Source organism: Lingula anatina, chromosome 6, assembly GCF_051362555.1.
Source record: "Lingula anatina isolate TDL-2025a chromosome 6, LinAna3.0, whole genome shotgun sequence".
NCBI lineage: Eukaryota > Metazoa > Brachiopoda > Lingulata > Lingulida > Lingulidae > Lingula > Lingula anatina.
The window spans coordinates 23443002-23505545 of NC_141772.1; the positions used below are offsets into that span (position 1 = coordinate 23443002).

A 62544-nucleotide genomic window follows, 5' to 3' on the forward strand; every position below is an offset into this window, starting at 1 on the left:
GTCGAGGAGTTTTGACCTTTCTGTCTCCCCGGCGTGGCAGCCTATAATGTCGCCAATCTTTAAAGAAAGTGTTGCAGCTTTTTCCGTCGTCCACGCCCACTCTGCCCAGGCGGACCCGCTCTGAGGAATGAAACGGTGAAAAAGGCCTTTGGCTTTTGTGGTAAGAGCAAGCTGAGAGACACTGCTAGCCCCATTCTCACTAACTACATTTTCTAATTTCAGATAATGAATTTTAAAGATGAAACTGTTCTTATAGATAAAAGACAATTGAAACAAAGTTTCCGCCTTGGTAATGTAGATAATCCAATGTTAATAAGATATCAAATACAATGTAAAACTTGTTAATATATAATTAATTCTTTGGCATTAAATAATATTAATACCTCTAATGGGGACATTGTTTAAAGTGAAGACTTTTGAGGTCAAAGATTTTCACAGCTATAATTCAAACATGATCATTGAACAGCCAATAATTACCTCAATAAAGTTTCTTCCCTACAAAATTGCAATAGTATTTTCACAACCAAAATGCACTTGTTGAAAATTTTTAATATCCAATATTTTAATATTAAAAACGTAAAAGTTGCTTGGATAAGAAACCAAAAAATTTTTTAATAGGCTTACAATTCCCATAGAAATGTACCTCCTTGAAAATAAAACCTTTGATCATGGCTAATTTCAGTCAAATTATAAAATACATGCAATTTACAACTTAAAATAATGATTAGGTTATGATTCTGTTACACAACAAGGTAATCAGCAAAATTACCTTTTATATATTAATAATAATGAAATCACTATAACAATACACTTTTTTGAAGAGGGTAAGGCGTGTTAGTGTACAATTATCTTCCAGATGACCCGTGTGTCCTTCATGGCCCTCGTATATTCATCGTGCTCATAGCTGATTGAAACGTTGTATAAACTACTTATTCACGTGTTAAACACACTTTCCCTCTGTTAAGTGGTAATTTTTAAATTTTATCGTTATCCTTTCGACGCTGCTGCTTAAACTTCTGCTACTATCACCACCACCACTGCTACTACTAGTACTAGTACCTATTATTATTATTATTGTTGTTATTGTTGTTGTTGTTGTCCAGCGCCATTAGAAATAAATAATTATTGGTTTTTAATATCCGTTTTTGTTGCTGTTAAAAACTTTTATGCATTGCTTAATGTCTTTTTCAAAACAACTGACAAATACACGGTATTTGGGACTGAATTTAAATGTTGTCATCAGCACTAACATTCTGCAACACTTGTACTACAACAGGGTATAAATACAGTTATAAATAAAGTTATGGAAAGTATGTAAAGCTTTGATTTTTTTGCCCCACTGAATGTCCAGCGTATTTCATGGACAGTCGGACATATATCCAGTTAGAATATTTTACTGCGCATTCTGTCTTATGTCTCTTTAGGACGTGGACTGAGGTAACTTTCATGTTTACATTTCAGGCGCTGCCTACAGTCAAGAAGTACATGCAATCTGATAGGTTCTTGAAAAAACCAATATGGAACAAGTATGCTGATTGGAGGGGTGATTGAAGAAGGAAAAGGGAGAACAGATAATCTAATGGGAGAGTGCTATCTAGAGCGCAGGGCACTAAGACAGAAAAGATTGTGCTGTTATTATGGTGGTACACGTACATGTTATGCCATCTTTCACTGTTTTGCAGTAAGCCAGTAATGCTTAATATGAATATACATACCTAGGGATGTTATATGACCGTGGCGATATGATGATCACTGAAGCCTGTCCATTTAGCCAAGCTTCAGTGAAGATCGTGGGCAACCTCAAGCCGCTACCCAAAAATGTCTCGCTTCACTCGACATTTTTGCGTAGCGTCTCTCGGAAAACTCGGATTTAACCTCGATGTAGTCTAGAATTCCACGACTACATCTAAGATCTAATAAACGGACCGTTTATTAGATCTTAGGTTAAATCAGTCAAGGTCTCTTAAATGCTGAAAGCCAAAGACAGTGATCATGTGACCTTCTTGGAATCAAGAGAATAGTGACGTTGCTTACGTTATATACCTACCAGTAGACAAATTTAAAATCTCTCACACTCTTAAAAAAATTAGCATAAACTTTTCACGTTTAACAATTATTATTTATCATTTTATTACACCAAGTCATGTCATATGGGTATGGTTTGAAAACGGGAATTAGTTTACATTTAAGCCACACGTGTATACAAATTATTTGTAAATCTATAACTTTTTAACGAGGGTTGTGTTATTTACCTTTTGTTTTTAAGCTGTTCATTCTTCCTCTTTATCAGATATATCGGTAAAAATCAAATGTATTCCCCCTTTGAACTTGTAATTACATGAATGCTATGAACCAGCACATGTATATTCCGAAACCACCTCGTAGTAAAAAATGTCACCAAAAAGTAGAATTATTACTCCTGTGGACTTGAAATAAACATCCGTTTGATTTTGACTATATTCCGTAACCGCCTCGTCGTCAGTGATAACAATAAAACTAGAATTATTACTCCCGTGAACTTGTAATAAATATCCGTCGATTTTGACTATATTCCGAAACTGCCTCGTTGTCAGAAATATCACCAAAAAGTAAATTTCTTTCTCCTTTGCACTTGTGAAAAATTAGTTTGACTATATTCCGGTCCGACGCTCCTTTTTTATCAGAAATGTCACTAAAAAGTAGAGGTTTTGCCTTGGGACCTTTTTTCCGCAACAGTTCCAGCTAGGTGTGGTTCAGCTGAGACGTGCATGGTCAATGTCGACGGTTGATTGAATACTTTTCAAGCAAATGAACGTCCACGACAAGTATTTATCAAAAATTGACCAAATTGGTCAGACATTACGTAAGAATTTGGCGAGAGGTGACCAGCGCACGTGGACGAGTTTATTCCGTATAACATCTCTAGAGCGTGATATAGGGTCACTTTATTCGGTTTTAGGGGTGTTTTAGGATGAAATGACTGTATTTTTTTTCGGTATGTATGTCAAATAATACACTGTCACCCTCTCGCGATATATGCCATGAACACCTCTCGCTGACGCTCGAGGTGTTATGGCATATATCGCTCGGGTGACAGTGTATTATCTCACACATAATGATAGTGCTCACAAAAGTTGTCACTTTGTTAATTAAAGCATTAAAGCCCTGATGAGTAATTGCCACGGAATCCAGTGACACGCTTGGAATTTATTTATGTTATAAAAAAAAATTCTGTTGCTCGCGAAACTTTGAATTTATTTATGATGCAATAAAAACTTCACTCACTAACGTTTAAACAACACAAAAAGGCATATTAAAACATATGAAATAGCAGGAAAGTAATTTTAACACTGAAATGAGCTTCATGTTTGTGAAGTAGAATCGTCATAAACACGGCATTTCTTTGCACATCATTTCTCCTTTGGAGAATTTGTTGACTTATCAATTGTAATAAATTGATACAATGAAAACATGCATTTAATTCTAGTATGATGATACTGCAAGAATGAATTGGCATAATTTTTTAAACTCGCCAGGCACATTTCGTGAACCAGGGGCTTAGAATCAAAACTTCTGATATGTTTCCAAAAGGAATGTCTGTCACAATATACATTATTTATTCCCAAAACCATTCTTACTGAGAACAAATGAAATAAATGTTAGATGTTATTTAACTCTGTCCATAACATGCACATATATATCGTTCTGACAAAAAGACCCTTTGAGAAGGAATGTCTGCCATTACATAACTAATTACAAAACCATTCTTAGCGAAAACAAACGAAATAATTGCTGTCAGTAGGTGTGATTTAACTTTGTCCATTATGTCCTATGGATAGTTCTGACAAAAGAAATCAACTTGTTATGAAACAAATTGACGTACGGGCTCCACTGGCAAGAGTGAGACTTTTATGAGTTGGAAGTACGACGCAGGTTGCGAAATAGGCCGTAAAATTCCTTTCTATACGTCCGCACGCTGAAACAGTACAGGAAGAAGTTCAAGGCGTGGTTCAGGTAGAACAGCAGGATGAAGACCGTGAATACTAAACTATTAACTGGCGTTTGTGTCGTAGGTTGGTCAGGGTTGAAAAGGTCAAACGCACCCACCTGAACCAAGTTAAACCCGCTGGTTAACAGAATGAACGCCACTGTGACCGCCACTAACATCACCGTGACCTCTTTATCGGGGTCACCATCTTCCCCACTGGGGTCTTCAGTGGATCCCAACACCGCCAACAAATCTTGGTTCAAACTTGACCGCGGTTCTTCACTTGGGCGTTGCTCCTTCAGGCGCCGCTTTAAAGACACAATGAACGCGATGTTAAAGACGGGCAGTAAGACTGAGGGGACGATCCAATACAGCGTTAGCGCTATCCATCTGTGTACTTGCCAGTAGGCAGCGTCTGTCTTATTCCTAAGTAAAGCCTTGCTGTCGTGGAACACATTCCAGCAAACCGTGTTATTCCCATCGCCCCTTTTCAAATATATATCAGAAAAAAATATGTAAATGTTCAGAGAAAAAAGAACAAAAGCTAAGACGCCAATGAAGATCAGTGTTCTACTGACGGTGAGGTATAAAGCGTGAACCATGGGCCTCGCGAGTCTGATGTAACGTTCCAACGCCATGGACGTAAGCAGGAGCGCGCTCACTTCGGGTCCAAAGTAGCACGCAAACACAGACAGCCGGCACACGAACTCAGTGCCATTGAGCGGCTGAAAGGAAGGGTCCTGAACATCATACTGTAGCCAGGGGACGTACCCATTCAGCGTGGTGAGGAAGTCGCCACAGGCCGCTGCAAGGAGCAGTAGACATGTTGGTGTAGTGCGCAGCAGTTTTCTACTGAACACGACAATAGACAGCAGACTGCAGATCACCCCAAGGGTGCAAATGACAGGGCGGCCATATTGTCTTAGTATCAGTGCCACATTCTCCAATGTTTTGTTGGCTGTGCCCGTGGAATGAACGCTGCTGTTTTCTGTACTAATTCCGGGTATTATGCCGCTGATGAACTCCATGTGTCAGTCCTTCCTGTCACGTTGATCACCCCAAAATACAACATTCAGCAATGTAAATATCACATGCCATTCTCCATTTTGTACTTCCGTATACCACGGTTGATTGACATTTGCACGTTTATCATTACACACAGAAATAGGCCACGCACGTTCTCGTATTAAGGCTGTTAATCAGCGCGCTATATTGAAAAAGTACTACCAAAACTGTATGTCCTACTTTTTCCTATCACTGTTATAACAAGGGGACCTATGTATGCTAACTTTATACCATAGTCGGTGCAGTCTTTAAAATTGGCAACAAGTTAACCAACAATTTTTTTTTTGGTCTTTAGAGAATCATTTGCTTAGTTTAAGGATTATGTTAGATTAAGTTAAGCATTAGGCGTGTCCCCTTGCATGAGATGCTTAATATCTTATTCATTACCACATAATATTAATAATTACCTATTCTGCTGGGCAGCAGCTTTAAGTCCTAGGAACAATCTGTTCAATGAGAAGTAACAAAATATTTACAGGTGAGGATAATGCCGCCAAAGAAAGGGGTGAAGATGTCACTGTCGTTTCCTCCACCAAAGATATCAGTTGTTATGCAGTGGTAAACTAGCCAACCATATTTATTGGACTTGTAGCATTGGTTCATTTGCATACCTGGTACTATAATAAAGAACTGCACAGGTAGTGCAGTGGTTTGTTATTGTTCACTTGTGTTAGAGTTGCTTACTTCAGGTGTCCAGGTAGACTTCAGCAGATCTTATTACTTTGAAAAATACCAAAATATTCAGTGCGCTACAATATTTTTTAACGACAGTAAACTAACATATGGATATTTAGGCTGTTTACGTAACAAGCGATTCAATTAGATTTTAATTCTGTTTTAAAATATATAATTTCCTGTTAGTTTAACTCTACCTCTATTGTCTTTTTTGTCTAACGTCCCATTTGTATAAAATTTACACATGATGGTTTTGAAAATCACTATCATTTTTATTTTACTTCACTTTTTAATTTGAAGGATACGGGTTGAGATGAGAGGGATCACTTCCGTTCTTTAACCCATGACATTGGACAAGTCTTTATTTGATCGGATACAAGTATATTTCTTGTTTTAATAAAAATCTGCACTTTATTCGGCCTTTTTACTGCTGCTCGACATTGCTTGTACGGTGTAAATGGTATACGTTATATAGACAGAAGGTCATGCAGCAAGATGGCCGACGAGCTGGAGACTGGGGTGTGCTAGCTCGCAAAAGTTACCGTCAGTCAAGGGATGTACGGGGTGACAGAACGATCGGGGTGAGTTACGATGACATGAATAGACCGTGCACCGATATGTGAGCCTGTTTTTGACAACTGTGTAACAAAAGTGCTTTTTGGCGGCTTTCGTATATATAACATTCCAAGTGCAGATTGGACTAAGCATGAGTACTATTAATAAACAAAGGTAAATGTACAGTAAGCGAAATATTGCGTAACACTATAAGTGCCCTGATCAGAGAACATCAGTGAATTGCTGCCTCATTATCCATTCTACCTGCACTATTAATGTGTACAGTGTATGGTTCATCGCCCCATGATGAATGGAACTAAAGAAACAAACGAGCGTAATGACTCGAAAACATCTCAGTCAACGAAAAGACTTCACTCGGAACTCTCAAACTCCAGTGGCGATGAATCTCAACTCATTATGCAAGAAATGCTAGAAATTAAAACTGAATTAAAACAAATAATAAAAGATGAGGTGGGCGAAATTAAAACTATGGTTGGCGTGATGGTCAAGGACTTGAAAGAAGCCATGGAAAATCGGTTTTTAGAAATGGAAATGAAATTCGACGTGAGATTCGGAAGACTGAAAGAGGGATACGATCACCTGTCAACTGAAAACGAACTATTGAAAGAGCAGATTATGGACAATAAAAGAGAAATTACAAGGTTAGCAAAAATAGCAGAGGAAGCTGGCAACATGTCCAAAGAAGCTCAAATCAATGCCAACTACAATGAGCAATACTCCCGAAAAAACAACATCAAGATCTACGGAGTGAAAGAGGAGAAAAATGAAGACATGGTCGGCATGGTGTCCAAACTGCTACAGACGGAAACGGGTGTACGGGTGACCAGTGAAGAGATCGTTGCCGTTCACAGGATACCTGGAAAGCGAGGACAGGAAAGACCAATATTACTGAAAGTTAAGAACACTGATGTGAAAGCACGGATTATGAAAAAGCGTGCAGTACTCAGAAAATCGGGAAAGAATATGAAACTTTCAGACGATGTAACCAAACGTAATATTGAACTTTTACACAGACTAAATGAGAGTCAGCTAATAGAACAAGCGTGGTACTTTAACGGGAGCGTCTATGGCAAACCAAAAAACACTGATGACAAAATAAAATTCGACATATTTGACATCATTGAAGAAAAAATAAAAAAGAAAAACTATAAATAAAATGCAAAAGACTTATTATAAACTGTACAGGTACATCTTTCTGTCTGACGATGGTATATAATCAGGACTAAACTGATTATGACGACTTATGTGTGTAATGTTGTAAGCGAAGCGTTGCATGTGTTTCTGTATATTTATTCATTTTGTTTCTTATCCACTCTACCAAGCCAGTTCTCATTCGACTGCTTGGTTGTTGCTATATACTATGCACATCCGCTTCCTTTTTCCCCCTTTTTTCCTCTGACTATGAACTCTAGTTTTCCAAAATATAACCTAAGAGGACTGAGGGGAGGGCATGGCTGGGGACGGGGGTACTTGATGATCATTCACATGAATGGGGATTAGTTTAGGTCAGTGGAGGGTCGCAATTGGCCATTTTTATTGTGTTATACATAAGCTATCGTCTGGATCATGCGAACTGACACCCGTCACACTTCACCTGACATCAAAGGTGACTCTGTTCCTAGTAACTATCATCATGCTTGAGATCATTCTACTATCCGGAGATATCCACCCCAACCCAGGGCCGTACTCTATCCCCCTTACCATACTTTTCTCAAACATAAGGAGTCTTAGCGCGGACGCTGATGAACGCTTCGAGAGCCTTAAAATAAGAATTAAAAATGCTAAAGCTGACGTAGTTGGGCTTTGCGAAGCAGGAAATATCTGTAGGATAGATCGGATTGAAGAGTATAATATTGAAGGCTTTCAAGTACCCGTATTTTCTAATAATGGCCGAGGGCTTATCTTGTATATGTGCGATGATATAATGTATAAAGAACGAACTGATCTTCAATTAGATGGGTTGGACTGCCTATGGGTGGAGCTGCGAGTGAAGCATAAAACTCTTCTTTACGGTGTATTCTACAGATCTCCTAATCAATCAGCCCAACAGAGGAACATTTTCATGTCCCTTCTATCCGAATGCCTTGAGAAAACAAGACGCTCTCGGCATGACGGAATCATAATAAATGGCGATTTTAATGCTCATAACAGACAATGGTTTCTGGAGGGAGGTGATGACGTGCCAGGTCGAATGTTAAGCGACATATTTTGCGAACATGGCCTTGACCAGTTAATAAATGAGCCAACCCGAATTCAAGGAAGCTCTGTCTCATGCATTGACCTGACTGTGACTGACATTCCCGGCCTGGTACTAAGATCTTCTGTGGAAGCACCGATTGGACGCACAGACCATGCTACATTAGTGACCTCCATAGATATAACTCTCTGTAAGCATTCGCCTTACTATAGACCTATATGGAAGTACGACCATGCAAACCCTGAAGGACTAAAAACCGAAATAACCCAGTTCGACTGGGACGGCATGTTTAAACTCGAGTCCGATGTCCACCTGCTGACTAAAAAATTTATCGATACGCTTATGTCCATATTTGAAAAACATATCCCAAGAAAACATAGTAAAGTACGTGGAAATGAGAACCCATGGTACAATGACAAAATTACACATGAATTAAATAGAAAGAGAAAATTGTACCAACGTGTAAAACTGAACCCGTCGCAAGTAAACATCGCCAGCTATGTTGCCCAAAGTAACCTGGTGAAGCAGTTAATATCTGAAACTAAAGACTCTTATTATAAAAGCCTAATCGAAGCACTTGAAGCTAAAACAGATAGTAAGAAACACTATTGGCCAACATTGAAAAAACTTCTGGGTAATAAATTCAATCGGTCAATACCGGTGATTGGAAATGTAAATACCGGTAATGTTGCTAATTCTGACGAAGAAAAAGCTGAGGTCTTCCTAAATCACTTTGGCAAAAGCTACCATTCTGATAATCAAAACTGTGATACAAATATCACTTTCCCACAAAGAACAGATGTTATTTTAACCGATCTCGACACAACACCCGAAGAAATAAGCTGTATAATAAATAGCCTGGACTCATCCAAGGCTAACGGACCAGACGGTATAACAGTAAGAATGTTTAAATTATGCAGTGTATCCATTGCTTATCCGCTATGCACCCTCTTTAACTTGATACTACAAACCGGCGTCTTTCCAGACATATGGAAAGAGGCATATATATGCCCAGTGCACAAGAAAGGCAGCAAAACTGACGTAGAAAACTATAGACCTATCTCATTGTTAAGCGTTATATCTAAGGTCCTAGAGCGGATCATATATACGAGAATGATTAGGCATGTTATGGACAATAAACTTCTCTATGACAGACAATCGGGTTTCCTGAGTGGACACAGCACAGAATATCAATTGCTTTCGATTGATAATCTGATTAGGGACAATTTCAGAAATGGTCTTGATACTAGAGGTATTTTCCTCGATTTTGCCGCTGCATTTGACAGCGTACCTCACAGTCTCTTATTGCTGAAACTTATATCCTATGGTTTTAGAGGTAAACTGCACTCTCTCTTGGCCTCTTATCTGAACAATAGGAAAATCAGAGTGCGCATAAACGGTACCCTTTCAAAGGTCTCCGAGACAAACTTCATCAATACCAGTGTTCCGCAAGGAAGTATACTCGGCCCGCTCCTATTTCTTCTGTATATAAACGACCTACCTGATGGTCTTATCTCGCATTGCTTCATATATGCTGATGATACTTCGATTTTTCTCCCGTCTACCCCGGACAACAGGAGAGCTCATGACATTCTCCAGTCTGATATTTCATACCTTGAAGCATGGTCAGTGAAGTGGAAATTATTTTTTAAACCAAAAAAGTGCAATGAAGTGATTTTTACTACGAAAAAAGAAAATGTAGAAAAGTACAGTCCACTTATTCTATGCAACACGGCTATAACACAGAAAAAATACCACAAACACCTTGGGTTTATTCTTGATCATAAACCTGACTGTTCCGAGCATATTACATATACTTTAAGCAAGGCCCAAAGTGCACTAAATCCTTTAAAATCGCTTTCTAAAACTTTACGATCTAAGCATCTTAACTTACTTTACAATGCGTACATTTCTCCTTTGCTTGATTATTGCGATGTTCTCTATAGCACCGCGTCTCTACATAACCTATCAAAGCTATCCTCCCTCCAGTATCAAGCTGGCCTTAATATACTGGGGGCCCTTCCTGGCTCAAATCGCTGTAAAGTACTGAAACAGCTGAACTGGGTCTCACTAGAGGAACGTCGAAGAAACCACGCGAAAAAAATCATGTTCAATATCCACAATCAACTAGCACCTTCCTATGTCTCTACCTATTTCATTCCGTTTAGAAATAAATCCATGCTACCTCTACGGGCAACGTCTAAACGAGACTACATAATTCCCTCTAAATTCACATACAAAGGTCCCGAACACTTTTTGATGACAAGCTGGGATGAACTAAACACCACTCAAAAAAATCTTCCTTCTGCATCCTCCCTTAAGTATAACCTTAGAAATGAAACCTTCCCAGCAACAATGTCCACCACCCATCTGAAGCTTCCGAGAGAAAATGAAAAAATCCTAAATAAGGCCCGAGTCGATTTGTTATTTAGAGCCCAACTATATGACCACAACTGGACAGCTATGGCTTCTCCCAACTGTTTATGTGGGAAACCCGAAACTATCCGACATTTTTTCTTTCAATGCCCACTGAAACAGAGGAAATATCGTGATCTCTACGAATCTGTTGAAGATATACTTGGTGTAACTTATGCATATTTCAGAACCCAACTAGATAAGATATCCCTCTTCCTACATGGCCATAAAACACTAACATCTGGACAAAACGACAAGTTTTTCGAAATAGTGTCAGATTTCTTAATCAAAAATGTCTGAATCTTCTTCCATTTCTGTTCTGGCGCCTACCACTCTCTCCTGATGGCCCATTGCCCCCCCCCCCCATAATTACCTTTCCCCCATGCCCTGTCCCTCACTCCCCTCTAATGCCATTCATGTCCTCGTCACCGTCTTTTTCTTGAATATTATTATTATTATTATTATTATTATTATTATAAAATTTCAAAGGTGAGCATATAATGCCTAGGCGAATTGCCACCTTTATTTATACTGTATCAATATTTAACCCTCTTGAGAATAAAGATGTTAAAAAAAAATAGACAGAAGGATACCCGCATCTCTCTCTCTCTCTCTACCTCTCTCTCAAAAAAAATTCAAAGGAAATTACATAGATTTCAAAGCCAACATGCTCTTTTTTCTTTTTTTACTTCCCTTACCCGACCATTACAATAAATTTCATTGAACCAAAAGAACAACTTAAGACCAAACAAAATAATATTATAGTCGTATAACCCCAAAAGAAAAAAGTTCAAAGTATGAAAAGCTAATCTATGGCAGAGCATTCTCTGTGCGGTTACAGAAAGTGATCACCAGTCTACCATCATTCAGATACTTGTTTTCATGCACGTACAGAGGAAGGACCCCATGCGCTACGCCGTCACCGAATTCGGGTCTGGTCAGACTGATGACGTGGCGATTGAAGACGGCGTACTCTCCTTGTGTGACGTCATACCCGGTCAGATTAGTATATTGCCCCAATGGGATGGGAATACGAACAGTTGGAACACGGTCGTCTGCACGTAGCTTTATTTCACTGTCGAATCCCAATGGCCCCGGTCTCATATAGACGTCTTCAAACTTAATGATACTTCTTGCAGGCACTTCCATCCCCCGATTTCGACCCTCACTGACAGTGAACTGATTGTCGATTATAATCATCCACCCAATACTCTGAATCTTGGTAGCGTAAAAACGAACTCGTTTGCCTCGCGACTACGTATAGAGTTTAAACTTAGCAGACTGTGGAACAGTCATAATTGCGAATGTAAAGTTTAGTGACGTGGTCTGGAAAGACACAGGGGTTGGATCAACTCCTGACAAGCTATCATTACCAACGACCACGTTGATGCCGTACCATTCTCTCAAAAACTGTAGGAACTTTCTCCCTTCAGCTGCGATGCTGGCGTTAGTGTTTCGATCGAAATATCGGTTTACTCGGTACCATTGTTCGCTGGGAAATTGTCCGCCCATGATACTGCCCTGACTAATCATAGTGTAGACGTTGCACATCGTCTCTCCCGCCACCACCATTGGCAATGCGAAGAAACACAGGAGGGAAAAGAGATGCAGTACCTTTAAAAAGGAACAGAGTTGCAGTGTTAACGAGACACACATGTTGGATATATGTATATAAAATAACGACAAGATTAACAGTATAGAGAACACTTTATGGTTTAGGTGAGGTGCTTTAACATTAAAATGTCAAAACTTTCGGTCCACAGTACCCAAATCGTCTTTCATTTCGTTGAAAATATTTTCCAAACTAACCCAGAGCGTTGGGTACTAAAAACAACCCCTAGAATACCATAAGTACATTGAGGGACATGAACAATTACATCATTCGCATTCCTTTTCCCTGCAAGCATATCTCTCAGATTTGTTCACTCACATGTTCGTGAGCGTGCTTTTGCTAGTAGGGAAATAAAACACTAAGACTATCGCGTATACGTTAAATACTGCAGCAAACGGCACCAGATACGGTCGATATGCAACCATTTTCGTACCAACATCAAGGGCAAGTAAAAAAGGTCAATATCAATTCTAGATTTGTTAGGAAAACATTATTTCGTGTACGAGCAAATGTGCTCCCAGTTGAGATCAAGAAAAATACGGGTTGTAAAACTGAAACTAGATGTTTTTTTTCTGGGTTTAGTTTCCAATGAACCCCTAGTAGACCCTATGTAAATAGTGCAATACCTGCACCCCATTGCATTAAATGTCAACAACACAAGATGTGCAGCGAATCAGTCAACAAATTAACCGGAGCTGCTATACCGCACTAAGGTTTTAAATATAAAGGTCCGTTAAAAGAACAGAAAGCTGAAAAATGAAGCTAAAAGAATATTTGTGAATTCACTTTTTAAAGGTCTAGTGACAGAAAGTGATTAATAAAGCTTCTTTTGTATAACATGCAAACATTTTCCAATTCACACCTTTATAGTTTGCACAGTTTTTATATTCAGTAACGAAGGTTTGAGTAAAAACAGTTTTAAAGATAACGCTTCCCACTCACCATGTTCTAGTGTAAATCTTTCTATTAAGATGTTCCAACGGATCTCTGGTGATATGTTTTGGTACACCACTCTAATCGATGGTTAACGGCAACTGTACAACGATGAAATGCGCGCTTCAAATTGGTTATCCCCAAATATAATTTGAAGAAGACGGTTAATGCTACCATCACATAGTCGCAATTTTCACTTTTATCTGCGCAACCCTTATGAGCAAAAATCTTTATACTTCTGACTCATTGCCAATGCACAGGAGCCGCTATGCTGATAATAGAATAACACAAATAATGTCGTCTACTCCTGGAGTCCATACACAGTGCTACATGACGTGATACCAAAATGGATCCAATGGGCAATGATGCCACTACATGGTTGAAATAATGGACAAAGGACATTTCCAAGTTATTCTATGTCTTGTTCATTGCAAAGAATGTGGTGTTTTGTATTATTCATTAGTCTCCACTCTCTAAACTCATGATAGCTTTGCCAATGATGCTGAGCTTAGTACATAGAATAAAAGACTACTTTTAAAAAAAAGGACAACATGTAAATTGCATTAGTTGAACTCTTTGCGACAAAGAACACAATGTCTGAAAGAATGAGGATCGACCCAGCTCGCTAATTCCAAATAACCAGCTAAAACATATAATAATATTAAAGTTTTACTAACCCGGATATTCCCGTCAAATCAAATTAAACGTCGAACACAGGAATTCAATATGACAATGTTTGAGTTTCTTATTTAACACTTAAAACATCTTATTTACAGCAGATACAATAACATTAGTAAAATTTAACCTGTGGTACGTGCGTTAATTAAAAACAACAAAAGGTGATGTTCAAACCATCATGACGTAACTCCAAACCCACAAATGTCTGAAGTTGGAAACGTAAGAAACTTTGAAAGGTGATAATATGGCTTTTGGACATTTGCTACACGCGGAAGGGATGCATTTAAAGTTACTTACACTGCTATTGTCAATTTTTATCTGCACGCGTATGCAGTAGTTTATTAATTAATTTCTGGTTTAGATATTACTTTTAATCTGTCCTACAATCAGAGTTGTAATTAAATTTAACCCGGTAAACTATGCAATCTAAGAAATCAAAGAGTCTTTTACACACTCTAATGCGATGCTTTTTCAAGTATCGTCATCCTTTTAAATTCGATACAAGCAATGTTCTCCATATGACTTCCATATTCTGTGCGATTCAAAACGCTGTCTAGGTGGTTGATAAATTCCCACGCCAGAATTCCTATAAGGTCCCAAATGACCCAATAGAACATTGACTTTAAAAAACTATAGGGTCCCCAGAGAGGTCCTATGAGACGTTAAGTGTTTTATAGGAAACTAGCGCCAAATGCTAAAGGGTTCTGTTGGATAAATTTCCAAGACAGAAATCCTAAAGGACGTCAAATAGAATCCATATGGAGTCCCGTAGGGTTCCTATAGAGTCCTGTAGGATTCCTATTGAGTCCTGTAAGGTTCTCGTAGAGTTCTGTAGGGTTCTTATAGAATCTTGTAGGGTTCCTATAGAGTCCTGTAGGATTCCTATTGAGTCCTGTAGGGTTCTCGTAGAGTCCTGTAGGGTTCCTATTGAGTCCTGTAGGGTTCTCGTAGAGTCCTGTAGGGTTCCTATAGAGTCCTGTAGGGTTCCCTTAGAGTCCTATAGGACGTCTGTTAAGAAAGGGTTGTGTTCTCACATTTACGTTACATTTTGTTTGCTTTAGTTCAGATACTTGTCGTCCAGGCAGACATCGTACCCGCAACAATGACAAAGATACGGGGGACAGCGTCCACGAGCTTTAGAGACCACGGCAGAGGCTTGGATCTCCGGAATGGTGGTAACCCACAGCTTCCAACGACTTGGTATGACGTCAGAAGCAGACTTGGTGACGTCACCTAACTCGATGTATTCTTTCTTATCTGATGTGTATGGTGGCCAGGGCGTGGTGGGCAGGTCTGGTTTGTTTGGATCCCTTTATTAAACGAATGAAAACTATTCTGTATTTATACATGGCGTCAACCTACAGTGAATGTTAGACCTGTGTGTAGAAAAACGAAACTCTGGAAATTCTAACAGTTTCGTTTGTCATCTAGATTTATTGTACACTAATATGTTGAGAGAGTCACTTTCTTTAACTCAAATTTAGGTTTTATGTTTCGTAATCAAGACGAGAAATGGCGCACTAGTACAGATTTCAGGTTTATTGCTATAACGGCCGTTTTGTGGTAAATAAAAATATTTTTTATGAGTTGTTTACAATGTATGTATTGTGAAATATAGATCTCACACGAAGAGTTGCTATCCCTTTAACTATACTTTAAAGAAATAATTGTTGTAGCACCAGAATTATCAGATCTACACTTACCCTGTTTTAGCAAAGTTTGCCCAATACTTCATCATTTCGTAAGAAATCCTCTTGTCTCCGTCATCAAAGTCGACGCCGTCATCAAACATTGTGGGGTGATCGTGACCAAGGAGGTACGAAAGGTCGTCTGCGTGGTTTGACCGATCGAACCAAGGAGGGGTTTTCAAAACATAGCCATATGAAGGTACCTTTGTGAGGTAGTACAGATATGTAGAGCCATTACCCGATGACGCGTGTTTAGTTGTCAGAATTGCCACCGGTCCTGCTAACGCCCAGTCTGTCACGATGTCAACGTAGCGGTTAGCAGTGTCATATCGATTAGCTGTGCCGTTGTAGTATTCCTTCATCAGCACTTTCCCAATCTTGGCTTCGTGGCCAGGTGCGACTTCCTTCGCCACGGCAGGGATGAACTTGTCTCTTAACTCTGCAGGCGTGATCCCGTTATCGATGTCATGAGTCAATATCGCCCCATCTCCGTCAGTGAACCCTGTCAAACAGTCCAGAGAACGAAAGTGCCGGATCACTTCTGAATCAGGTTTTTTAAACATGTCTGATAAGGATTCTGGGAACATATCGCCATCGACCTCGGCGCTGTAATGGAGGATCCCAGGGACGCCTATGGTAGCAACGATACTCGCGTCTAGGAGTCGTTCAGCTTTTGTATTCCGTAGGCAATCGAGGAGTTTTGGCCTCTCTGTTGGCCCAGCGTGGCAGCCTATAATGTCGCCAATCCTTAAGGAGAGTGTTGCAGCTTTTTCCGTCGACCACGCCCAATATGCCCAGGGTGCTCCGCTTTGAGGAATGAAACGCTGAAACAGGCCCTTAGCTTTTGTGGTGAGAGCAAGCTGAGAGACACTGCTACCCCCGGCAGATTCTCCGAATATAGTAACGCTGGAAAAAGATTAAATTTTGATGGAGGCATTCGAAATGCACAAGTCTCCTTCAGGGTTCTTCCATGCGTAAGTATTTATCTGATTAATTGAATCTACCGGGTTCGGATCATTATATCATGTAATACCACTAGGAAGTATTTGTTGGGTGGATGTATTTTATTCTTTCATTTGAGGTAACACAACAATGTCACTTAAATTCGATGTAGTATATATATTTTCTAAAACATGCATTACCTTCACTGGTTTGGCCAAGCCCAAGTAGCAGAAAAGTCTCGAAAATTCAAACAAAAGACGGACAGGCAAGCAGGCAGACAGTTTAAACAAGTAACAATCATTTCAATCTTACTTTTTAGGGTCACCACCAAAGGCTCCAATGTTGTCTTGTACCCACTTCAGGCCCTCAATCTGATCCCACAGTCCCAGATTTCCAGGTGCATTAGCGCCATCTATACTCAGGAAACCAAATGGTCCCAGGCGATAATTTACTGATACAACGATGATGTCGCCTCTTGCAGCTTAATAGAAAATACACACTGTAGGTCTATTTTTTAAATTTATTTCACAAACAGTGTATTAGAACACCTTTCTGACTCCTTTTTTGTCTTTTTATTCTTATTTTCCCTTTCTTTCGGTTTATTTGTAAAATATTAAGATCAAAATGTAGTCTTAATTTTCATACTGAAAATCCAGACGAAAGTTTAACACCATCTTTGAATTAGTGGTGTAACAATTGTAAAATGAGAAAAAAAAAACATCGGTGTCAATTTGTCTTTAACATGCTATATTCTGTTTAAGATATAAATATTAAAAATAAAGCGGACGCAAACATTTATTTAGGCGGAGAGGACTCATCTAGGTTCAAAGCAAACTAAAATATTTGGTTAAAAATCTGCGATTTGATTTCTATTTAGGCACTGGACCTATATACATGTAGATGCACCGCCAACGAGCAGATTGTATAACCATTAATAAGGGTCATCCAGTGGACCTACCGAATTCGGTGAAATCATAGTGAAAACTGCCTCCAATGTAGTAGCCCCCTCCATGAATCCAGACCATTACAGCTTTGACGCCAGGGGTATCAGGAACAAACACGTTGAGTGTCAGGCAATCTTCAGATATCTGCAGTGGATAATGAATTACACATGAGTCACGACTCCTCCAAACAAATACCAATAGCTTTGGATCAATAATTCATGAAATATGAACATGAATGAAATTGCAGTTTGTATAAATATCATAGTCCTGAGAGAACACCCAAAGCGGAAGAAGAAGAAAATTAAGAATTTTACAACTTTGATTTAAATTAAGATTCTAAATCTCACGTAATGCTGTCAATGATTATAAATCCTACATGTTACATGTATAATTTAATGCACTAGTATGTGAACTTTGTACATGTATACCCACGTTCTTCGGGACGGGAAATCCAAAAGGGTTGGGTCTCTGCATGCAAGCTGGACCGTACGCCGTTGCTTCCTTCACCCCCGGCCAGCGGCTCGCAGTCTGGGGCTTTGCAAATCTAAGGTTCCCAACTGGCGGCGTGGCAAAGGGAATTCCGAAAAATTCGTTCACAGTTATCCCGTTCACTGTTTTGTTGAAACCACGTATTATACCGGTTCTGATGGTGACCTCTAACTGGCTGTCTACTACATTTACTGACAAAATAAGCAAAGGCAGGTATCGAATGCACCAAGCCATTTTACGAGATTTGATCAAGAACTAAAAAAAGTTTGTGGCTCAGTGTTTGCTTCAGTGTTTGTGTTATGGCTATATCTTATCATGCTACCTGAATCAGGTCAGAGTAACGTGTCTGCTACACTATGAGGGTAGACTGTGCGACCTACACATGTCAATGAATGCCTATCTCTACCATAGCAATTCCATAAGCTTTGTTTGTTGACAACTTAGAAACTTTAAATGCAAAACAGTTATACCATGTACGTTAAGTGCTCTCTTATGATAACGCATATGATCTTTTGAGGACAAAGAACTCCTTTAACAAGATAGCTGTCTTATGTTGTAATTGTGGAATTTAGAACACAATGCTGCCCTAGCTTGCCTGATACGTTTTATGTAAAAAATTGTTTGTTGTTTTTTGTTCATGGCGCAGAAGTTGAGAAAGCTACATAAGTGAAAATACTGTGGAGATAAAATTTAGTGATATAAGCGGCATGTCCAATATTACATGTACATTCATATTAATTAATGCTCCCAACTCAATAAAATTAAAAAATAATTATCTCGGCAAATAGGCTGACATTAAAATTAAACTACAGTGGTGGGTATTGCTCAAACAACGAAACCACTTGCCCTTAATGTGGAAATTTTGCTAGAAAATGATTGACCATGTATGTTGTATCTTTAAAAAATTAAAATTTAAGTACCCAATATTCAGAAAGTTGGGAATTCATCTTCGTAAGCATACTTTCAAACATGGGGCAATAATTAGCGAATTCAACAACAGCAGTTCAATGATGGAGATTAAAATATTAATAGAAATAAAAAGGGCTAAATTAAATCTTATACGTTAAATTGATAAAAGTTCTTTGCATAATAAATTTTGTAAATAGGCCAACAATTCCCATATAAATGTACAACCTTGAAAATAAAACCTTTGATCGTGGCTAATTTCAGTCAAATTATGATATAAAATGTGAATACATGCAATCTCCAACTCAGAATAATAATTGTGATGTCATTTGATAATATACTTACTGACTTCGGTCACTATATCACATTATTTGTGTACAAGCAACATGTCGATAGGGTTTCCTGTACTTTTTGTTTGTTTTATGATCATCTGTTAAATACAAAATGGCCGGCAAAACCCAGAAATAATGAATTTTTTTACATTAAATGTCTCTAAACATTAGTAATAATCATGCTTCAATATCAGTTTTGAACTAAATGCATATGCCAGTTTTTTTTTAGTTTTAAGCCATTTATTGCAGTAAATTAGCTTTGCCGGTGCTGGTTAGCTCCATACAGAGACAAAATAACGATTCTAAAATCGGTGGACCAGTTAATGCACCAGGATGCGACAATTGTGACTATACTCAACTAACACAATGGCTGCAAGTGGACAACTTTGTATGCAGGTACATGTATGAGTTCATCTGCGTTCACAAGGCACATGGTTTGTTTTTCTACAACTTGAATTAAGTATGAATTTCAACAAGCCACGCTCCATACTTTATTTATGAGTTTTTAGAGTCTCACTAAAACAAGTATTTTATTGCATGACAAATCACTTACAAAATTATTAGATAGTGAAATTATAGCTTCGTGATAACAAGACGAGGACATTAAACCATCCCCAGAAGAAAATTTCAAATAATATACATGAATTAATTACAAATTAACAATTATAAAAAAACAGTGTACAAGTGATATCTTAATTACCAGGCGAAACAAGTTAGTTGGCGAATTAAAGTAACTTCCCAGGAACCGACCAATTAATTTAATAATTAGATAATTGTTCTGTTACACAACAGATTATGATTATGAAATAATAATTATAACAATCATACACTTTATTTTAAGAGGGTAACGCGTGTTAATGTACATTTATCTTCCAGATGACCCGTGTGTCCTTCGTGGCCCTCGTACATTCATTGTGCTCAGAGTTGATTGAAATGTTGTATAAACTACGTATGCACGTTTCAAACACACCGCTTTCACTCTGTTCACACTCTGAATACTAAAATAGTCTGAATACTAAAATAGTCTGAATACTGAAATAGTCTTTAGTGTACCAAGATGTGCACGTTAAGTGAACCTTTTTCTAAATGTTAGTTTAAGGACGTGCCACCAAGGCCCACATCATACCCGCCACTATGACGTAGAATGGGGGACGAATGCCGCCAGCTGCAGAGACGGTAGAAGCCTGGATCCCCGGAATGGTGGTCACCCACAGCTTCCATCGACTGGGTATGACGTCAGAGGCAGACTTGATGACGTCACCTTACTCGACGTACTCTTTCCCGGTTGCTGTGTATTGCGGCCAGTTTGTAGTCGGCGGGTCTGGTTTGTTAGGATCCCTTTATGAAATGAATAAAAACTATTCTGTATTAGTGCGTGGCATCAACATACAGTGAAGGTTAGACCTGTATGTAGAAAAACAAATTTCCTGAAAATTCCAAGAGTTTTCCTTTACCACCCAGGTTTATTGTACGATATTGAGAATGTTACTAGGCTTTTGCAAACACTTCTTGGTAACTAAGAGATTTCCACAGCTGTATGTTATTCCCTACCGTCAGGGAAAAATAAATTCAACTATACTTTAGGGGAATATTGTGAAAACAGAATTATCAGATCTATACTCACCCTGTTTTAGCAAAGTTCGCCCAATAATTCATCATTTCATAAGAAATCCTCTTGTCTCCGTCATCGAACTCGACGCCGTCATCAAACATAGTTGGATGATCTGGACCGAGGAGGTACGAAAGGTCGTCTGCGTGGTTTGACCGATAGAACCAAGGAGGGGTTTTCAAAACGTAGCCATATGAAGGTACCTTTGTGAGGTAGTACAGATATGTAGAGCCATTACCCGATGACGCGTGTTTAGTTGTCAGAATTGCCACCGGTCCTGCTAACGCCCAGTCTGTCACGATGTCAACGTAGCGGTTAGCAGTGTCATATCGATTGGCCGCGCTGTTGTAGTATTCCTTCATCAGAACGTTCTCAATCTCGGCTTCGTGGCCAGGTGCGACTTGCTTAGCCACATCAGGGATGAATTTGTCTCTTAACTCTGCAGGGGTGATCCCGTTATCGATGTCATGGGTCAATATCGCCCCATCTCCATCAGTGAAACCTCCCAGACAGTCCAGAGAACGAAAGTGCCGGATCACCTCCGAATCAGTGTTTTTAAACATGTCTGATACGGATTCTGAGAACATGTCGCGATCGACTTCGGCGCTATAGTGAAGGGCCCCAGAGACACCTATGGTAGCAACGATACTCGCGTCTAGGAATCGTTCAGCTGTTGTTTCCCGCAGACAATCGAGGAGTTTTGATCTCTCGGTTGGCCCAGCGTGGCAGCCTATAATATCGCCAATCCTTAAAGAAAGTGTTTCAGCTTTTTCCGTCGACCACGCCCAATATGCCCAAGGTGCTCCCCTCTGAGGAATGAAACGGTGAAACAGGCCCTTAGCTTTTGTGGTAAGAGCAAGCTGAGAGACACTGCTACCCCCGGCAGATTCTCCGAATATAGTAACGCTGAAAAAAAAAAGAGATTTAAAAAGTTATTGCGTGTGCTTCAAGTAGAACTTATGATCCCATTATATAAGAAGGGGCACAAACCGACGGTACAGATTTTGTAAAGTTAGTCAAAAATTGTCAACCAAAGAAAGTGAAGAGAGCGTTACTGTAAGATTTGTTTCACTCTCTTAGAGGATAAGCAAAAAATCAAATTTTGTTTATTAGCACACGGGTTTGAAACGGTAAAGTAGTTGTGGGAGATATCGAACTTGTCATTTTAACAGACGGACAGGTGGGCAGGTAGGTAATGTGAAAGTAAATATTCCTAATAAACTTACTTTTTAGGGTCACCACCAAAGGCTCCAATGTTGTCTTGTACCCACTTCAGTCCCTCAATCTGATCCCTCAGTCCCAGATTTCCAGTTGCATTATTAGTGCCATCTATACTCAGGAAACCAAATGGTCCCAGGCGATAATTTACTGATACAACGATGATGTCGCCTCTTGCAGCTTATCACAATGATAGAAAATATACACTGAATCTGTGAATTTGATTTCATATTTGAAATTCACTTTTCTTTCTTATTTATATTTTCTTTCCATTTTTCTCTTCGTTTTCGTTCTTATCATTTAACTTAGAGAAATACAATAGCATGAAAAATATCATCTATTTCAAGTTAAATGTTTTCAGCTTACTTAATCTAAAATGCAATTTCTTTGACAGTTGGCGACCATAATGAATTAACTTAATTGCACCACAATGATTCCAAACAGTAAATGAATATTTATTTACAAATTTACAACTTGCAAACATGGGCAAAATCTCGAATCAGTGGAAAGACTACCCACGTCTAACATTTTGCAGGTTATGAAATTTTAAGCACGAACAAATAGGCGCCTCGGATCACCAGAACTGCCCAAAGGACCTACCGAATTCGGTGAAATCATAGTGAAAACTTCCGCCAGTGAAGTAGCCTCCGCCATGAATCCAGACCATTACAGCTTTGACGCCAGGGGTATCAGGAACAAAAACGTTGAGTGTCAGGCAATCTTCAGATATCTGAAGTGAATTAATTACAGGTAATGCAGAAATAAACATTGTGATTTGATTTTGATGTGATATAATTATGCTGTCCCATCAAAAATGAAGAATTTGTTAAGTCGAGCTTATGTTGTAACAGCTGCGTTTTTTTTTTTTTTTTTTTTTTTTTTTTTTTGGGGGGGGGGGTAAGCACTGTAATATCACTTTTAAACAGACCAAACTCACCAGAAAATATATCAACACATATTTTATCACAACAATGACTACTACAATAAGTTCCATTGTATCTGTGGCGAAGCGTAGGTCTTTCTGCTTGTTCTGCTTTCGTGTCATGCTAATTTTCAAAAAAGAACTTTCGTTTTTCATTAATTTTAAAACATTAAATATAAAGTTACTAAACCTACTTTCTTCGGATTAGGAAATCCAAAAGGGTTGGGTCTCTGCATGCAAGCTGGACCATACGCCGTGGCGTCCTTCACCCCTGCAGCTGCTCGCAGGCTGGGGCTTTGCAAATCTAAGGTTCCCAACTGGTGGCTTGGCAAAGGGAATACCTAAAAATTCGTTCACAGTTTTCCCGTTCACTGTTTTGTTGAAACCTCGTATTGTACCGGTTGTAATGTTGACCTCTAACTGGCTGTCTACTACAGTTACTGACAAAATAAGCAAAGGCAGGTATCGAATCCACAAAGCCATCTCATTAGCGTTCCTGACGAAGTTTATGTCCTAAAATCCGAGAAGTAAAGACCAAAATATCTAGAAGAGCTGCAAAATTATAATTTTCGCTCTCATAGATATTACACGGAAGTTGAGAGCAGTTAACTCATAAAATGTGAGTACTGCATGTATCTATAGACACTTAAGTCATAATAATACCTCTGCAATAAAACCTTAATCATGGCATGCATTGTCCTCAGGAAAACGACGTATTGTTTCAACTTCGATAAAAGCACTGTTTTTCCTTTTCAAGAATTTAAAAAAGCATTTTTATGCCGTTATTACCTGCCTAATTTCTAATTTCAGATTGCATTTGAGTAATAAAACCTCTGTAATAAAACCTTAATCATAACATGCATTGTCATCAGGAAAACGTCGTATTGTTTCAACTTTGATAAAAGCACTGTTTTTCCTTTTCAAGGGTTTTTAAAAGCATTGTTATGCCGTTATTACCTGCGTAATTTCTAATTTCAGATAGCACTGTGGTCATAAAACCTCTGTAATAAAACCTTAATCATAACATTCATTGTCATCAGGAAAACGTCGCATTGTTTCAACTTTGATAAACTGACTATTTTTCCTGTTCAAGAGTTTTTTAAAGCATTGTTATGCCGTTATTACGGGCGTAATTTCTAATTTCAGATAGCACTGTGGTCATAAAACCTCTGTAATAAAACCTTCAAGTGTGTGTCAGTGGGTTAGATTAATGTATAGGGGAAGGTTTTATGTAAAACTTCAATCAGATTTGTGTCTTCGGAGATATGTTTATGATTATATTAATCATTTTGGGTAACCTTCAATTAAAGAAAACGACCAGTTTGCTTCTTCAGTTCATTGTAAGAAAGGAATCATCCTCCATTTTAGTGCAATAATTTCTTCATACATATCATATTGGGAGAGTGGATACTTAAAATCATTCAAGTAGATAACTACAAGTAGCTGACCGAAAGGCACTTGAAAGTGTCCAATCCAAGAACAGAATATAAAAAAATGACGTGAACATGTTGAATACCATCTACTTCTGGAGCCCATAAATGAAATGGACGAGATACCAGTAGACTGTTGGATGGGTGAAAGCTCTTTACCAATAACTTGCTGTTTTGTTCAGGGTGAAGAATATAGAATTTTGTCGTGTATTCATCTATTTAATTTACACTTTTCTATAAACAAGATAACTTTGCCAACTTTGATAAGCATCACACATAGAATGAACGACGATTTTTAGGAAACGAACCGTCAAGTTGAATGCAACGGTTGAGCATCTCAGGGTGTGAGGGTTGTGACGAGGCTCAATGACACAATGACAGCAAGTGCCCAGCATTGCCACAGCCCTTTAGTTTAATGAATTTCATCTATGTGCACCGAGCACACGCCTTTTTTCACACAAAATTTATCTCAATATTTATTTCAACAAGCTTCAGTTCATAAAATGTTCACATGACGAACAAATCTTAAGTTTTTAAAGGTTTATTAAACATTTTTTCATGATTGAATCTACATTGCTGGAGATAAAGAGACAAGATTTGTCAGAAGCACAACGAATGCATGAATTCCATAGGCAGAATTACAGCAAAATGTCCTTATTATTAATCAACTTGTCTTTATCGTTCCAATAAAGGTGAGTTTTTACAAATATGGTAGTTAATTAATGTTTTTAGTAAAATATTAGTTTATTAATCTGTTATACAATCAGAAAAATAACTAATTGATACTTGAGTGCCTTTTGTATATTTATGATGCTGATAATTATTATATACATGTATCAGTTCATTCGACACAACACATTCAGTAACATCTTTACTGTAAATACTAAAATAGTGTTAAATTTAGTCAATCTGGGTTCCACTACAGCAATAACGCAGATAAACGTCCAGTGAACCTTTTTTTATGCTTTACATAAAGCACGTGCCACCAAAGCACACATCATACCCCCCATTATTCCGTAGAATGGGGGACGAATGCCGCCAGCTGCAGAGACCAGTGCAGGCACGGGAGAAGCCTGGATATCCGGAATAGTGGTCACCCACAGTTTCCATCGACTGGGAATGACGTCAGAAGGAGACTTGGTGACGTCACCTAACTCGATGTATTCTTTCCTGGTTGCTGTATATTGTGGCCAGTTTGTGGCCGGCGGGTCTGGTAGATTAGGGTTCCTATATTGATTGGATTAAAATTATACTTAATTAAGATAATTAGGCGTGGAATGCAACCTGAAAGTGTGTTTGAATTTCTAAATAAAAATTTAACTTTCCCAACCTCCCATAAAACTGTTAGGATGTTTACATGTACTTAAATTGTAAGGTAGTGCAAAAACAAATACATCTTTCTTTGCGCGGAATATGTTCGTTTGTAAAACGTTTGAATCATCTAAACAGACCTATCTTACTTCATTACACAAATATCTCACTAACTGATATGCTTAAAAGTCAACAAAATTGACCTATTAAAGAGGCAATAGAAGAAGAACATAACCCTAGACTATGAGTCATAGGATACGTACCATCAGAATTACAAGATTATTACTCACCCTGTTTTAGCAAAGTTCGCCCAATATTTCATCATTTCGTAAGAAATCCTCTTGTCTCCGTCATCAAACTCCACGCCGTCATCAAACATTGTAGGGTGATCCGGACCAAGGAGGTACGAAAGGTCGTCTGCGTGGTTTGACCGATCGAACCAAGGAGGGGTTTTCAAAACATAGCCAAATGAAGGTACCTTTGTGAGGTAGTACAGATATGTAGAGCCATTACCCGATGCTGAGTGTTTATCTGTGAGAATTGCCACCGGTCCTGCTAACGCCCAGTCTGTCATGATGTCGACATAGCGGTTAGCAGTGTCATATCGATTAGCTGCGCTGTTGTAGTATTCCTTCATCAGAACGTTCTCAATTTCGGCTTCGTGGCCAGGCGCCACTTGCTTGGCCAAATCAGGGATGAACTTGTCTCGTAACTCTGCAGGGGTGATCCCGTTATCGATGTCATGGGTCAATATGGCCCCATCTCCGTCAGTAAAACCTCCCAAACAGTCCAGAGAACGAAAGTGCCGGGAGACTTCTGAATCAGGGTTTTTAAACATGTCTGATAAGGATTCTGGGAACATATCGCCATCGACCTCACCGCTGTAATGGAGGATCCCAGGGACGCCTGTGGTAGCAACTATACTCGCGTCTAGGAATCGATCAGCTGTTGTTTCCCGCAGACAGTCGAGGAGTTTTGACCTTTCTGTCTCCCCGGCGTGGCAGCCTATAATATCGCCAATCTTTAAAGAAAGTGTTGCAGCTTTTTCTGTCGTCCACGCCCACTCTGCCCAGGCGGACCCGCTCTGAGGAATGAAACGGTGAAAAAGGCCTTTGGCTTTTGTGGTAAGAGCAAGCTGAGAGACACTGCTAGCCCCGGCAGATTCTCCGAATATAGTAACCCTGGAAACAAAATAAAAATTTTGATGGAGGTACAATTAAGGCTCCGTCGGGGTTCGTCGATGCGTTATCAGTGTATTGACTGATTGCATCTATGGGCCGTTATCTTGTATATGTAATACTAAGGTATTGGTTGGGCTAGATTTACTTTATTTCCTCATACTGAGGTAAGATAAAGCAATATATTTTGCATGGACGTGTCAGTGCTCAGCATACCACACACATATCAATGAAATTAAATGTAACATCATATATTATATGTATTTTCTAAATATATGGCCAAACTGGTTTGGACAGAGCCCAGGAAGTGTCGAGTGAAACAAAAAGACTAAGCAAAAAACATCAAACCGATATTTTAACAAAGGGAGAGGGAAGCAGGCGCACAGTTTAAGCAAGTCACATTCCTGACAAACTTACTTTTTAGGGTCACCACCAAAGGCTCTTATGTTGTCTTGTACCCACTTCAAGCCCTCAATCTGATCCCACAGTCCCAGATTTCCAGGTGCATTAGCGCCATCTATACTCAGGAAACCAAATGGTCCCAGGCGATAATTTACTGATACAACGATGATGTCGCCTCTTGCAGCTTATAAAATAGAAAAGAGAAAAACATAGTAATAAAACAAAGCAAAATGAACAGGTGGAAAACATATAATAGAACAAACAGTGTATGAATTTTCAGGAACTTTCACAAGATGCTTACTTTGATGAAGCCTCCATGCAGATGTATGGAGAGGACAGGTAGACCTACTGATTTATCTTGGTTCAAAGCAAACTGAATATTAATCATTGGTCTTGTTTTCTTTAGAGACCGGACCCAGAAAAACCGCCATAGAGAAGTTTTTATAAACCACGGTCATCAAGTAGACTTACCGAATTCGGTGAAATCATAGTGAAAACTTCCACCAGTGAAGTAGCCTCCGCCATGAATCCAGACCATTACAGCTTTGGCGCCAGGGGTAACAGGAACAAACACGTTGAGTGTCAGGCAATCTTCAGATATCTGCAGTGGATAATGAATTACACATGAGTCACGACTCCTCCATAAACTCCATACAAATACCAATAGCTTTGGATCAATAATTCATGAAATATGAACATGAATGAAATTGCAGTTTGTATAAATATCATAGTCCTGAGAGAACACCCAAAGCGGAAGAAGAAGAAAATTAAGAATTTTACAATTTTGATTTAAGTTAAGATTCTAAATCTCACGTAATGCTGTCAATGATTATAAATCCTACATGTTACATGTATAATTTAATGCACTAGTATGTGAACTTTGTACATGTATACCCACGTTCTTCGGGACGGGAAATCCAAAAGGGTTGGGTCTCTGCATGCAAGCTGGACCGTACGCCGTTGCTTCCTTCACCCCCGGCCAGCGGCTCGCAGTCTGGGGCTTTGCAAATCTAAGGTTCCCAACTGGCGGCGTGGCAAAGGGAATTCCGAAAAATTCGTTCACAGTTATCCCGTTCACTGTTTTGTTGAAACCACGTATTATACCGGTTCTGATGGTGACCTCTAACTGGCTGTCTACTACAGTTACTGACAAAATAAGCAAAGGCAGGTATCGAATGCACCAAGCCATTTTACGAGATTTGATCAAGAACTAAAAAAAGTTTGTGGCTCAGTGTTTGCTTCAGTGTTTGTGTTATGGCTATATCTTATCATGCTACCTGAATCAGGTCAGAGTAACGTGTCTGCTACACTATGAGGGTAGACTGTGCGACCTACACATGTCAACGAATGCCTATCTCTACCATAGCAATTCCATAAGCTTTGTTTGTTGACAACTTAGAAACTTTAAATGCAAAACAGTTATACCATGTACGTTAAGTGCTCTCTTATGATAACGCATATGATCTTTTGAGGACAAAGAACTCCTTTAACAAGATAGCTGTCTTATGTTGTATTTGTGGAATTTAGAACACAATGCTGCCCTTGCCTGATACTTTTTATGTAAAAAATTGTTTGTTGTTTTTTGTTCATGGCGCAGAAGTTGAGAAAGCTACATAAGTGAAAATACTGTGGAGATAAAATTTAGTGATATAAGCGGCATGTCCAATATTACATGTACATTCATATTAATTAATGCTCCCAACTCAATAAAATTAAAAAATAATTATCTCGGCAAATAGGCTGACATTAAAATTAAACTACAGTGGTGGGTATTGCTCAAACAACGAAACCACTTGCCCTTAATGTGGAAATGTTGCTAGAAAATGATTGACCATGTATGTTGTATCTTTAAAAAATTAAAATTTAAGTACCCAATATTCAGAAAGTTGGGAATTAATCTTCGTAAGCATACTTTCAAACATGGGGCAATAATTAGCGAATTCAACAACAGCAGTTCAATGATGGAGATTAAAATATTAATAGAAATAAAAAGGGCTAAATTAAATCTTATACGTTAAATTGATAAAAGTTCTTTGCATAATAAATTTTGTAAATAGGCCAACAATTCCCATATAAATGTACAACCTTGAAAATAAAACCTTTGATCGTGGCTAATTTCAGTCAAATTATGATATAAAATGTGAATACATGCAATCTCCAACTCAGAATAATAATTGTGATGTCATTTGATAATATACTTACTGACTTCGGTCACTATATCACATTATTTGTGCACAAGCAACATGTCGATAGGGTTTCCTGTACTTTTTGTTTGTTTTATGATCATCTGTTAAATACAAAATGGTCGGCAAAACCCAGAAATAATGATTTTTTTTACATTAAATGTCTCTAAACATTAGTAATAATCATGCTTCAATATCAGTTTTGAACTAAATGCATATGCCAGTTTTTTTTAGTTTTAAGCCATTTATTGCAGTAAATTAGCTTTGCCGGTGCTGGTTAGCTCCATACAGAGACAAAATAACGATTCTAAAATCGGTGGACCAGTTAATGCACCAGGATGCGACAATTGTGACTATACTCAACTAACACAATGGCTGCAAGTGGACAACTTTGTATGCAGGTACATGTATGAGTTCATCTGCGTTCACAAGGCACATGGTTTGTTTTTCTACAACTTGAATTAAGTATGAATTTCAACAAGCCACACTCCATACTTTATTTATGAGTTTTTAGAGTCTCACTAAAACAAGTATTTTATTGCATGACAAATCACGTACAAAATTATGAGATAGCGAAATTATAGCTTCGTGATAACAAGACGAGGACATTAAACCATCCCCAGAAGAAAATTTCAAAATAATATACATGAATTAATTACAAATTAACAATTATAAAAAACAGTGTACAAGTGATATCTTAATTACCAGGCGAAACAAGTTAGTTGGCGAATTAAAGTAACTGCTCCCAGGAACCGACCAATTAGTTTAATAATTAGATAATTGTTCTGTTACACAACAGATTATGATTATGAAATAATAATTATAACAATCATACACTTTATTTTAAGAGGGTAACGCGTGTTAGTGTACATTTATCTTCCAGATGACCCGTGTGTCCTTCGTGGCCCTCGTACATTCATTGTGCTCAGAGTTGATTGAAATGTTGTATAAACTACGTATGCACGTTTCAAACACACCGCTTTCACTCTGTTCACACTCTGAATACTAAAATAGTCTGAATACTAAAATAGTCTGAATACTGAAATAGTCTTTAGTGTACCAAGAAGTGCACGTTAAGTGAACTTTTTTCTAAATGTTACTTTAAGGACGTGCCACCAAGGCCCACATCATACCCGCCACTATGACGTAGAATGGGGGACGAATGCCGCCAGCTGCAGAGACGGTAGAAGCCTGGATCCCCGGAATGGTGGTCACCCACAGCTTCCATCGACTGGGTATGACGTCAGAGGCAGACTTGGTGACGTCACCTAACTCGATGTACTCTTTCCCGGTTGCTGTGTATTGCGGCCAGTTTGTAGTCGGCGGGTCTGGTTTGTTAGGATCCCTTTATGAAATGAATAAAAACTATTCTGTATTAGTGCGTGGCATCAACATACAGTGAAGGTTAGACCTGTATGTAGAAAAATAAATTTCCTGAAAATTCCAAGAGTTTTCCTTTACCACCCAGGTTTATTGTACGATATTGAGAATGTTACTAGTAGTTTCTTAATCTCGTTTTCGGGTTCTTTGTTTCGTAATCGAGATATGAATTGGCGAACTAGTATAACGGCTTTTGCAAACACTTCTTGGTAACTAAGAGATTTCCACAGCTGTATGTTATTCCCTACCGTCAGGGAAAAATAAATTCAACTATACTTTAGGGGAATATTGTGACAACAGAATTATCAGATCTATACTCACCCTGTTTTAGCAAAGTTCGCCCAATACTTCATCATTTCGTAAGAAATCCTCTTGTCTCCGTCATCGAACTCGACGCCGTCATCAAACATAGTTGGATGATCTGGACCGAGGAGGTACGAAAGGTCGTCTGCGTGGTTTGACCGATAGAACCAAGGAGGGGTTTTCAAAACATAGCCATATGAAGGTACCTTTGTGAGGTAGTACAGATATGTAGAGCCATTACCCGATGACGCGTGTTTAGTTGTCAGAATTGCCACCGGTCCTGCTAACGCCCAGTCTGTCACGATGTCAACGTAGCGGTTAGCAGTGTCATATCGATTGGCCGCGCTGTTGTAGTATTCCTTCATCAGAACGTTCTCAATCTCGGCTTCGTGGCCAGGTGCGACTTGCTTAGCCACATCAGGGATGAATTTGTCTCTTAACTCTGCAGGGGTGATCCCGTTATCGATGTCATGGGTCAATATCGCCCCATCTCCATCAGTGAAACCTCCCAGACAGTCCAGAGAACGAAAGTGCCGGATCACCTCCGAATCAGTGTTTTTAAACATGTCTGATACGGATTCTGAGAACATGTCGCGATCGACTTCGGCGCTATAGTGAAGGGCCCCAGAGACACCTATGGTAGCAACGATACTCGCGTCTAGGAATCGGTCAGCTGTTGTTTTTCGTAGACAGTCGAGGAGTTTTGATCTCTCGGTTGGCCCAGCGTGGCAGCCTAGAATATCGCCAATCCTTACAGAAAGTGTTTCAGCTTTTTCCGTCGTCCACGCCCAATATGCCCAGGGTGCTCCGCTCTGAGGAATGAAACGGTGAAACAGGCCCTTAGCTTTTGTGGTAAGAGCAAGCTGAGAGACACTGCTACCCCCGGCAGATTCTCCGAATATAGTAACTCTGGGAAAAAAGATTCAGATTAAAAATTTAATGCGTGTGCTTCAAGTAGAATTTATGATCCCGTTATATAAGAAGGGCATGGAGGGGGGTGCGCAGATTTTGTAAAGTTAGTCACAAATTGTCAACCAAAGAAAGTGTAAGATTTGTTTCATTCTCTGAGAGGAATTAGCAAAAAATCAAATTTCGTTTAAGACATGGTTTTGAAACCGGCGAAGACCCTGAGGGAGATACCGAACGAGGCATTTCAACAGACGGACAGTTGAGCAGGTACTTATTGTGAAAGCATAACATTCCTGATAAACTTACTTTTTAGGGTCACCACCAAAGGCTCCAATGTTGTTTTGTACCCACTTCAGGCCCTCAATCTGATCCCACAGTCCCAGATTTCCAGGTGCATTAGCGCCATCTATACTCAGGAAACCAAATGGTCCCAGGCGATAATTCACTGATACAACGATGACGTCGCCTCTTGCAGCTTTTGAAAATATAGAATATGTACATTATATCTGTGAATTTGATTTCATTTTTTATATTCACTTTATTATATTTTCTTTCCATTTCTTCTTTCCGTTTTTTTATTTATCATTTACCTTTGTGTGACCAAAATAGTTTTTTTAAGCAAATAATACTGTACACTGACACAATGTATAATATTAGGGCTTCAAAACACATGCATGGGTGTATATTTTTCAGGGCATTGGCGGCCATTTAAGATATTTAAAATTGCTCAAAATGTCAAACTGGCAACAAAGCTAAATTTGCTCTGGGATTCCACGAGATCTCGAATCAATGAAAAAAGTTCATACGTTTAAAATTTGCAGGTTTCAAAATTTTAGGCACGGACAAATGGGAGCCTTGGATCACCAAAACTGCCCAAAGTACCTACCAAACTCTGTGAAATCATAATGAAAACTTCCGCCAGTGAAGTAGCCGCCGCCATGAATCCAGACCATTACAGCTTTGGCGCCAGGGGTATCGGGAACAAACACGTTGAGTGTCAGGCAGTCTTCAGATATCTGCAGTTAAAAATTAATTATAGGTCATGCAGAAATAAACATTATGATTTTGATGTGATATAATAATGTTGTCTCATCAAAAAGCTTAGTGGTGTAACAGCAGGTTTTTGAGGACTAAGTACTGTAATATCGCCTTTCAGCAGACACTATCAACATTGTTTTTAACGCATATTTTATCACAAAAATGAATACTACATTAAGTTCTACTGTACTGTGACGAAGTGTACGTTTCTCTGCTAATGCTGCTTTAGTAGTCATGCTAATTTTCATAAAAACACTGTTTGTGATGAAAATTAACCATGCATCTTATTATTTCCTATTATCTTATTAAAGCATTTAATATAAAGTTAGTAAACCTACGTTCTTCGGATTAGGAAATCCATATGGATTGGGTCTCTGCATGCAAGCTGGGCCGTACGCCGTGGCGTTCAACATGTCCGGCCACCTGCTCGCAGGCTGGGGCTTTGCAAATCTAAGGTTCCCAACTGGAGGCTCGGCAAAGGGTATTCCCAAAAATTTGTTCACAGTTATTCCGTTCACTGTTTTGTTGAAACCTCGTATTGTTCCGGTTCTGATGGTGACCTCTAACTGGCTGTTTACTAAAGTTACTAACAAAATAAGCAAAGGCAGGTATCGAATGCACCAAGCCATTTTATGAAAGTTCCTGATGAAGTTGTCGCCCAAAAATCTGAGAAGTAAAGACCAAAATATCTAGATGAGCTGCAAATTTATAACTTTCGCTCTAATTGATATTGCACGGAAGTTGAGAGCAATTTACTTATAAAATACGAGTACTATCTTTAAGCACTTTAGTCATAAAATATCTGTAATTAAACCTTAATCATAACATGCATTGTCTTCAGGAAAACTCGTATTGTTTCAAAATCCATAAAAGAACTATTTTCCTGTTAAGAGATTTCAAAAGCATTGTTAAGCCATTATTACCGGCGTAATTTCTAATTTCAGATAATGAATTTAATAAATGTACTGTTTTAATAAAATAAGATACTTACAATTAGATTTCTCCATTGTGTGCTAAGATTATGTAGTGGTCATTGAGATACCATATGTATTGTATTATTCATGAGTAACGATCGACTGGGCGTGGAATTATAATAATGTGACATTTTTATTGAATAATTAAAAATGAAGAACATTTCTTGCACTTCATATCCCCTATCACAGCACTCCTTCCTCCGGCAAATCGTTATCAGGTACTTGTCTTGTTATAGCCACCCCCAACCCGCCCCACTCGCCCCCACCCCCCTGATGGGCCCCGGAAATTTTTGGTATTTTGGAGGGCGAACTGTACCATTTGGTACCGTTTAGTACTATCAATCAGCTTGTCAAAATTCTAATTTCAAGAGGGAATATAATAAGGGTGATTTTGCTTTTCAGAAACCGAAGGGGGGAGGGTAAGGACCCCCGTCTCTAAATCTGCCACTTACCAGGTCTTGAACAGAGTAAACCTTCTCGTCAGTGAGTCCGATATTTTATCCCAACACTTACAGGGTTAAAGCAGTTGGATTATACGTATTTTGTACTCTTAATTACATTTTAAAAATCAACTGTAGGGAATACATGTAGTTGCAAGATACATGTTAAGTGTACTGAGAATAAATGCAAAACTATTGTTATATATGTGAATAAGTATTCCATTTACATATTCAAATTGTAGGCCTATTTGTACTGGTCACTTATAATAAATGACTGCTTGTGTGGGGCTGTCTACCTTTGGGGAATCAGTCATATTTCACAGTCTTATTTTCCTACTTTCCAAATTTCACTCTGTATTTTACAGCACTAAAGTGTTTTACCGAATCAGCTTTCTCTGTCTCCTTGGTATTTCGCTTAGAATTGGTTTTGCACTGTGCACACTCATATCAAAAGCGCCTTACCCAGGTATTTATAATAAATATGTATTTATATAAGTGCCAGCATGTCTCTTTCTTCTCCCTTTCACCTGTGGTATTCAAGTAAACATTGACCAGGGAAATGATAAATTATCTACGCGATAGAAGCTCTACTGTACATGCAACAACTAAGGTCAAGGCAAAGGACCGGGTAGTTCTTATCATGCCTCTGCTTGGACTTGATAAATTTTATCATTACCATGGAAAACCTAAGCTCTAACACACGTATGTCCAGTTGTAGGGCAAAAATGGAAGGAAACTCTTTTCCCGGTTAGGTACGTAGCATCAGTGTATTGCAATGAACGTCACACAGAATAATTTGAGTTTTGATTGTACACTTAACATAAAAACATAAACAGTTCATACCCTTCATTTCATGCTACTTTACTGCATTTTCCTTTTTTATTGAGTAGGCCCCGAGCCCCACGCCAAGAAGGAGATGGTCGGCTTGGCATCCGAGGCCAGTCGTTCCGGACCTCCCTTCAAATAATCCTGGATCCGCTCCTGTATAACCATTCATCAGTCAACATGTCAACGGCACACACTCTCCAAGGTACTCATGTCTAGAGGTACTCGTGTCACCAACACACACTGGACAATAGAAGTGTCACCCCTACTGAACCAATTCTTTGGGGGAGATAAATGACTGCGGAATGATATGCTCCTGATATCATTTTATTAAAGTCAAATTTTACAAAAGAAACGGTTCTGACTGAACAATTCAACTGTATCGATATTCTGATATAGCTTATATTCCGCCTCTTCAGGTTAATAATTTTGATTACTCTGATTCATGGGGTGACACTTCTATTGTCCAGTGTGTGAAGGAAATCATGTCTCTAAGGTACTCATGTCACCCATCTGATACTTAGCATGTTCTTGCCTTATCTCCTCCATAGCATTTCATTATCATCTTTTAAGAATGAAAATTAAAATTTTGTTAGTCAACACAATTATACATATGTATCAATTAAGGGAACTCATGTCACCAAGGTACTCATGGCACCCATCTGATGCTTTGCATGTTCTTGCCTTATCTCTTCCATTGCATTCTATTCTCATTATTTAAGAATGTAAATTAAATTTTTGTTAGTCAACATACTTGTAAATATGAGTCAATTAAGCGCACCGCCTGGTAATTATCTGCTATTTTCAAGATACAACAGTTTACAAGAATAAAGTATTTTTTTTCTTCAACAGCTAAATATTGAAATAATCAACCTCCAATATTTAATATTAAAATTTAGCTGTTGACTGAAGAAAAGTTACTTTATTATCTTAATATAACTGTGGAATGATATGCTCCTGGTATCATTTTATTAAATTTCACAAAAAGACCAACAATATAATTCCATGGCACAGCGGTTTTATACTCATAATTCACAATATAAGTAGACCAGGCATTATAACTTTGATTACTCTGATTCAGGTGTTGACACTTCTATTGTCCAGTATGTGTGCATTGAAAATCTACTTATGTTAACGGATGTTAAGTAAACAACTGTACACGCAGAAACAATAGGTCAGGCATTTATACAGGAAGATAAATGGGATTATTTTAAATTACTAGGTATTTCATTTAATTATTTTATTTCATTTTGCAGTGACGCAAGTCTAGTAGCTATCTTGGGTAACTATTTCACCTATGATAAAATGTGTGTAATAATAATAGAGACAACATGGCTATTTGATGACTGACAGTTCATCTTAGACAACTAATTCGGCTACAGTCAGGCTGAGTACATGACTTAAGCAGCATGAAAACGATGACAACTTACACTGCATGTTAGCATTATTATTATTATTATTAGTAGTAGTAGTAGTAGTAGTAGTAGAAGTGGTAGTAGTATTCGTCTACTCTTATGATAGAATACAGGGGATGGGTAACTGAAACAACACCAAAAATGACGACTGACTTCTTATGTTATGAATATATAAATGCCATGACCACATACGCAGCTGTCACGTAACTAGGTGAAACAAGGCACGTCGCTGGAATTTCAGTATTTAAAAGCGATTTTGTTGTGCAAAAGGGCTCTTCAAACTGTCATATCAGTGAAAATAGATAAATCCAAGCGGTGTTAGCACAGTTGGTTTACATGTAGCATGGAGTCTTGGGCTGTGATTGTCATGAGCACCTCTCTGGTAGTTGTAATTCTGAAGGATGTAGAATGCCAGAACATTGTGTACATTGACAACGGAGCGTTACAGGGAGCGACAGAAACTGTACAAGGGAACAGAGTGGATGTATTCTTAAGTATACCATTCGCCCAGCCTCCAGTGGGAGATCTCAGGTTTAGGTTACCAGAGCCTGCAGAGAACTGGGAAGGTGTTAAAGATGCTACGGCGTTTGGACCTGCCTGCATGCAAAACTTGCCGAATCCTTACGGCTTCCCAGATGTTGAGACGGTAGTACACACTATATACTTAACGCGTTCTTTCAGTGGGTTACTTGGTAAAAGGATAATGGAATAACCCTAAGATTATTAACGTAGAATTTTTATAGGCAAGGTTGTCTTTCTATGGAGTTACACACAGTTTAATGTTCCAAAAACGGACCAGGTAAACTTGAAAATAGATGGATAAATAAATTAATGAATACAGAGGGAATTTAATTTGTAACACAGTTAAACAGATGAAAATCGAAAGGTCAATGAGATCATCCCTGGTCCAGTTTTGATTTGCATAAAGTGAAGGGTCTTTGCCTCCCTCCCCCCCTCCCTACCCCTCTCTCTCTCAACGAATTGTCTTCAGCCAAAAAACAACGTGCTCTCTTAAGATACATGTAGATGCAAAATAACATTAGGTATATTAAAAGCGAAAGTCCAAAAGTTGTTATTGAATCTCCATGCCAACAAACATTAACCAGTGATCAATGAATTTTAAAATTAGACAACAAGCTATTAGTGTCATTCTCATTTTAATCAAGGCTCACTCTTTTATTCAGATTGGTACAGCATTATAATATCATGTTAAGGTTCTGTCTAATCCAATTTTGAAATTCATCAGTGTTAAAATGTGCTAACAAATTAAAAAATCTATGAACTCCACACTTTGTCATGTAGGTTTCAGAAGATTGCACGACACAATGCTTTTGTTCCTCGATTCACGAACAGTTCCACCAATATAATAATTATGAGATAAGTTATTAAAAAACCTCCCTCTGTCCAATAGTGCGAAAGTTGTAGCAGTGGTAAAAGACGGTAACCACTAGATAATGTATTTTCCATACACTTTATTCGGTAGATTTCTGAAGATTGTCTGACACTCAATGTTTTTGTTCCTGGATCCACAAACAGTACCAACAATATGGCGCTAATGGTCTGGATATATGGTGGAGGATATATCACAGGTGGAGCGTCTACATATAGTTTCAAAGAATTCGGTGAGTAAAATGAGACATAAGGCAGTTTAAACTTTTAAATGGGGTAAAAGTGTTCTTGCAATAAAGATGAACATGTATGCAACACGTTTTCATGAAATTCTGTAAGTAACGGTTTGTAATGCCGATGAAAAGAAATTTTTTCTCTGCTTTAAGTAATTTATGTACAGTTATATTATTGTGTGCGTCAGCATTCATCCACAGTATTAGAACTCAGATTTATATGTATAAATCAAAATCTGCATACGTTGTAATGAATTTCTTAAAACCCACATCTCTAGAATTTTTTATTTCCACTTAGGGGCCTACCACATTATGCTTTACTGTTAGAGGGGCAACTACATGTATGAATGTTTTCTGACACAATTGAGACTTTTTCGAGGCAATCTCCCTTGCTTCAACTCATGTTTCGTTGTATTCAAATTTTCGAATATGAAGATAGTCCCAATGTTCATGTATGCTCATGGTATTTTTCATACCACCACGAGTATATATGTTTGTTCATTTATATGGCCTTGTCTTGATTTAGGGCGTATTCCCATAGATTTTAGATCGATCTATCTCGGTGGGGAGTCTCACTAGATTACTGTCAGATAATCCGGCTTAAATGTCCGTCCCGCCTACTATAAACTGTAAGGGGGTAATTAACTTTCGTGCCCGCTCGGCTGACAGCTATTTAGCGTGAATCCCCAGGGAGTTAGGTCGATCTAGTTTGGATCGATCTAATCTCTGGGAATGGGGTCTTAGTCTTTTTGTCTGTATATTTTTTGTTACATTGTACCTTGTAAAGTTTAATTTCGACCTTTACATTACACGGGATATTTTTTAAATATTTGCATTGAAATTTTTACAGACTTGATATTAATAAGGAAGGAGACATCCTGATTTTCGTCCATATTTTAGCTGTAACAGGTGACATCATTGTGGTGTCTATGAACTACCGCCTGAATGTGTTCGGGTTTCTCAGCACTGGTGACGACAGCGTACCAGGTAATATAGGACTCTGGGACCAAATTGAGGCGCTGAAATGGATAAAAAAGAATATCCAGTACTTTGGAGGGGATCCTGGGAGGTATATGCATCCGTGAATATTCAGTAACTAAGAAAATGAATGAATTGCAAAAGCTATTCTCTATCCTTTTGGTCAATAACTTAGTTAGCAGTGTTATATAATATGTATGGTAGTGGAGAATTAAATAAACCCCTTATGATTGACAAGACCTTTTGGCGCATGAAACAGTACTGTAGAGTTATACAGAGGGGTGACAAAAGTATTGTACCATTTAACTTAAATGTGAACAATAGCTGAAGTGCAAAACGGATGTTATTCTATCAGTATTAATCTTTTGTAGGAAAACCACGTGAAAAGCTTTAAATTGACACTGGTTTTCTTCGGGTATTCCAGAGTGACAATTTTTGGCGAATCTGCGGGTGGCAGTTGTGTGACACTGTTGGCCCTGACGCATGCGTCGTCTGGACTCTTCCACCGCTTGATAAGCCAGAGTGGTACTGCCAATGCTTTTTGGGCAATGTCAGAAAATGGCCCAGAACTTGCTGTGAGAACTGGGAACATTGTTGGCTGTCCAACGGCAAACACCACGGCACTTGTAGATTGTCTAAGCACCATAGACGCCGAGACTCTCATGAATGCCAGTGTGAAAGCCACTATAGGAGTTTCTGGGTCTGTTTACACGCCTGCAGTCGATGGCGTTTTGCTTACTAAACCAATATCAGAGATGTTAAGTGATCCTATTGTTTTGCAGCACCTCCGTTCTTTCGACTTCGTTGCTGGGTTTCTCAATGGGGACGGAGGATTCTTTGTTAGGAATATGTTCACCGACGGAATTGATCCACTTTTATTCCGAGACACACTGATTCCTGGTATGACAAATTTGGTGTTTGAAAACAACCCAGACGTTGTCAAGGCAGTTACCAAATTCTACTATGGCAAAAACGCCACCAAAATAGAAACAGCACGTGATTATGTCGACTTCGGCACTGATATTTCCTTCACATAACCAGTTTTTGAATTCATGACGCCTCATATCTCTGAAGAAGAGGGGTCGACATACCTTTACTACTTCATGAGAAAACCGCAAAATGGGAACATTGCCTCTTGTTTACCTTCTTGGTTTCAGCGTGCAAGTCACGGAGACGATCTTAATTTTATGATTGGTTCACACGAACCTTTCGTCTCCGGTGCCACTTTCACGGACGATGAGAAGTATCTGAGTAAGATGATGATACGATATTGGTCAAACTTTGCTAAGTCCGGGTAAGCTGAGTTGTAATATCTGAATGTGATCATGATTTTAGTTTTATTACAAAGAAGCAGTTAATGCAGGATTTAATGACCACAATTTCTGGATAAAATGTAATTGAGTAAATCATATCTCAAGTATTAAATTTTATGATACCATGAAACTTGCATATTACCCTTAATGATTTCACTATTCATGAACTCCATTTTGGTTAACAATAGGACATTAAGAAGAAATTCCGTGCATGTCATCCATGTATAAAAATTACGCTGAAACACGCCCACAGAAACTTCTAAGTGAACAAATTCTAATTGTTCCCAAACCATTTGCCTTTCAAATCAGCCACGTTACGTCAATTTAACGTCCGTTCACTATCGCTACTATTTGCAGTATTACTCCTTTTTAGCATCTCATGTTGCAAAGGTTTACATATTTTAACTTAACTTAACACGACAATTTCAATCGGGTTCAATTGTTATTATAACTTATGGTTTGTTTCAGAAATCCAAACATGCCAGAGGCTGTCCCAGCAATATGGGAGGAATACACTGTGAATAAATAGCACTATTTCGAATTTGGTGACGTCATAGTGGGAGAGAAGAGAGTCATTCCAGAACGGGTCAAATTTTGGATGAAAACTATTCCAAAAATCATTACTCGTTCCAATTAAGTTTGAATATAGTTGGTTAAAACATTGGGAGGTCTCCTTTCGGACTTAACGTTTGTTGAATTTCATATATTTTTAACACTTCAAAACAAATTTATATCTTTTTTTTTGACACTAGTGTTTATCGATATTGTTGTCTACGTTGAAAACTACATTGATATTCCGACTCTTTGCAAAGTGTTTTAAATGCATGTGTCATGAATGGGATTTTGAAGGGGACTTTTTCAGCTCCTTCGTGGTATTTTCGGGTAAAGGCAGGCAGTTAAGCTGTGTAAAGCAACAGGTGCTGCAGTCCATATGTCTGCATCCTTTTCTCAGGACGGCTCACATAATGCCTAACGCTACCTCATATAATTTCAGTCTGTATAAAATCATTTGCTTTGTTAGTACCAGTAAAAAGCAAAAAATACTGATTTTTTTTAATTTGAAGATTTCACTGATGTTCAACAGGAGCAATTTTAGCCCTATTTATGTTTAAAATCACATAAAAAACTTTTCCAAATTAAGGTAAGACCGACACATTTTGTTTAATTCACTATGATACTTATCAGTCAAATCTTTACAGAAATATTGAGATAGGACCCATTTCCAATAAAACCTTTCTTCTCCTGGTATTTGAATAAAAAAACAGAAAAGCCGGTGATTATACGAGTAAGTTGAAAACAAAGGGAGACGTGTTTTAAAATCTGTATATCTAATTGCATTCGGCGAAAGTCTCCACGGAGTTAGATCGACCTAACTAGAACGATAGTTTCACTGGGAATGAACCCTCAGCATGTGCGCCATTTTCCATTGCCACGAGATGAAGGTCACAGCTTCATGTGCTCAGTAAGGTCGAGACTTTAAAACGCTGAGGTCCCGATTCAACCATGGCTCCCGTGTTGGGATATTGGGACATGAGGGGGGTAGGTATTTACTTTAAATCAAATCTTTTGGTTAATTTTAAAGATTTACTTATTATGAATTCTGTGAACGAGCGCAGAGATTACTTTTTAAGGGAGAGATTTAATGGGGGGAGATGATATCGACGTATGGTATCGTATGGTAACTGAGGAGATTCTTGCCACGGTACGGGCAGCTACATTTACTTTCAGCAGGCATCTGAGGAGGCAGCTTTACTGAGGTTTACTGATAATAAAAGACTCTGAAATCTAGGGCGTACACAAAATGTTTTTTATAACTAGTTCACGCAGTATGACCTCGATTGCGTTTTAAATAAAATTAACTACAAGTCTGACCTAGCTGAGGTAACTGACATACACAGACATATAGATTACGTGTATATAGTTCGGTTATGCGGGCGATTTATCTCTTCTCAATTTTTGTATTGCCCCAAACTAATCCCAGTCATACATGTAGAGCACGACACGTCTATGAATGTTTAAATATCCTTTTTGTTAGTAAATGGCCAATTTGGAACTAACATTTTTTAAATTCTGACGCCAGCCTCGCATTTAGGTTCACCAAGTGAAAATGCATACCTACGTGTATGTACGTTGAGCAAAATCTGCGACGTACCTATATTATTTTTCGCCAATGTATATGGGGTCCTTTAAGCAGTGTATATAAAAAATGCGCAACGCAACACATCAACTGTAAGACTTGTGACCTTAACTACTCAGGCTGGCAACGGAGTATCAAAATATCAAGTTAGCATTTGGTTTACTAGTTACATGTAAAATAGCACTAGTTAAGATATGAGAAAATAAAATAAATCGCCTCGTAATGCAGGCTGGTCAATTCCAATGCTACAGTTTCCAGCACATGTTGGTAACCACATGTTGGTAATCACATGTTGGTAACCACATGTTGGTAACCACATGTTGGTAATCACATGTTTCCAAAACAAATGCTTTGTAGCTGCGTGTAACAGAGAACACGCCCTCAGTTTGATTCACACAGGTTAGGGTTAGCGTGACGTAAGTGGGTCACAATCTAGGACTGGGTTAACCTGCACGTAACAATGGGAACTAAAACCTGTATTACTAGGGACTCTCGTTCGTGACACCGGCAATAAATGGACATTCCCTCTTATCTCTTCAGCTTGCCCACCCCATCCGAATGTTGCTCCATTATGTAGGAGAAGAGTTCGAAGACAGGCGTCATACGCCAGGACCAGGTACCTCTCTGTTTACATCTCTCTCTCTCTCTCTTCTCTCTCTCTCATTCTCTCACTCTCTCTCATGTATGAGAGCACGCACACACACAGACACACACACACTATAAACAGAGAGAGAGAGAGAGAGAGAGAGAGAGAGAGAGAGAGAGAGAGAAATTAATGAACTCTTCATACCTGTCACCTGATTACTAATATTAAAACCACTAAAACTTTTTCTACACGTAATTATCAGAATTATATTCAATTTTGTATTGACCAATGTTTGTTATTTTCTTTCACTTTAGCCCCGGACTTCAGTTTGGACCCGTGGCTTAAAATAAAGTTTACCCTTGGAGTGCCGTTTCCAAATGTAAGGATGTGTATGATCAGCTTTATCATGGTTTAATAGGCCTTTCAATGAGTGAACAAACTTTCAAAAGAACTTGTGTATATATCTTACTAAACATCACATTTTCAAAAAAAAAAAATAAATAAATAATAATAATAATAATAATAATGATAATACTAAAAAATTAAAAATAAAAAAAATCAGGTAAAACTTTAGGAAAACATTAGCGGTCAGATTTTACGAAAATGATATCCCTACATGTATAGCTCCTGGTACTTTTTTTCGTAATGCGCTTTAAATATTTTAATAAATTAAAAATATATAAAATTAACAATGGAAAAATAATATTTTGGTTGATTTGTTTCAGCCTGTTTTTTTTTTTTTTTTTTTTTTTTTTAATTTTTTTTAGCGTATGGCATTTTTGTAAGAATAGCAGACATAATTTGAGCAAAAAAGTCCACACTCCGCCCAACTGCCTCGTATTCGTGATACACGTAAACCCAGATCTAATAACAGTCTTTTCCACAGACATTGGTTATATGGCTAATAATAGTTTTAAAGGTTATTTGATGATCGAAATTATTCTGCTGTACTGAAACACTTGGCTTAGGGATCCAAAGACAACATATAGTGAAGTATTATCATTTTTTCTTTTTTTTCCAGCTCCCTTACTGGATAGATGGCGACACTAGACTTGCGCAGAGCCACGCCATTATAAGACATCTGGCAAGAAAATATAATATGTGTCAGTATTTTTTATTTAAATTTTTAAGCGTCTTAAAACTTTTTAACTTTTCAGTCAATCTTTGAAAACTTCTGATGGAATTATTGACGAGAAACTGTGGTATTTTATTTAAAGAAGGACCTTAGTCTGGAGAGACAGGGATGGTGGTCCTAGGAATAGAATTGAAGTCCGGGGTCCTGTATGATTAGTACTGGTCAGGTAATAGGGCGAATGCCACCTGTACAAGGCAATGAGAAGCGCGGACTACAGTTCTCAAGGGACCACCATTCCTGTCACACCGCTCACTAGTATGTCGGCTCCCCTTACCTCCTTATCCGCCTATAGAATCACCTGTACATTCAGTTCTTGGCTAGAGAACTTTATCCAGGTACACCTGTGCACTTCCAAAGGTTTTTCAACTTGGAAATCCGAGGGCTGTTTAACAAAACGACCGACGATTTTTTTATTTTGTTTTGTTTTGTTTTGATTTGTTTTGGCAGTGTTCGGACTTCTTAATTTGGATATTTTACTACCTTAAGTCGATATGGAATCTGAGAAATCTTTCAAACTTTGATGGTATAATATTGGCGATTTTGTTGTCACAATAAAAAAAGAGAAAACCACGTTGAGTTAATATGGACATGTTGATGTTTTCAGGTCCCAAGTCAGAGGCAGAGACAATAAGATGTGACGTCATCGATTATCAAGTAAACGATTTTACGTGGGATTTAATTTACGTCTGTTACAATGACTTCTTTAAAATGGGGAATTACGTAAGTATTTCTCACAATTCCCCAGCCGTTTTAAAGATAACATTGACAAACACACCGATTTTATAATTGATTTTTTTTTGTAAATTAATCACTGAATCTCAATCTACCATGTTTCAAATAAAAGCAATGTTCAGACCCAGAGCCAGAAAGTGGCACATCAGTCATTGCGTTAGCGAAGACATTATCAACAAAAGGCATTATTTTCAGCACCACGCATATGCTTCTTTAAACTACATGTATGATTGATAACCAAAGGTGTAATATCCATTTTATAAAGAGCTTTCTTTCACCTCATTTCCATAGATTTTTAGATCGATCTATCCCTGTGGGGTGTCTCACTAGATTACTGTCAGCTTGGTCGGCTAAAGCGTCTGTCACGCCTACTAAAAGCTGTAAGGGGGTAATTAACTATGGTGCCCGCTCGGCTGACTGCAATTTAGCGTGAACCCCCAGGTAGTTAGGTCGATCTAAATCTTAATCTTTAGATCGATCTAAATCTCTGGGAAAGCACCCTTTATCTAACAGGAACAAAGAAGAATTGAGTACCTGGATAAACTGCCGAGCAAGTTGAAGCAATACTCGGATTTTCTGGGAGATTTTCCTTGGTTTGCTGGAAATAATGTAAGTGGAATTAAGAGAGAAAATGATAATTCGAAAATTAAATGTTTTAAAGGGGTGTTAAAAGCCTGGACACTGTAGGGTTTTTATAAACGTTTGCTAGTTTGTTCTGGTTTATAAAAATTACAAATTATTATGATTTATATCAAATATATTATTATACCGTTATACTTTGATCAACATAAACCATAAATCGAGAAAGGCACATATATACCGTCATTCAATTCTACATTTTTGAATACTGCATTTTTTTCGTAATTTTAAGTTATCTTTTTGTCCCCCAGCTTACCTATGTGGATTTCATGGCATATGAGATATTTGAAACCCACCGTGCATTTGCTCCTGGCTGCCTGGATGGCTTCCAGAACCTAACAGATTATATGGACAGATTTGAGGTACACGTGCATATACATCAGACCATGACAATAATCCAATTAAATCACTTTTTATTCCAGGTAATAAGCTACAGGTATATTTTCTTTAAAATAGAGATTAAGTTATAATCAATCATTGGCATTTTCTTTGGGTCCTAAGTGATTGTGTTTTAAAGCTTTTATCCAGATATATATGTTTGTTAACATATAATACTAATTTCCCAGGCACTTCCTGCAATTCGGAAATACATGCAGTCGGAAGAGTTCACCAAGAAGCCATATTTTAATAAGTTCGCTAATTGGCGGGGAGACTGATCTCTCTGTAGGTGACCAATTCATTCTACTGCCAAACACATAGAAGTTGTTAACCTTTGTTTTTTTTAAAAAAAAGGGTAAAGGCATCATCTTTCGACTTCCGGTTTTTAGAGGTGGTAGCGATACAAGAAAATGTTAGCAACACAACTGACTACATTGAACTTTTTGGGTGAATATTTTCAGTTCCCGCTTCGCATCCGAGGCCTGTCATTAAAAATATAATAAATAAATAAATAAATAAATAAAAACAAAACAGGGTCCGCCCCTGAGGTTTATGTTCAGTTCAACTACCACTTGTTACTGTTAGCATTCACTGAGTGACATTGTCATTTTTTCGTTTATTTCCTAACCCAAAAATGTGCTCAAATGTACGTTTTATAGGCATGTAATAGATATGTGGTATATTCCTTGGTATATATCATATATATTTTTAGGACGACCCACTCCTAAAATGATGCTTAGACGGTGCCGGGGAAGGGAGGCGAAGGGGGGGACCTCATATGACATCCTTCCACTTTAAACACTGTACATATACACTTTATGTTTAGTTAATGATACTGCAGCGTAAATTATATGGATTTTTTTCTCAGTTTTTATTTTTCTACTCATTATGCATAGTTATTAGCATTTCATTGGGCCCCATGCGCCCCAAGGGCCGATTTTGTAAATGTACGCATTTGATGCAACTAATACAAACGCAGAACAAAATTAAGTAAGACGCGCCACTGCATTTAATATATCTTTTCTGTGTCTCTGTAGCTGTTTGTTGAAACGGCTGAAACAGCTGCTGGCGGTATATAATAAAACAGTCTCCTGTAACTGCGTAGAATATAGATCACAGCACAGTGTTTTAGTTTTGAGAAAATAAAATATATACAGGCCGTTAAGATTATATTCCAACTGCAGTTGTTGTTTGGTATGTGTGATTAACAAGTGCCCCATATTAAAGCCTATCCATATAATTTTGAAAGCTTTTTTAAAAACGTAAAAGCTTCGACAATCTAAATGGATGCTGGTGTGTTTTATGACACTGTTCACAGACTGGCGGCTTTCATCAACAGTTTTAGTTAAACAGCAGCCCCTGAGTCCTGAAAACTAGGATTACCAGGCCCTATACCAATCCGTGACCGATAGATCTGACTGAGGATGTCTACTGGTTACCTTAACAAGGTTTATCTTTTTATCCCTTTTCTAAGATCATTAAAAATGAAACTCTAACAACAAAACTCTTTTTTAGCAATTAGAAGGTAGATAACACATATCCTAAAGTTGTTTTCATATAAAACGGATTGGATTTGAGTGCTGCTTTCAGTTATACAATTTCTCGTATATATTTCATCTCTAACATTGATTGTCTTTCTTTCATTTCTTTTCTTTTTATTTCCATTTATTGTCTTTCTTGACTCATATCCCATTTACATATGGTGACTTTTAAAATGGCAGTGGCACATTTAACCACCATTTTGATTACACTTTGCTGAAATGGGAGGTGGGTTCGACAGATACCATTGTCATTGAGAGACCCAGTCATGGAGAGACGTCTTAAGTCAGTAATGATTAGAAGTACGGGTTTCAAAGGGAACTTGAAAGTTGAAGTGCGATTTATGGTGAACTGAGGGATCTCACTCTTTCTCTTTTTCAATATCTCACACGAACAGAAATATTTCAATGAAGTTATCTTGACGTAAAAACAGCCCAAGTGCTCTTTCAAAGCAATTTTATTTTTCCCTTATACTCTTTTCCCAACCTTTACAATAATTCCCACTGGTTCAGAATAAAAACTGAAATCCATAAAGCAAAAAAGATATATTTTAAAACCCCTCTGTATCATAGCCAAACTATGGCAGACAGTACTCGGTACGGTCACAGGCGAAGGTTACCACCATTCTGCCATCATTCAGAAATTCGTTTCCGTGCACGTATCGAGGAGAGATCCCACGCGCTACGCCGTCACCGAACTCTGGCCTGGTCAGACTGGTGACATGCTGATTGTAGACGACGTACGTTCCTTGTGTGACGTCATACCCGGTACGATTAGTGTCTTGGCCCAAGGGGATGGGAATCAGCAGCATTGGCACACGGTGTTCTGCACGGAGCTTAATCTCGCTGTCGAACCCCTTCTGTCCAGGTTTCATATAGTAATATTGTAGCCGTATCATACTTCTTGCCGGGACGACCATTCCCTGATTTCGACCCTCCGTTACAGTAAACTCATTTTTGGTTACAATCACCCATGCGTTACTGTAAATGTTGGAGCCGTAATAACGAACTGTAATGTTGCGTGACTCCGAATCAAGTTTAAAATTAGCAGACATCGGAAGGGTCATGATAAAAAAAGTAAAGTTAACCGCTGCGGTATGGAAAACCACGGGAGCTGGATCAACCCCTGACAAGGTATTGTTGCCAACGTCCACGTTGATGCCGTACCAGTCGTTCAAAAACAGTAGGAACTTCCTCCCTTCAGCTGCGATGCTGGCGTTCGTGTTTAGATCAAAATATCGGTGTATTTTGTACCACTGCTCGCTGGCAAGTGCTTGGCTTCCACCTCGAACCACACTGCCGTGGCTTATCATTGTGTAGACAGCGCACATTCTTTCTCCCGACACCACCATTGGCAATGCGAAGCAACACAAGAGGGAAAAGAGACGCGGCACCTTAAAAAAGGAACGGAGTCATCCTTAATGCAACGTCCATAACATGTATGTAGATTATATCTTTAAAAAGTCACGGTATAATTGATAATCACAAGATACCGAACACTCTTGGATTGTCATACAGCTTATAGAATGAAACTCAATTTACTGGGTTCTCAGGTCCTTAAGCATTAAAAATTTAACTGGATATATCCTTTGGGTTACTAGCCAATGTTTTCAGATAGAAACAATGCAGACATTGCAATACGGACATTCAAGCAGGACTTAAAGTTTACAAGTTATGTGTACAACACACCAATGAACAAATAAATCAGGTTGTAATGCTATAAAACGGACATGATATAAGTAAGCAACTGATGACGTTTACTGTTTGACTTACCATGTTTCCAGTCTTCGGCGATTACTGATTACACTCAAATTTACCCCGGTTTTATCTTCTTGGTACACCTCTTCGGCTGACTAGTGAAAGACAACTGAACAGCGGCGTATTCAAATTATATACAGTTTAAAAAGGCATTAATGGTACCATTACCTTGCAGAGATTTTCATGTTTATTTAACTGTGTATCCCGGATAAGCACAGGTGTCTGTCTATAACGGAAAAGAATTAAGTAACATTAAAATGAAAATAAACCGACAAACCTCTGTTGATCAAATAGCTGGTAGAAACTCTGGTCAACCAGACACTTTTTCCAACAGCACCAAAATAGCAAAAGAATGTAAGAAAACAAAAAAGATTGTATTTGACTTCTCAAAGACAGGTCGTATTCCCCCTCCTATTTATATAGAGTTTATACAAATGAATGAGCAGTTGATAGGGTGAAATCTATCGTCTTTTAGCGACTTTCTTACCTGGGATGAACAGTAACCATATGTACACTAAACAAGTGAACAACGGCTAGATCGTTTTGCCTAGTCATTACCCAGGGGCGGATCTAGGATTATTTGAAGGGGGGTCCATGGATGAGGAGCCGACCCTTCTCCCTTCCCCCCTCCCTCCCCCAACACTTGGCGTGGGGTTCGGGGCCCGCCGAAGGACCCCGAAAAATGTTGGATTTTAGAGGGCGAATGGTGCCATTTGGTACGATTCAGAACTAGTCAAAATTTTAATTTCAAGCGGGGCCCAGAAACCCTGTTGCTTATTTCTTTAATATGGATAATAAAGACACTGTATGCATGTCACATCAGGTTGGCACTCGTGCCTCACTATGCAACAATCAAAGCAAAAACTTAGAATTCATTCAAATATAAATATTATGAAATACCATATCAGTCATGCTCTTATCTTGATGCATCCCAAACCGCCAATACCGTGAGATGATATTAACAAGCTCTCTGTTTTATGGCTGATATTTTTGTATTTGCTCAGCAGCATCTAAGCTCACTGAAATAAAAATATAATCAAAATGTAAGCTACTGGCTTATACCTATTGACTAAAATTGGCCATTGCTTTAGTGAAGACTATCTCTGCAAAACACATTCATTTAGTTTACAATGAATGTATGACTGATAAAAAAGGAGCAACTCGGATTTTTGGGAGATCTTCCTTGGTTTGTTTGAGATAATGTGAGTGGCATTGAGATAAGGGTTATGTTAAAAGCCCGGCCAATGTAGTGTTTTTTATAAACGTTTGCTTGTTAGTCCTGGTTTAAAAAAAAATACAAATTATCATTATTTTTTTTGCAACTAACAACAGTGGAATTGTACAAAAATATAATAACAGACTACAAAAATAAACTAACAATTAAGAACAAAATTATCTGGGAAATATCATGCACGATCAATGCTACCATCGTGTCTCCTTTGAGCCTCCAACGGGAACCAGTTACATGTTTGCAGGGTCGCCTTCCAGTGTCAATCCATGAGTGTCATCTCTTTCGGGGTTGACGTGAAATGATCTTCCGTCTTGCTCTTTTCTTAATATCGTACAGAGAAGGTTCACGCGTCGGCGCGGACTCCATAATCGCCACAAGGATTTGAGCATGTCCAATACATTGGCACCAAGGACGCAGTTGAGTTTGGAAGCTGCGATGTCGCTCAAAGGAAGCAGGAAGGAGGCACAAGCATCGCTTTGGTGCCAACGGGGTGCTAGAAATCTGGATGAAAATTTTATGTTGTTCTTCAAGCCGAATTGAAAGTTTTCTATTCAGTTTTTGTTGTTTGAAATGTTTCCATATCAATCATAAATGGCGGAATTCTTTTTCCCACAAGGTCCTAAACGAACAAATCTCATTATCCTTTTGGAGTAAAGTCTTATGACGGGAAGCAAAATCGATTTGAATTCCTCTGCCTTCTCCTGTACTTTGTGACAATGTAAAGCTATCTTTGCAAAATACCAGGCCTGCCGCAAACTCTCTCGCAAATTCAGTTCAAATTTGCTGCAAATTTGCAGAAGATTTATAGCAAATTTGCAGGAACTTGAATAGTTTCTTGCAAACTTACTGCAAACTAAATATGTTCTTGCAAATTTGCTGCTAATTCATTGCTTATTTGCCAAAACGTAAAAACTTTTCTTGCAAACCTGCTGCAAAGTTAAGTTTTTATTGCAAATTTGTTGAAAATAAGCTGCAGTGCAATTTTTCTTCCAAACTCCTGCAAACTAGTCGCCGCAAACTTTTAATTTGCTGTAAATTTGCTGCAATTTTTCCACAATAATGCTGTAAACTTTTCGTTTTGCTAAGGCCAGCCTTCCTTCCTTTCCACAGGAAGCGAGTGCGGAAGTTGGCAACCGGCAAACGTCAACCTTCCGATGATTCGACCAAGCGCCCGTGTAACCCCTCCGACCCCCACCTTCGCAGATCGTGCTAATGAAACGACAATTTACCCAGGCTTTCATAGCAGAGCGCGAGCAATTCCCTCTTCGACCGGGATATAGTGACATGTCCACGCATTCGGTGCCGTCATAGTTACACCGTTGGCAAACAGCATATGTGGCTTTTCGTGTGGATTTATAGGTGCATTTTGTCTTACAGGGGCCCTATGCACCCCAAGAACCGATTTTGTAAATGTACGCATTTGATGCAGCTAAACGCAGAACATATAAGTAAGGCGCACCACTGCATTTGATATTTCTTTTCTATGTCTCCGTAGTTGTTTGTTGAAACGGCTGCAATAACTACTGGTGGTATATAACAAAATAGTCTCCTGTAACCGCTTAGCATATAGATCACAGCACAGTGTTCTAGTTCTGAGGAAACAAAGTGAATGCAGGCCTTTAAGATTATATTTGAACTGCAGTTGTTGATTGGTAAATGTGACCCATATTCATATAATTAAGAGCTTTTCAAACGTAAAAGCTTCTATAATCTAAATGGTGGCTGGACTGTTTTATGACACAATTCGTAGAGTGACAGTTTTTATCATCAGTTTAAGTTGAACAGCAACCCCTGAATTCTGAAACCTAGGGTTGCCATGCTGTTTACCAGTACGAGACCGATACACGTAACTGTGCATGCACACTGGCTATCTTCGCAAGGTTTATTTGGAAGGCTATTTCCATTCCTTAAATTACAACCTTTGAGTTTTTATCCTTAAGTTCGAATAAAACAAAATTCAAGCAAAAACATCTTTTTAACAATTGGAAGATATATAACACATATCTTTAGGTTGGCGGCGTATTCAAATTATATAAATGGTTTGTATTTGGGTTTTGCTTTTAGTTATATAATTTCCCGTATAGATTTCATCTCTAACGATAATTGCCTTTCGTGTCTTATATCCCATTTTCGGGTAATTTACATTTGATAACTTTAAAAATGGAAGTGGCACACATTACCACCATACTGATAATACTTTGCTAAAATGGAAGGTAAGTTGGACAGATGTCACATAACCCAGTCATGGAGAGACGCCTCATATTCAGTGTTTATCAGAAATTAAGTTTCAAGGAACTTAAGTATTGAAGTGGACTTTATGAACGGAGATATCTCTCTCTCTCTCTCTCTCTCTCTCTCTCTCTCACACGAACACAAATATTTCAGTGAAGTTATGTTGACGTAAAAACAGCCCGAGTGCTCTTTCAAAGCAATTTTATTTTTCCCTTATACCCTTTTCCCAACCTTTTCAATAAATCCCACTGGTACAGAATAAAAACTGGAAACCACGAAACAAAAAAGATATATTCAAAGAAACGTTTGTATCATAGTCAAACTACGGCAGGCCGTACTCGTCACGGTTACAGGAGAAGGTGACCACCATTCTACCATCATTCAGAAATTTGTTTCCGTGCACGTATCGAGGAGAGACCCCACGCGCTACGCCGTCACCGAACTCTGGTCTCTTGAGACTGATGACGTGGCGATTGAAGACGGCGTACGTTCCTTGTGTGACGTCATACCCGGTCAGATTAGTGTGTTGGCCCAAGGGAATGGAAATGAGACGCATTGGGACACGGTCTTCTACACGGAACATAATCTTTCTATCGAACCCCTTCTGTCCAGGTTTCATATAGTAATATTGTAGCCGAATCATACTTTTTGCCGGAACGACCATTCCCTGATTTCGACCCTCCGTTACAGTAAACTCATTTTTGGTTACAATCAGCCATGCGTTACTGTAAATCTGGCAGCCGTAAAAACGAACTTTGTTGTTGCGTGACTCCGAATTAAGTTTAAAATTAGCAGACATCGGGATAGTCATGATTTTAAAAGTGAAGTCAACCGATGTGGTATCGAAAACCACAGGAGTTGGATCAACCCCTGACAAGGTATCGTTGCCAACGTCCACGTCGATGCCGTACCAGTCGTTCAAAAACTGTAGGAACTTCCTCCCTTCAGCTGCGATGCTGGCGTTCGTGTTTATATCAAAATATCGGTGTATTTTGTACCACTGCTCGCTGGCAAATCCTTGGCTTCCACCGCGAATCAAACTGCCATGGCTAACCATAGTATAGACAGCGCACATTCTTTCTCCCGCCACCACCATTGACAGTGCGAAGCAACACAGGATGGAAAAGAGATGCGGCACCTTAAAAAAAAGGAACGGAGTCATCCTTAATGCAACGTCCATAACATGTATGTAGATTATATCTTTTAAAAGTCACGGTATAATTGATAATCACAAGATACCGAACACTCTTGGATTGACATACAGCTTATAGAATGAAACTCAATTTACTGGGTTCTTAGGTCCTTAAAAATCGGTGTCCAATGCCAACGAACACTCCTGGCAATGCTTTATATTTTGTAAGCGTTAAAAATTGAACTGGGTATATCCTTGGATTCTGTTGCCAATGTTTTCATGGAAACAATGCAGACATTGCAATACTGACCGCCTAACAGGACTAAACGTTGACACCTAAGTATGAGTACAACACACCAATGGACAAAGAAATCACCGCGGCCAGTGTTTACGATAGCAAAAACCACTAGGTTGTAATGCCATACAACGGACATGATGATTGAAAGAATATGATAAAGTTTACTGCTTAACTCACCATAGTCTTCAACTATTGAGATGCTCAAATGTGTCCCTGGCTTTATCTTCTTGGTACACCTCTTCGGTCGACTAAAAAGACAACTGAACAGCGGCGTATTCAAATTATATACAGTTTAAAAAGGCATTAATGGTACCATTACCTTGCAGCAATTTTCATGTTTATTTAACTGCGGATCCCGTATAAGCACAAGGCTGAGGGTCTTTAATGGAAAATCAGATTAAAATGAAAATAAACCAACAATTTGATCAGGAACTACATTATAACTGAATGACCCAAAAAACCGCCGTTGATTAACTAGCTGGTAGGATCTGGGTGAAACTCTGGACAACCAGAAAATTCGGCCAACAAGGGGTCCGTGGATGGGAAGCCTACCCTTACCCCCTCCCCGCCCCCAACACTTGGCGTGGGTCCGCCGAAGGACCCCGAAAATTTTGGATTTTAGAGGGCGAAAGGTGCCATTTGGTACGGTTTAGAACTATGATTCAGCTAGTCAAAGTTCTAATTTCAAGAGGGGCCCAGAACCCCTGTTACCTACTTCTATGCTATGGATAATAAAGACACTGTATGCTTGTCACGTCAGGTTGGCACCCGTGCTTTACTATACAAAAATCAAGGCAACAGTTTTGAATTCATTTAAATATTCATATTATGAAATACCATGTCAGGCGAGTTCTTATCATGATGCACCCCAAACCACTCAAACAAGCACTCTGTTTTATGGCTGATAGGGTCACTGAAATAAAAATATAATCAAAATTCAAGTAACTGGCTCATACCCAGCGACTGAATTTTGCCATTGCTTTAGTGAAGACTATAATCTCTGCAAAACACATTCATTTAGTTCATTCATATTGTTTACAATGAATGTATGATTGATAAAAAAAAGGTGCAATATCTTCTTTTTATACTTGAATTGAGCTTTCTTTATCTAACAGGAAGAAAGAAGAATTGAGTACCTGGATAAACTGCCGAGTGTGTTGAAGCAATTCTCGGATTATTTTTGGATATCTTCCTTGGTTTGCTGGGGATAATGTGAGTACACACACTGGACAATAGAAGTGTCACCCCCTAAATCAGAGTAATAAAAGAAGGCAGATCTTGGGTAGTTATAATGCCTGATCTACTTATAATATGACTAATGACTAATGAGTATAAAACCGCTATACCATGGAATTGTACAACCGCAGAACAAATAAGTAAGACACACCACTGCATTTTCTGTGTCTCTGTACAGTAGTTGTTTGTTGAAACAGCCGCAATAACTACTGGCAGTATATAACAAAACAGTCTCCTGTAACTGCGTAGAATATACACTGTATTACTAACATGTTTGGTGACAGGAATTATCCATTTATTCACCAGGATGACAATGCTCCTTGTCACAGACCCAGAGCAGTTGATGATTGGTTTGACCAACAGGGCATTCGCAGGGTGATGTGGCCTGCCCAGAGTCCGGATGCAAACATAACAGAAAATGTGTGGAATGATATGTCAAAACTTTTGACAAATGCCCGTCCAACCAGCAGACAAACTCTGTTAGATTCAGTGTTTCATGCTTGGGCCAGCATAAACCCTGAACGCATCAGACAATTATTTGAATCCTTGCCTCGCAGACTGGCAGCTATTATTAGGTCACGTGGCTATGCCACTAAGTACTAATTTTAGACTTGAAACTGCATATCTTGGTAGAATGTATATTTTGTTCTCATTTTGTGTATTTTTGTGAAATTTGATGTTAATAAAATAATACCAGGAGCATATCATTCCACAGTCATTTATCTCCCCCAAAATATTAGTTCAGTAGGGGTGACACTTCTACTGTCCAGCGTGTGTATATTTGAACTGCAGATGTTGTTTGGTAAATGTGATAAACAAGTGCCCCATATTAAAGCCTATCCATATGATTTAAAGGTTTTTTGTTTAAACGTCAAAGCCCCGATAATCTAAATGGATGCTGGTCTGTTTTATGACACTGTTCACAGAGAACCAGCTTTTTTCAACAGTTTTAGTTGAACAGCAGCCCCTGAATCCTAAAAACTAGGGTTACCAGGCCGTATTCCAGTCCGTGACTGATGGACCTGACTGGGGATGTGCACTGGTTACCTTAACAAGGTTTATTTGGAAGGCTGTTTCCGTTCCTTAAATTACAACCTTTGACTTTACATCCTTTTCCTAAGATCATTAAAAATGAATTCGAACAACCAAACTCTTTTTTAACTATTGGAAAATAGAAAACACATATCTTCAAGTTGTTTCATACAAAATGGATGGGATTTGGGTGTTGCTTTCAGTTATACAATTTCCCGTATAGACATTTATCGTCTTTTTTGTCTCATATCCCATTTACATATGGTGACTTTGAAAATGGCAGTGTAACATTTTACCACCTAGCTGTTTATGCTTTGCTGAAATGGAAAGCGAGTTCGACAGATGTCATTTTCATGGAGAGACCCAGCCATGGATAGACGTCTTAAGTCAGTGCTTATCAGAAGCACGGGTTTCAAAGGGAACTCGAAAGTTGAAGAGGACTTTATAGTGAGCGGAGGGATGTCACTCTCTCTCTTTCTCATTCTCTCACACGAACAGAAATATTTCAGTAAAGATATCTTGACGTAAAAACAGCCCAAGTGCTTTTTCAAAGCGATTTTATTTTTCCCTTATACCCTTTTCCCACCCTGAGCTTCAGAGCTAACTTGACACTAACCTTTTCACTGTAGCCTATCTCCATCGTGTCAAGTAACCTCTGACCAGATTCGAGTGCCTCCGCCGCCCGCCAATCAAATTTAAAGCCCGCACTCAATGACTCATTGAACGATCTAGCCAATGAACGCGAACGAGTCAAAGCGCGCTTTGTTCAAATCCGGACCAATCAAAGATAAGGCTGAATATTAGGGACTTGCCGTAACCTGTGGGCAACACGCAAAATACATCATCCCTCAGTAGATAATGATGCAGGGCATCATACTGCTCTGGTTTCAATTCCGATATACTCCATGCTTTCTTTGTGTACGGTTATGCACTCGGAACTACTCGGATGTCTCCGCACTCGACAATAACTATGTTGTTAGTAGGGAGCTTGCGGAATCAGCCGAGGATTGCCGATTGACGATCAACCAATCAGCGTTTTCACCAAACTTTGGTGAAAAATTTTGAAACATGGATTCGATTGGCTTATATAAAATAGGTCAAACTATTTTCGTCAGAGGTTACTTGACACGATGGAGATAGGCTACAGTGAAAAGGTTAGTGTCAAGTTAGCTCTGAAGCTCAGGGTGCCTTTTCCATACCCTTACAAAAATCCCACTGGTTCAGAATAAAAACTGAACACCATGAAGCAAAAAGATATATTTAAAAACCCGTTTGCATTAAAGTCAATCTATGGCAGACGGTACTCGGTAAGGTTACAGTAGAAGGTGACCACCATTCTACCATCATTCAGAAATTCGTTTCCGTGCACATAGCGAGGAGAGATCCCACGCGCGACGCCGTCACCGAACTCTGGCCTGGTCAGACTGGTGACGTGATGGTTAAAAAGGGTGTACGTTCCTTGTGTGACGTCATACCCGGTCAGATTAGTGTTTTGACCCAAGGGGATGGGAATCAGAAGCAGTGGAACACGGTCTTCTGCACGGAACTTAATCTCGTTGTCGAACCCCTTCTGTCCAGGTTTCATATAGTAATATTGTAGCCGTATCATACTTCTTGCTGGGACGACCATTCCCTGATTTCGACCCTCCGTTACAGTAAACTCATTTTTGGTCACAATCATCCATGCGTTACAGTAAATTTTGGAGCCGTAATAACGAACTGTATTGTTGCGTGACTCCGAATGAAGTTTAAAATTTGCAGACATCGGAAGGGTCGTGATTTTTAAAGTAAAGTTAACCAATGCGGTTTCGAAAACCACGGGAGCTGGATTAACCCCTGACAAGATACCGTTACCAACGTCCACGTCGATGCCGTACCAGTCGTTCAAAAACTGTAGGAACTTTCTCCCTTCAGCTGCGATGCTGGCGTTCGTGTTTAGACCAAAATATCGGTGTATTTCGTACCACTGGTCGCTGTCAAATCCTTGGCTTCCACCTCGAACCATACTGCCATGGCTTATCATTGTGTAAACAGCGCACATTCTTTCTCCCGACACCACCATTAACAATGCCAAGCAACAAAGGATGGAAAAGAGATGCAACACCTTAAAAAAAAAAAGAAACGGAATCGTCCTAAATGCGCAATGCCCATAAGATGTTTGTATGGTATATCTTTAAAAAAATCACAGTGTAATTAGTAATCTCAAGACACCGAACACTCTTTGATTAATATACAGCTTAAAAATGAAACTGAATTTACTGGGTTCCCGGGTCCTTAAGTATAAAAAAAATTAACTGGATATATCCTTTGGTTCACTAGCCAATGTTTTCGGATAGAAACAATGCAGACATTGCAATACGGACAGTCAAACAGGACTTAAAGTTTCCACCACATCATGTGTACAACACACCAGTTAACACATAAATCCCCGGTGTCTACGATAGCAAACACCATCAGGTTGTAATACTGTAAAACGGGCATGACAGAGGCAAGCATCTGAGAAAGTTTACTGCTTAACTCACCATGTTTCCAGTCTTCGGCGACTATTGAGACGCTCAAATTTACCCCGGTATTATCTTCTTGGTACACCTCCTCGGTTGACTAGTGAAAGACAACCGAACAGCGGCGTATTCAAATTATATACAGTTTAAAAATGCATTAATGGTACCATTATTTTGCAGAGATTTTCATGTTTATTTAACTGTGTATCCCGGATAAGCACTGGTGTCTTTCTATAATGGAAAACCATTAAGTAACATTAAAATGAAAATGAACGGACAGTTCGATCAGGAACTACATTATAGCTGAATGACCCAAAACCGTCGTTGATCAACTAGCTGGGATAAATTCTGGACAACCAGACACTTTTTTCCAACAGCACGAAAAGGGAAGAAAATTTAAGAAAACAAAAGAGATTGTATTTGACTTCTCAAAGACAGGTCATAACCCCCCTCCTATTTATATATATACAGTATATCCAAATGAATGAGCAGTTGGATGGGTGACATTTATCCTGTTTTTAGCGACGTTCTTACCTGAGATGAACAGTACACCTTATGTACACTGAAACTAGGCAACAACGTCTACATCGTTTTGTCGAGTCATAATTTATATCTTTAATATGGATAATAAAGACACTGTACTCATGTCACGTCAGGCTGGCACCCGAGCCTAACTATACAACAATCAAGGCAACAGTTTAGAGTTCATTTAAATATCCATATTATGAAATACCACGTCAGGCGAGTTCTTATTATGATGCACTCCAAACCAGCAATATCGTGACATGATATTAACATGCACTCTGTTTTATGGCTGATAAGGTCACCGAAATAAAAATATAATCACAATTCAAGTAACTGGCTTATACCCAGTGACTAAAATTGGCCATTGCTTTAGTGAAGACGATCTCTTCAATACACATTCATTTAGTTTATGGAATTTCTTTTAAAGATACTTTTAGCGTGTGATTATCATGGTTACTTGTTAGATATTATATACTAGCAGATTTCATCTCGCCACGTAGGAGTCCGTTATCAGTTATCAACACGTGTTCGTTTTCCAGGTGTCTCTAAAGTAAACCACCCTTTAACCTTCTTGTCCATATTTGTATCTTTATATAGCGCGTGAACAATTTTACGTTAAGAGCTACTGTTACATAAAAAAGTATCAAACTTTCTCGAATTAAAAGAAAAAATTCTTGTTGTGCGCTGGTAACCCATATAGGCATGAGCAGTGTATATCTTTATGCGTTTGCAGATCCAACAATTAATTTACTCTTATATATTGTGGAAAAGTAACATTTATTTCACCATTACTGAGTGGCTTTATACATATTAAATGAAATGACAGAAGGTAAAGATTCGATCCGACAGGTTTTGGCCCAATCCCTTTAAGTCACAATGCAAGCGACCGTCAAAAATGTCTCTTTCTTGTCTCATATTCCATTTTTGTGGTACTTCCACATGATGACTTTTATAAATAAAAGTTGCACATTTTACCACCGTTCTGATTATACATGTACTTTGCTGAAATAGAAGGCAAGTTCGACAGATGACATTGTCATGGAGAGACGTTTTAGATTCAGTGTTAAGCACACGTACAGTTTTCAGAGGGAACTTAAGTATTGAGGCGCACTTTTTAGTGAAGTACGGATCTCACACACTCTCTTTCTCATTCTCTCACACGAACAGAAATATTTCATGGAAGTTATCTTGACGTAAAAACAGTCCACGTGCTCTTTCAATGGATTTTTATTTTTCTCTTATTCCCTTTGCCCAACCCTTACAATAAATCCCACTGGTTCAGAATAAAACTGAAAACCATGAAGCAAAAAAGATATATTTATAAACCCGTTTGTATTACAGTCAAACTATGGCAGACCGTACTCGGTACGGTCACAGGCGAAGGTGACCACCATTCTGCCATCATTCAGAAATTCGTTTCCATGCACGTATCGAGGAGAGATCCCACGCGCTACGCCGTCACCGAACTCTGGCCTGGTCAGACTGATGACGTGATGGTTAAAAAGGGCGTACGTTCCTTGTGTGACGTTATACCCGGTCAGATAAGTGTGTTGGCCCAAGGGAATGGGAATTAAAAGCGTTGGAACGCGGTCTTCTGCACGAAGTATAATCTCGCTGTCGAACCCCTGGTGGCCAGGTTTCATGTAGTAATACTCTAGCCGAATCATACTTCTTGACGGAACAACCATTCCCTGATTTCGACCCTCTGTTACAGTAAACTCATTTTTGGTTACAATCATCCATGCGTTACTTTAAATCTTGGAGTCGTAAAAACGAACTTTGTTGTTGCGTGACTCGGAATAAAGTTTAAAATTTGCAGACATCGGAAGGGTCGTGATTTTAAAAGTAAAGTTAACTGCCGTGGTCTCAAAGAACACAGGAGTTGGATCAACCCCTGACAAGGCATCGTCGGCAACGTCCACGTCGATGCCGTACCAGTCGTTCAAAAACTGTAGGAACTTCCTCCCTTCATCTGCGATGCTGGCGTTCGTGTTTCGACCAAAATATCGGTGTGTTTTGTACCACTGCTCGCTGGCAAATCCTTGGCTTCCACCGCGGATCATACTGCCATGGCTAACCATGGCGTAGACAGCGCACATTATTTCTCCCGCCACCACCATTGGAAGTGCGAAGAAACACAGGAGGGAAAATAGATGCGATACCTGGAAAAGAAGGGAGTCACCCTTAATACGGTGTCCACCAGATATACCCAGGGCTAGGCAAGACATCTTAGTACAAAGTAAAGGAACATGTACCAAGACGCCAAAAACATTTAAACTGAGATCGTAAAGAAGAGAGCCAAGGGATATAAAATCGATCTAGAACGTATCGTCAGTCCTCTGTGTCAAACCCTCCCCTCCCCTTCCCCCCTCCCCACCCTGATCCAGTGTTTTTTTTTAGAGTATAGCTATCTATGGAGGTCATGTGGTCCGACGACAAGCTCAGATATCAGAATAATAACTATAACTGCCCTTTTTATGGTAAAACAGAATATATCATATTTCTATGAGTTGTTTACAATGTTTTTATTTTGAAAAATAGATATCATACGAAGAGTTATTATCCCTTTAATTAAGTTTCCGGTG

The 62544-nt window shown here is 38.8% G+C and overlaps 5 protein-coding genes and 1 long non-coding RNA gene across 6 annotated transcripts; 2 read left to right on the forward strand and 4 right to left on the reverse strand.

The window, feature by feature from the left end:
• Positions 1 to 3163: 3163 nt before the first annotated feature.
• LOC147761387 (uncharacterized) lies at positions 3164 to 4995 on the reverse strand. Its single transcript, XM_087016025.1, has one exon. The coding sequence runs from the start codon at positions 4993 to 4995 to the stop codon at positions 3889 to 3891; it is 1107 nt and encodes a 368-aa protein (XP_086872151.1). The 3' UTR covers positions 3164 to 3888.
• Positions 4996 to 15175: 10180 nt separating this feature from the next.
• LOC106152684 (uncharacterized) lies at positions 15176 to 29748 on the reverse strand. Its single transcript, XM_087016026.1, has 15 exons — positions 28388 to 29748; positions 27961 to 28090; positions 27505 to 27673; positions 26200 to 27090; positions 25559 to 25825; positions 23363 to 23492; positions 22847 to 22976; positions 22255 to 22426; positions 21044 to 21934; positions 20686 to 20740; positions 18125 to 18436; positions 17707 to 17836; positions 17061 to 17229; positions 15822 to 16712; positions 15176 to 15428 (listed from the first exon to the last, which is right to left on the reverse strand). The coding sequence occupies exons 1-15, from the start codon at positions 28676 to 28678 to the stop codon at positions 15176 to 15178; spliced, it is 4881 nt and encodes a 1626-aa protein (XP_086872152.1). The 5' UTR covers positions 28679 to 29748.
• A 251-nt stretch (positions 29749 to 29999) lies between these two features.
• LOC106179255 (fatty acyl-CoA hydrolase precursor, medium chain-like) lies at positions 30000 to 33945 on the reverse strand. Its single transcript, XM_087016027.1, has 5 exons — positions 33641 to 33945; positions 33151 to 33280; positions 32571 to 32739; positions 31374 to 32264; positions 30000 to 31017 (listed from the first exon to the last, which is right to left on the reverse strand). Exons 1-5 carry the CDS (start codon positions 33929 to 33931, stop codon positions 30774 to 30776), a joined length of 1725 nt encoding a protein of 574 aa, XP_086872153.1. The 5' UTR covers positions 33932 to 33945; the 3' UTR covers positions 30000 to 30773.
• Positions 33946 to 37299: 3354 nt separating this feature from the next.
• Positions 37300 to 40766, forward strand: LOC106179254 (fatty acyl-CoA hydrolase precursor, medium chain). The gene is made up of 4 exons (XM_013562796.3): positions 37300 to 37602; positions 38440 to 38578; positions 39479 to 39647; positions 39981 to 40766. The coding sequence occupies exons 1-4, from the start codon at positions 37300 to 37302 to the stop codon at positions 40591 to 40593; spliced, it is 1224 nt and encodes a 407-aa protein (XP_013418250.3). The 3' UTR covers positions 40594 to 40766.
• Positions 40767 to 43910: 3144 nt separating this feature from the next.
• On the forward strand, positions 43911 to 47707 carry LOC106179285 (glutathione S-transferase B). Its single transcript, XM_013562833.3, has 6 exons — positions 43911 to 43971; positions 44614 to 44695; positions 45332 to 45447; positions 45973 to 46068; positions 46350 to 46460; positions 46665 to 47707. Exons 2-6 carry the CDS (start codon positions 44692 to 44694, stop codon positions 46752 to 46754), a joined length of 417 nt encoding a protein of 138 aa, XP_013418287.2. The 5' UTR covers positions 43911 to 43971; positions 44614 to 44691; the 3' UTR covers positions 46755 to 47707.
• Positions 47708 to 53421: 5714 nt separating this feature from the next.
• Positions 53422 to 54916, reverse strand: LOC147761388 (uncharacterized). The gene is made up of 2 exons (XR_015335203.1): positions 54843 to 54916; positions 53422 to 54373 (listed from the first exon to the last, which is right to left on the reverse strand). It is a non-coding gene; the product is annotated as an uncharacterized LOC147761388 (long non-coding RNA).
• Positions 54917 to 62544: the final 7628 nt, after the last annotated feature.

What these genes read in the sequence shown, in the direction of transcription:
- LOC147761387 (XM_087016025.1), bottom strand. Translation starts at nt 4,995, where the DNA reads ATGGAGTTCATCAGCGGCATAATACCCGGAATTAGTACAGAAAACAGC.
- LOC106152684 (XM_087016026.1), bottom strand. Translation starts at nt 28,678, where the DNA reads ATGGCTTGGTGCATTCGATACCTGCCTTTGCTTATTTTGTCAGTAACT. An exon ending in GCGAACTTTGCTAAAACAGG is followed by an intron (nt 25,826 to 26,199) that starts GTGAGTAATAAT and finishes CAATCAATATAG; the next exon opens with GAACCCTAATCTACCAGACC. An exon ending in GATTTCCTAATCCGAAGAAA is followed by an intron (nt 22,977 to 23,362) that starts GTAGGTTTAGTA and finishes AATTCACTTCAG; the next exon opens with ATATCTGAAGATTGCCTGAC.
- LOC106179255 (XM_087016027.1), bottom strand. Translation starts at nt 33,931, where the DNA reads ATGGCTTGGTGCATTCGATACCTGCCTTTGCTTATTTTGTTAGTAACT. An exon ending in TTTGGTGGTGACCCTAAAAA is followed by an intron (nt 32,265 to 32,570) that starts GTAAGTTTATCA and finishes CTTTTTTCCCAG; the next exon opens with AGTTACTATATTCGGAGAAT. An exon ending in GCGAACTTTGCTAAAACAGG is followed by an intron (nt 31,018 to 31,373) that starts GTGAGTATAGAT and finishes CATTTCATAAAG; the next exon opens with GGATCCTAACAAACCAGACC.
- LOC106179254 (XM_013562796.3), top strand. Translation starts at nt 37,300, where the DNA reads ATGGAGTCTTGGGCTGTGATTGTCATGAGCACCTCTCTGGTAGTTGTA. An exon ending in GCTTCCCAGATGTTGAGACG is followed by an intron (nt 37,603 to 38,439) that starts GTAGTACACACT and finishes TTTATTCGGTAG; the next exon opens with ATTTCTGAAGATTGTCTGAC. An exon ending in TTTGGAGGGGATCCTGGGAG is followed by an intron (nt 39,648 to 39,980) that starts GTATATGCATCC and finishes CGGGTATTCCAG; the next exon opens with AGTGACAATTTTTGGCGAAT.
- LOC106179285 (XM_013562833.3), top strand. An exon ending in CTTGGTTTGCTGGAAATAAT is followed by an intron (nt 46,069 to 46,349) that starts GTAAGTGGAATT and finishes TTTGTCCCCCAG; the next exon opens with CTTACCTATGTGGATTTCAT. An exon ending in ATTATATGGACAGATTTGAG is followed by an intron (nt 46,461 to 46,664) that starts GTACACGTGCAT and finishes CTAATTTCCCAG; the next exon opens with GCACTTCCTGCAATTCGGAA.